This window comes from Coregonus clupeaformis, chromosome 16 (genome assembly GCF_020615455.1).
Source record: "Coregonus clupeaformis isolate EN_2021a chromosome 16, ASM2061545v1, whole genome shotgun sequence".
NCBI lineage: Eukaryota > Metazoa > Chordata > Actinopteri > Salmoniformes > Salmonidae > Coregonus > Coregonus clupeaformis.
Window position 1 is genome coordinate 42134254 of NC_059207.1, and position 60948 is coordinate 42195201.

A 60948-nucleotide genomic window follows, 5' to 3' on the forward strand; every position below is an offset into this window, starting at 1 on the left:
TGGTCCTCTTTATGAATTATAAAAACTCTATAAGGTCACTACTGCTATAAGGTCACTCTGCAGTGCTCTGATGAGAGGGCTCCATAGACTTATAAGAGGGCTCTCGCCATTTCTCTGGTTGTCCAAAGCCTGTATGACAGAACATACATACTTGCCTCTTATAGAATGTTATGTTAGAGAGGACTTTTTCTAGAACTGTCAAACTCAGGATAAATGATGAGACATTTGTAAAAATGTATCAACATTTTACTAACATACTTACCTGAAATCTAATTACATTAATCACACCTTTTCATTTATACATGTAGAGTGTGCTCAACATGTACAGATTTGTGGTTATTAGAAAGGCTTCTGACCCCTACGTATACCCCAACCATTTGCAAGCTGACCATTTGAGCTTGCCAAATTTGACACAGCTGACACAGGCAATAAATTTGAACTAGTTTCCCCGCCCCCTTTATCTGTAATGAGCCTTGGCCTACAACCCTTCGCACACACACGCACACGCACACGCACACGCACACGCACACACACACACACACACACACACAGAATTTGAATGGGTCCACACTTATTGCCAGCATAACAAAATATGATATATGCTGCTATATCAGATTAAGTGCATTTTTTAGTATTGGAAACACGGTACAGGCCTAGTCAAAACACCATATAATAAAAAAATATATATATCTAAAATGGGATGCTCAACAGGTGAAACCCGAGTCGTTGATCCACGATTAACACCCGCCAGTTGCAGACAGGGTTTGACTGCTTCATCTGACAAGACCAAGAAGCTGGTAACATGTCAGCCTTCAAAACTAATAGAGTGACTCAGACAAGAGCGATTCACAGAGAGGCAATGAAAATAGCCGGACGCTGTCCAATTCCAATGGCTGGAATCAGACAGGCCTGCTGAGGACGTCAGAGCATCTGTGTTATTTTTAAGGAGCAAAATGTCACTGAGCAATGAACATGCTCAAGGCTCACGTGTAACAGGGTTAGGCACAAGGTCACGTCGAAGCCCTATCACTTTCTGAAGATAGTCACTGTTGTTAATGTGGCATAGATCAAGTGCTTTGAAGGTCCAACATTTAGAAAAAGAACATCGTTAAGGAACATTTGATTAAGTTATTGTCAACACAGTATTAGTAGCAGCTGTTCCAATACCTTAATAAAAGAGAACCTTGAAGTCCTTGTATGAAAATTGCATTCATTTTTATGGAGATGCTTTGAGGCTGTCCCTCAGTCTTTGGCAGTCATAGACAGTATTTCTGAATCGTTGGAGAAATTCAGGAAAATCATGAGGCATTAATAAAAAAATTATCAAATGTATTATTCAACAGTTTTTTTCAGGCTCAGCAGAGCAAATCCCAGACTCCTCACGTCTCACGTGGCAGTAAGAAAACAGTCTTTGGAGACGAGAGACTGCAGAAAAAAAACATGCAAACAATGTGACCTCTAAACACTGGCATTAGGTAAAATAGCCATTTATTAGAAATTAGTTATGCATCCAGAAACATGTGACCTCCTGCTCCCCGAGGACACATTAGGCCATTATATTTGACTGGTTTGGGGTTTCAAGGACTCACTGATAGGCCTTTTTAAGATGTATTCTGTCATCAGTTGACAGCAAGACTTCAGGCATATGCCACTGATGTCACTGGGCCAACACTGAATTGCTGAGTATATTCCCTGAGGAATTTTGAAGGGGGATCCTTTAGAAATTCTCCCCCAGTCTTTTTGTAGCAGAGGAAAGATAGTATATTAGTATACATTTATTATAGGTAGTTGATTCCTTTAGCAATATAACATTATAATATAAATGTTGTTTTCAAAATAAACCATGTCCTTTGTTTTAAAAGCAGAAGAATGCTTTTTGTGCACATCTAATTATGATGAAAATATTTCATCTTTGAGAGGGAGAGGGATCAACTTCTGATAATATACATTTCCCTCTAGTCTGATGATGTACAACATCAATCCTCAAGGACTGTAGTCCTGCTGGGTCCCCCCACCCCAGCCACTAATGGATAAATTGTCACTAATTGACTGTAGTACACACATGGTTGCCTAGCTGCAAATAAGACCCTAGCAAGCATGAAAGTCAGCTGACAGCAGCAATAGCCCCTGAGGACCTGACCTGTGTAACCCTGCTCTAGCCCCTCAGCAACAACATGTAATTTAATATTGGACAATGTAATGTTAAAATAGTGCTAATAACGCAACGAAAATGTGCAAAAAATAGATTCTGTAGATTCTGAGTTATAGGTGAACATTCACCTTATTGGTTGTTGTACTTTGTGAAAATGATAAATGTAAAATAACCAAGCAAAACATGCATCTGCTTTTTTGACATCATGATTTGTGAACTTGTTGATACATTCCAAACAGCCGGGGCAAAATAGCATGGGGGGAGTGTTGAATATTGCACCCCTGGATACAGTTTAACAAGCTGTCAGTCATCTCCCAGTGATTGCATAAAATGTTTTGTGTGTCTCAACAACTTCCTGTACAGAACAGGACATACTGTATGTGTAGTAAGTCACTCGATCTAGTGTCAGTCTATCAACAATAAGGTTTGATTGCAATTTGATTGAAACTGTTTGCAGATAGACTGATGCATGTTTTAATGTGGAGCATGCTATGATGGTTCATATACACGTAGAATGGCATCATGAACATGCTTTTTATGAATGAAAATCACTTCACTGATTTATCAGACTAATTGAAAACATCACATTCCATAATTATGAATGTGCAAGTATAGGCGAATGACTGAGGTTCCCCGCCTTGCATTTTTTCCATCTGCTGCCTTGCCTCCCAACTGGTTGCCTGTCTGCCTGTCTTGAGCCCTCAAGTAGCTGCCTGACTGTGCGCCCCAGCCCCAGCTGGTGTGTGGAGTGGTGGAGGGCTGACTGGGGCTGGAGCAGCTGTCTGCTCTCTCCACCCCTTCCTCCTCTGATCTCTGCTCTGCAGCTCACACCTGATCACCAACGACTGCACTTCACACAGGAATTTTCTATTTTCTATTTTCTCTCACCCTGGGCCCACCCCCACCAGCAAGACAAGTGGTGCCCTACAACTCCCTGACTGGCGACACCCAAACCAGGCTGTGACACAACAGCATGCCTGGTATTTCAGTCACACTTCCATGACTCAGTTGCCATGGGAGTAGAAGGCTATTCTCTCTCTGTGGTGTGACTCTAGGCAGTAGACTTAAAAAGCCCTTCTGCGTCAAATAATTGTCTGTGCGTCCGATGAGCAAAGTCCCCTCATTATCTCCTACCTCTTCACCTCCAATTATCTCTTCCCAGCATGCACAACTTGTTGAAATAGCATCATTACAGTCAACAATTGTGGTTGTAAATTGGTTGTAACGACATTATTTCAACCAGCTGAGTTGAAGCAGTTTAATGTCACAATAGCTGAGGAGATTCAGAGCATATCTGAGACTGACCCCTGATATATCCCTGTCTAGAGGTCACATGTCATCCAACTGGTCACTGGCCGTGAGAACCAAATTGTCCTAGGTCAGCCATGCTGTGTCTTACCTGCCTGTGACCTCTAAGAGGGCTGCCGTTGACACCCTTCAATCTCTCCTCACATATCTTTACTCTGAGCCCTGTGTCCCTCTCAAAGGCCTCTTCACATCCAATCTAACACTGCATCTCTGAACCCAGGGCAGGTCTGCTTCCCCTGACTGGTCTGTAGTTCTGTGGACGAGTGCTTACAGCCCCCCAGTCAGTCCTCCATCAGACAGTCACATATTTCACAGACATAATGACAAAGTCAAACAACGGCTGGTGACACATGGCCTTAAAGAGGAGTTGAAGGCCGCTGCCAGAGTGTGTGTTGGGGGGAGTGTGTGTGGTGGTGCGAGTGTGTCCTTTCATGTCCTTTCAGGCGGTAGTTTCAACCTCATTAGTAAAAGTTTAATTGACTTTCATAGTCAAGCTCAGTATTGCTTATCATCGGGATTTCTGCATTCAAAGTGAGGGAATACAAATCCTGCACAATATCCCCCCCAAAAGTAAAAGCATTACTTAATTATATATTTTTAATGTTTCATGCATGATTGTAGGATTTCTTATCAAATGTACAGTTCTTCGGAAGTCTTTATTCGAACTGGTGAAGTTGAGGGTAGCAGTCATGACAGAAACGGAAATGAGATAAAACAACGTTTTATATTAGATATATTTTTTAAATCATTCAGATGGTCTGCTGCTTAGAAAACAGGTCTCAGTAGGCAAAGCAAATCAATAGCTTACGATTCCATTGACAACGTCACACTAAAGTAATGGAAGTAATTGGCTTACCTTTGATGCAGGGGGAGGGTCAGAGGGTCACCAAGGGAGCAGCGTAACAGGACACTTCCAAAGACAGCACTTAAACTCTACAAAAACACAAGTGCAGCTCCTGTTTCCACTCACCTGCACAGCCCAGCATTGAGGCCCTCTCTCCCAGCAAGTCACTACAGGATGGACCCCTCAGTAAGCTGGGAACACATTTGTCGCTTTCACATAAAAATAGTCACAGAATACCATCAATGAATCTCAGAGTTCTTACTGTAGTTCATTAATACAGGAGTTTTGCATCCCTGTGTCAAAGCACTGTCCATTTACTGTGTTTTTATTTTGCAAGCGATGTGTGAAGCATAATGAGCGATAGAAAGTAGAACCACAACCATACCGATCATTTATCACAGGCATTTTGCTGATATCGTTCATTACGATAAGTAGCCTATACTAGAGAAATGTGAAGTTTGAAATGAAATAATTTTGCTAATATGGGTGATTGTTATTGCGACAATTGATGGCTACAACCATCAAACTAGTAGTGGTGCACATTAATGTTCTAAACATATCGTCCTATATATATCGTTATCGCATCAATTCAGAATTTATCGCGATATGGATTTTTGTCCGTATCACCCAGCTCTAATGAGAATCGAAATTCCTGTCACAACAAAAGCACAGATTTAGGAGCCATTAAAAACCATGAATCACGTTCAGTTTTTCCCCATTTGAAATCACCCTTTATCAATAATAAAATGAAAAGCCCTTTTTGCTATAACACCAAGTCATTACAATCAACCAACCAAAGAATAATGTGCATGTAGGCCACCATAATGACAACAGAGGGGCCTAGTGGACCATTCTGTAAAAGTGACAGACAGCTAACCATCTTTTCCTTTTGTTAAAGTAACAGCGTAGGTGCAGAGAGAGGTACCTCTTTCCAAGGTGCTGCTGGGGTTCTCTCTCTCTCTCTCTCTCTCTCTCTCTCTCTCTCTCTCTCTCTCTCTCTCTCTCTCTCTCTCTCTCTCTCTCTCTCTCTCTCTCTCTCTCTCTCTCTCTCTCTCTCTCTCTCTCTCTCTCTCTCGGGCTGTCAGATTGAGCTGCAGACAGAGGGGTCCACAGCAGGGGCAAACTCAGCCTGTCCATCATTGGGCCCCCCATAGTTCCCAGTGTACCCTGTCACACTCCAATTAAACCAGAAGCCGCTCTGAGGGGCACCTTCTTAGGCAGGCTGCCGACAGCCATTTGAAATGGGACACAGGGACATGCCCTAGCAATGTTTGTCTTTACACTAGCTATCACTTTGACACATACATGTCTCTCCCTCCTTAACACGTTTAGTTAAGTGACATTCAAAGTCAAACATATATTTTAGTCTGGATATGTCAACTGCATAATTAATTATCTAAGAGAGACAGTGAAAAATCACACAGATAAAAATTAATATGCATTCAGACACTCAACATACTACCTAAATGACAATTATGAAAGGTTAACACATTTTATGTTTTGACATGTCAATCCTAGGGCTAATCAACGCACCACATGCTGCAAGAACAGTCCTACTCCAATCTCCAAGAACAGTCCTACTCCAATCTCCAAGAACGGTCCTACTCCAATCTCCAAGAACGGTCCTACTCCAATCTCCAAGAACAGTCCTACTCCAATCTCCAAGAACGGTCCTACTCCAATCTCCAAAAACAGTCCTACTCCAATCTCCAACAACGGTGCTACTCCAGTCTCCAAGAACAGTCCTACTCCAATCTAACATATTTTATAGGTCTTATAGGCAGATAGTGAGGAAAATGTGGCTTAAAATGATGATTCCTTGCAAAGCCTATAAAGCTTTGGGTTTAAAGTGGGACAGACACTACTTGAAACAACACAATTAAATAGAACCAACATTTGCATACACTACTTTTTATCAAACATTGACAAATGTATGACACTTTGGAAGAAGGAAACAGGATTTTATTTTCTAATCTACAAATCCACACCCTTTTGCACAAAGTCCAACAAAGGAGGAAGCCGCCAATGAATGACATCCTGTGAGGTACTGTATCCCACACCCAACCCTCCCACCAAAGATTCTGACTGCCTCAATACACAATTGCACCTGAACCGTGAAAGGAAGGTGAAAATTAAGTCTACTTTGGGGCATAAAAAAACTGGCTTATCTCCCGGGTGGAACGATGCCCTCCCCATCTGACACACAAGAAGCCAGAGAGTTGACCTGAATGGGAAACAGCATGGCCTTTTACAAAGACCTGTTAGAAACAATTAGTCCTGACCGCCGGGTTTGATTTGGGCGGCTAATTGCTGGTTTAGACTGAGAGAGTGTGTGAGGTATCTGAGAAGCCCGGTAGCTGTGAGGACCCTGGGGGTGAGCGATGCTCAGACAATAGCTGCCTTTATTTCACATTCAGGTTCTACAAAGTAGGTGTGCTCAAATGGCTTAATCCTTCATTCAGAGCCCACAGGAAAAGGCATTCATATTGTAAGATGGTACAACACTGTTTCAGGTATGCTCCCCTCCCCTGTCTTACCCCCAACATCTCTCTTTCCATGTCACAAGAAAATAAAAAACAAGACCTAAATTATAGTGATTTTTTTGGCTTATACGACAGGAATTTTTGCCTTCCAGTCCCAGAAGAAAGCTAGGGGAAACCTGATCCTGTTGGCTTGTCCTGTCGGGAGCACCTCAGAATCCTTCAGTCACGCTGTCTCAAAGGCTTGCTTTTTACTGAGGCATATTTTGACCAGGATACCTTTTAACTGAGGCCAATTTCACCAGGATACCTTTTTACTGAGGCCATTTTGACCAGGATAAATTTTTACTGAGGCCAATTTGACAAGGATACCTTTTTACTGAGGCCATTTTGACCAGGATACATTTGAACTGATGCCAATTTGACCAGGATACCTTTTTACTGAGGCCATTTTGACCAGGATATGTTTTTACTGAGGCCATTTTGACCAGGATACCTTTTTACTGAGGCCAATTTGACAAGGATACCTATTTACTGAGGCCATTTTGACCAGGATACATTTGAACTGATGCCAATTTCACCAGGATACCTTTTTACTGAGGCCATTTTGACCAGGATACCATTCCAAACTATTTTGTGAGTGATGAGTGGTCGACACAAATAACAGTAGAACATGTAAAAGGATGGCCCTGTTCTGGAGGAGGTGCCTTATACACCACGTTTTTAGGCTCATACTTTCACCTATATGGCTGGGGTTTCACTCTTTTTTTTTCCCTGCTCAAGAAGTCAGTCTTCACATACCAAGTAAATGTTTTTACATTTTAGTCATTTAGCAGACGCTCTTATCCAGAGCAACTTACAGTTAGTGAGTGCATACATTTTTCATACTGGCCCCCCGTGGGAATTGAACCCACAACCATGGTGTTACAAGCGCCATGCTCTACCAACTGAGCTACAGGAGGCAAGTACCCCCTACTCTAAAATATAACCTGTTTTCTGCTCCTTTAATCACTTGAATAGGCATTCCTTCATGCAATGTACAACAGTCTCTCATGTACAGGTAAAAGGGAAAGAATTTCAGAACAAAAGTGTAGCAGTCCATGCAAGCCACAACTGACATCAACTGACATCATGTCCTACATAGAAACCATGAAGTTAAATAGAAACACTTTTTCACTATAAATTCCAGCAATAGATGGATTAGTAGACTTTAGTGATGAACCCTCTAAAAGTCACAAAGATTCCGCAGCTTGACATGTGTGGCATGCAATAGTTCTATTAGTTCTACTCCCTGTCTTACTGTATGCATCCCTTATAAGGGACTATTCATCAAAGTGTCAGCATTATGACAATGTAGTTGTTATGGTAGATAAAACAACCTTTGTATATCTGTGTTTTACTTAAATGTATGCTATTTGGAAAAATGTAGAGTATTGACATAATTTCTTACACTTGATTGATACATTTTTGTATTAACTTTATTTATTTTTGTAAGTGGCAAACAACAATTGTCACCTATACTATATTTTGTCTGCCTGTGTCACTTGCCGATATGCTGTATGCATGTCATCAATGTTGCATCATTCACATCCATAAGGGAGAATCTTCACCCTGACTTTCTCCATCACCCTGCTCCATGGAGAAGGTAACTTCAAAGGCTTGCTTCAGTCACAGGGGCAATAGAGGACTGGGGTCGACAAATGCACAAGTTGTAAAACTTAACAAGGTGTGAATGCCCTCCCGGTGCCCTGGCCCTCCAATGTGCAGCAGCAGCCTGTGTAAGTCCTTAGGGCCCTGCTACCAGGCCCGGGGGATGGGACATTGACAGTGTTGTGTTTGGAAAGGAAATATCAGGTGGTTGGTGGTTGGACCAGAGCTGGCCCTGCAGGAGAGAGGAGAGGCCCTGCCTGACTAGCTGGACACTCCTGATTTATCTGTGCATTTCAGAATTATGTTCCTAACCTCTTCACCTCTCCGCCATTTGTGTTGTGTTGTCCCCCTGCTCTGTTCAGGCAATCAAGCACTGTGCATCTCACCCCTCACCTAACTCCAGTGCATGTCACCAGCTCCAGTGTCATCTACAGTTCGGCATGAACGCCAAACCACACACTGTCTTGGCCAGAGCAAGCATCGGGGGAGGCTTGGATAGATTCTGTTGTACTGCTGGACATTCTGGGACACATCAAACATACTGTATATTATGGTATATGGTGGAATTCCCTTAGTGAGGATTTTGCAACTGTTACAATGTCGCATTAATGCATTTACATCAATGTAATTGATTTGACAAAAAAATAAGACAAAATAAATGTGATCATCAACACCAAGGACCATTATCAGAATCAATGTTTTCACTTAATTTTATTAAGTCTACCTGGATACAATCTTATAAATTACCTATGCCAATCTACTGTAACCACACATTCATTCAGCCTTTGAAGACAGACTAGAAAGCACAGCTCCTCTTCATCAAAATGAAACCTCAACAAACAGAACCTGAGGTAACTGGCTCACTGGGAGGTGTGACATTCTATTGCTCTTTTAAAAATCAATCTCCTTTGAAAGGGAATTATTTGACATCTGCAAGCAGATGATCAGAATTATATGACTAATTTGTATCGATCTGACAGCTGCATTTAACCCAGGTCGCCATGTTATATTGATGGATGATTAGTCTCGCGGTCTCTGCTGTTGAAAGAAGCATGGATACCAATGAAGAAGACAGATAGATAGACATGGAATGTGGGTTACTGCTGGTTCAGTTGTGGTTGAATTAACCAGAGAGTTGGGTGATTGTTTCTCAAAGCGTAGACCAGGATATGCCTGTAGGTTGCCTCACGTAGAATTGTGTGAGAGTAGCACCCTCCACTGTTTCAAATTAGAGAAACATTTCAAATGGAGGTAAAAGTGACAGTAAAGTGGTACATATGACAAAGAATTTAAGTAAATAAATAAATCATTTAGCAGACGCTCTTATCCAGAGCAACTAGGGTTAAGTGCCTTGCTCAAGGGCACATCGACAGATTTTTCACCTATTCGGCTTGGGGATTAGAACCAGCGACCTTTCGGTTACTGGTACAACGCTCTTAACCACTAAGCTACCTGCCGCCCCCACCACGCTCTTAACCACTAAGCTCTGTTGAAAATAACTTTTTCAACAGTCTAGCATTTATATCGATCTCGATATGGAATTATTCCACTGTTTCAGGGCAGCAAAGCCATCGAAACTCCTAGCTGTGAAACTTCAAACTTACCAATAGAGAGATCAAGTACAGAGCAGACAACAATCATGTAAAAACACTTGTACCAAACAAGTGTAGACGTTTTGCATCATCGTTCAAAAAACAAAATATCCCGATGAGCTTGATATTCTTAATACGGCACAATTTGACCCGATTCATCAAACAAGTTGTGATGACACCATTGTACCTCAAGAGGGTGACTTATAGTGTACTTCCTTCTAATGATAATTTCACAAAAACATCCCAACTAGCACATTTGGTTCTTTGGAAGTTGTGGGAACATAAGTCTTTGGTTTCCCATTGGTTCTGGGAACGAACCCATACGTTTCTAGACCGGTAAAATGGAACATTGACATTTTGCCTGTTCTGAGAACTTTCATTTTTAGGTTGCAGGGAGGTTCTGAGAATGCTTTACTATGGTTCCCTGAAAGCTTTCCTGGGATGTTTTATTAACATTCTGAGAATGGAAGTTATAGGTTATATGAAGTTAATTATATAACGTTTTGGGAATATGTTTCAATAAGACTTAATTTGGGCTAATGGTGCAATATGCAGAAATTGCTCTGCCATTTTCTGGTTGCTAAAATTCTAATAGTTCGCCTAATTTCAGTTTATGTGACAAAACAAGCAGTCATTCTGTAGAGAATCATTGTACCATCTAAACCGCTTTGAAATATATTTTCCATAACCAAAAATATTGTATTTTTAGCTGTTTGAAGCTGGTGTATAAAACACGAAGTAAAAGATTGCTTTCAATGAGAATGACAGCTTTAAAGCTGCAATATTTAACTTTTTGGGCAACCTGACCAAATTCACATAGAAATGTGTGTTATAGAGCTGTTATTCTCATTGAAAGCAAGTCTAAGAAGCGGTAGATCTGTTCTATGTGCACTATTTCTATGCTTCCTGTTCTTAAGTTAAGTTTTTGCATCTTTTACTTTCTGTTTTGTACACCAGCTTCAAACAGCTGAAAATACAATATTTTTGGTTATGGAAAGATACAGTATTTCACAGCGGTTTAGATGGTACAATGATTCTCTACACAATGACTGCTTGTTTTGTCACAAACTGAAAATAAGCAAACTATAAGAATTTTAGCAACCAGGAACTGGTGGAGCGATTTCTGCATAGTGCATCTTTAACTGTTTTGAACTCTAAGCACAGATGGAAATTAATTTGCTTAGGCATTCATGCAAACACATTTACTTTTTATATCAGTGAATTTCAAACCTATGCTCTTCTGTTCTCTATCCATGGAATTAGTCCACTGTGCCACCAGGATGGAGCTAACATGCCATGTTTTTTAAACTCATACAAACCTGTTCATTTTAATCTATTCAAACAGACCCTATTTCAAAGGAAACAAGCACTCTTTAAGATCAGGTGTGATCAATTAGTGGTCGCGGCCAACACACCCGGACACACTTAGGGTGTGTTCATAAATTCAATCTGGAGTGCCAGAGAGCGCTCAGAATGTGGTCTGGGCGTTCTTAAATTCAGAGCGTTGTCAGATTGTCCGTTCATAAATTCAGAGCGTTTCGCTCTTGTAGCATTCAGAGCGCACACTGGATGCTCTTGTGGAGGAGTAGGGTTGATCTGAGTGTTCTGACCTCACAACGGCAGTCAAGCACCCGAGCTAACTGGCTAACGTTGGCTAGCTTGCTAGCTACTTCCAGACACAAATGAGAGAACACCACACTCTGACCATTTTACTCGCCCTTGCAGAGCTGGTTAGGCTGTTTTCATGTTATCCAGAGCGTTGGTGACTGTAACTGTGCTGCTGGCAACAATTTAATTACGCTTTTTTGCCGACATTTACCGACACCAGCCATATTCAAAGGGTGTTGAGCGTTCGTAAATTCATCAGTTATTCTGCGCTCTGGCACACACAGACGAGAGTGCTCTGAAATCGGAGTAGATGACCAGAGTGATTTTCGAACGCACCCTTAAGATAGAGGATAGAGAGAGTTTTGTTGCTGCTGAGAAAGGAATGTATATGTTTTTAAAATAACATTCTCCGAACGTTCTCTGAACGTTACTAAAGTTTTCTTGTGGTTTTTATGGAACATTTTCTTAACGTTCTCAGAACAATGTGAGAACATGTCTTTAAATAGAACCATGAGGAAACCTGTAGGAAACGTTATGCTGAAGTACTCAAATTCCCACAGAAGAATGTTGTTTCTTAACAACTTAACAACTATTTGAGAACGTTCCCAATGTCAAACCAGTTGGAGAACGTTCCTAGAACATTACCAAAATGTAAATTAAATGTAACCATGTTTGAACATATAGGAAACGTTCTGTTAAAGTAATGAAATACCAAGAAAATCTATTTTTTTTGTCAAGTTCCTTAAATGTGCAGAGAATGTTCCAAAGTTGTGGGAAGGTTGAATGCAAAATAACCATAGGACAAGCACGCTCTTACCAAGCTCTAAGAAACACCCGACTGGGCACAGGCGTCAGTTCAACTTCTAGTTTTGATTTACATTTGCTTGAGTTGTCAACTAACGTGAATTAAAGGTAAAATCAACAACAAAAAATCACTATGTCATTGGATTAGGTTAAAAGTTGGTGCGAAAAAATGACGAAATGCCCTTAAATTGAAATCCAATTAGTTTTGATTCAACATCATCACATTCATTTTGGGGGTTGAAATTATGTGGAAACGTCGTTGATTCAACCAGTTTTTGCCCAGTGGGATACGGTTCTCAGAACGTTATCTGCTAGATGGGATTTGTTATATTGAGTGTGTGTGTGTTCCTGTTGTAATATGATAACAAATATCAAAGAATGGCAGCACAGTGTAGCGTGTGTGTGTGTGTGTCTGTGTGTGTGTGTCCTTCCAGATTTCACTCTCACTCTACGGCTATGGTGCCCAGCTGAAACATCTGTAGCTTCAGACCAACTGCAGGGCATCCTTACACCATAGTTTCAGATGTAGCTGACTGACAATCTGCATAAATTGCTAAATATAATGAGTGTCAAACACTGAAGGAACTGGTCTTGTGGATAAGAACATTCATGGGGAAAAGAAATACATTTTTCTGGTCTTTATGACATTGTAGTTGTAGTTTATGATGGTGGTTGCGTCATTGTACACTTGACATAAAACCTGTTTTAATTAGCATTCTCATTTAATACATATTCCTCACCCTCTCTGAATATCCAAATCACAATTATATTTGTTCCCCATTAGGACTTTCATCCTACTAAACACTGTCATTCAATCAAATAATCTCTTCTCCTGAGGAAATTCAGGTTCCATCCCTGGTATAGAGTCAATAGGCTATAGAAAACAAAACGTTTGTCACCACTGGGTGTCCATCGACAAGAAAACAAACCCCTCCTGTAATCAGGTCAGGTGTTGAAAGGGCGATAGATCTGGCCCAACCCACACCTTTCACTTCACTCAGGCATTGGTTCGCTGTTAATCTTATGATTGCTGTCTTCAGAAACGGATTCGGTCTCTCTGTCAGAAGCCGCAGCCTCATGAGTACCCGGTACTATCAAATAATAGCCCCGGCCGTGGCGTTCATGCTACTGGGAATAACTGGGATTATACTGCTCGTCATCCCGATTGACGACATGAGGGAACCTCCACAATTCATGGTAATAACTTTCTTGACCTATTCTCAGATTTACTGGCGCGAAAATGAAAGTATACTGATTGTATTTGCATACACCTGTCGATGAGTGGCTGTAGCCAATTATTTAACGACATATCCTGGATAAAACGAGATAAATAACGTTAGGTTTTACTGTATTATAAATAAAGTGTAGCAAATGCCATACTTACAAAAACGTTGTTTGTCATGTCTAAGCACCAGTTCCGTGCGAAGGTGCCAAATTGTCAATGTTTCATATTCTGCAAACCGGATACAATGTAGAGAATATGTTTACTTTTGTAGGCTATACAAATGGCTTGTAGGACTATTCCCTTAACAATGAAAATATGTTGGTTATGATGTTGGTTATAATAACGTTATAAAGGCATGCAATAATACAGGCTAGGAAAACATATGTTGAATGTTTTTGTAAACAACATTAATATAATAGCATTAGCCTACCATAATAAAATATAAACAATATTCTGTTTGTTTTTGTACTGTGGGGTCAATCTGGAAACCACCCAGATCTATAATTCAAGTGTGATTCCACAGTTTCAATCAGAGGTCCATCCACCAATTTGCTGTTCCTCAAAATGTAATCCCTGTTTTTGAAATCCACAGTTTGATTTGAATGTTAATGTTGATTTCCCTCATAACACAAAGGAGCAGCTGGAACTCCTAGAGTGGTGATGATATGCATTGCTGCAGCTTTCAGAGTTGTGCATCACAATTGCAATTCTTACCTGAGCTGTTGTTTGTCATATTTTTGCAGCACAGAGTCTCAATGTAATACTTATTTTGTGCCCCATTTTGTAGAATAAGATTCATTCTTGTAAACTGTGGAAACAATGCTCTCTAAAGCATCCCGGGCCGGTTATGCATATTCTCCATTACATAGGCAATACGATGAACCACAAATAAAGTAGGCCTAATACTATTACTATGGATGTGCACAATGTGGAGTTGAAAAGTCTGATCAAATTTACATTTAACAAGTAATTATACATGAAGACATGTCAGAGACGGACAGATAGTGAAACTTGGAGATTAATGAAACCAGCGTTTCAGGCAATTTAGCAATGCCCCTGAGCCCGGTTTCCCAAAAACATTTTAATGCTAAATTTATCATAAGAACCTTCGTAGGAGCGTCTTTAAATCTCTGAGCTGTTTCCCAAAACCATCATTACTAAAGTTGCACTTGAAAACGCTCCCCACTGGGCACACACTGGTTGAATCAACGTTGTTTCCACATCATTTCATTGAAATTACGTTGAACCAACATGGAATAAATGTTGAATTGACGTCTGTGCCTAGCACAGGAGATTGGTGGCACCTTAATTGGGGAGGACGGGCTCGTGGTAATGGCTGGAGCGGAATAGGTGGAAGATCTCTGCTTGCATTTTGACTCAGAAACGGTTGGTGACCACTGTTCTAGAGTTTTCCCTGTTAACACTATCAACGTTTACTTTTACTGTGGCAATTGTGATCGAATGGATGCAATATTAGCCACTTTCAATGCAACATACCGAAACAAAACAAACTATGCAAGAGATTTTGTTGTAGGCAGTAGGATTCTATTGCATTGACACGCACGACTCAGCCCGTACTCTACACAGACCGGTGAGGCATAAACAATCAGTGCCTCTGGTCCTCTGTAGCTCAATTGGTAGAGCATGGCGCTTGTAACGCCAGGGTAGTGGGTTCGATCCCCGGGACCACCCATGCGTAAAAATGTATGTACACACGACTAAGTCGCTTTGGATAAAAGCGTCTGCTAAATGGCTTATTATTATTATTATAGAGCTGCAGTAGGCCTATATGCAAATAGACCATTTCCATATATGGATCTGTGCCATTTCCTTTGAACTGGACTGTGTTCACAGCATGAGTGGTCCCGAGTAGATGCGCTTGTTTTGAGATCAAAGCAAGAGCTGCATGTAGCCACGTGTGCACATTTTTGTTCATGTCCTTTGCTAGTTAGTGAGTTATTAGCCCAGTTATAGATAATTTGTAGTGAGCAATAGGGGAGTGATTGCTTCCTACAAGAGCACAAAACATGTACATTTCTAGACACCTTTGAAAGGAGAGTCAGGTAAAGAGCTTTATAAAGGGGCAGTGTTGTATTTTGAGACAGGCTTGAATAAGCTAAGTAGCCAATAGGCAGAGGGTAACAATTTGTCTGAGTCTCTGTAATAATGATATGAGAATAACAATGCATTTGATTTTGTAGTGGTTTCTTGTATCAAACACCACAACAGCATTTTCAGTCACCTTGTCTGAAGGACAAGTGGATAAACAGGTTAATGTCAAGCGCTGCACGTTTTTTTTTTCAAAAGCCTCATGGAAAGTAGGCATACATTGAACACCACACATTGGCTGCTACTGTAGGCTGAATGACCGAACAGCTATTTCCATGTTAAAATGTTATGGGATGCATTTTCTCCATTGTTTTTGATGGTATGCCACTATGATAGGCCTACATTATGATCAAATAGCCACAGTGGCCATACTAAAGCTTGTACAGCCTCAGTGTTCACAGTAAACACGTGCTGGAAGTTGCACAGAATGTTCATAACGTTCAAGTTTGCGCTCAGCAGACCTGAAATTTGCTCAGTACTGGAAGAAATTAGAGGGAACATTGGTTATAGTCAAAGTTACATTCCATCGCTATCGGGAAACTGGCCCTGCTGTGCCTTTGACATGCAGTATCTTGCTTAATAAACCCAACCTCAGAGCACTCAGCGGAAAGCCTTTTTAAACAAAGCCCAACCTGAATCATAAAAGGGATGAAAAACAAGAAAATAAAAGGGCAAGAATGAAAGATCAGCATAAAGCCATGCCTATTTTACTCAACTCATTTTCTATTGTCCCTTATGGTTACTGTTACGTTCCCACAAGAGAAACTCAAAATGTCTCACAACAAAGGGAACTAACAATGAAAATCACTTACAACCAAACAAAACAGAAAAGGGTTCAAAAGGGGTCTTAAAGGCACCCATGAGGGTGCATACTGAAAGTTGGCAAAGCCACTAGTAAGGGGTTCTAAAAGACACCCACCATAGATGCCCACTAGGTTTGCCTCCAAAAAGACAAACTTAATGAAAAACCCTCAAGAACTTAGGATAGAGAGTAAAATGAATATGGAGCAAAACAAACGGGGGAAATGCCAAAACTCAGGCTTCTTTCAAACTTAAATAGGTTTAGCTCAAAATCACCCATGAAGTGTAGCTCTCCCCAACTCCACTGGAGCACTGGGCCAGCCACTCCTAAATAGCACCTGGGCCAACACAGGTGAAACACCTTCCCACTAATGAGATGGTAACCAGCACAGGTGTAACACATAATGACTGATGAGGTGACACCAATCTGTGCGCCCTACGTTCTAAAATGCTATACGTGCTAAAAGTCCATCCTCAAAACATAATTGGAAAAACCAAAACCTGTAACAGTCTTATTTCTTTCCTCATCAAAGTAACTTTGAATTCTCTTTTGTGGCCATACTGTATTAACTCGAAAAACATTTTGAAGGACCAGATATTGGTCAGTGATATTTTGACTTTGCTGTGGGAATCTCAAAATAAGCACTGAAATGTCAACGTGTAAGATACACAATAAATACAAAAGTAGTGTTGCCTAGTATTGTCAGGCAAATTCTGAAACATGTATTGCTTATTTCTATTTTGCCTGTATTTCTGACTTTTCCAACCGTTTTCTGTCTGTTTCAGTATGGAGTAGTCCTGGATGCAGGCTCGTCCCACACTGCCATGTACATCTACAAGTGGCCAGCTGATAAACAAAATGGCACAGGCATTGTCACTCAGCACAGCGAGTGTCATGTTAAGGGTAAGAGGGCATAGCCATATCAACCCCTACCTCCTAGGCAATTCTGTAGAACTGAAGAGATTGTATATAATATATCATATTATGACACACACACAAATCCATCTCGCCTATTCCAGGGAAAGGTGGAGCTATTATCATATTTCTCATACATATCCACTTCTCCAGTGTCTGAGTGTTCTACAAATACCCTAAACTCACTTCCATTTCTGTTGTTTTCTAGAAGGGAACTCAGTATGTTCCCCTCAAGAATGACCGGTCAGAGATTAATATTACAAAAGTGCTTTTTCACAGTTATGTTTTGCGTAATTCTGATTCTTAACTGAGAGTTCTGGTTCCCTTTCTATTGCCATGTACGCTGTATGCCCTCTCCAGTACTTCCTCTATTACTTAAGTTTGGTTTCAGTTGGGCAGGTAATCATAGAAACACTCGTGAAATTGTATTGCATCCATTCAGGTACAGTAAGTTTCTTGCTGACATGAAAGAAAAGGTCAGGCACAAGTCAAAATTGGCAGAAATCACATACACTTTGGGGTATTCATATTCTGATTTATATTGTATTCTATTGTATTTTATTGTATTATATTCTATTTAATGTCTACATACCCAGGAGGAGGGATATCCAGCTATGCAGCGGAGCGAGGGGGTGCAGGGCGCAGTCTGGAACGCTGTCTGGAACAGGCTTTGCAGGACATTCCCAAATCCAGACACCACCTCACTCCTGTGTATCTGGGAGCCACAGCGGGTATGAGGCTACTGAAGTGAGTGGAGATGCACAAAATAACATTAGATGTACTTTCAGATCAGATACACAGTATAATAGCATCTTACGTTCATGGGTTATGTGTCACGATCGTTACATGATGCGGACCAAGGCACAGCGTGATAAGCGTACATACTTTATTTGTACACAACAACATGAGCAAAACAACAAACGAAACGTGAAGTCCTAGGTTATACAACAAAAAAAATCCACACCCTGGCTCAACATATGAGTCCCCAGAGCCAGGGCGTGACAGTACCCCCCCCCAAAGGCGCGGACAGCGACCGCGCCAACCAAACACAACAGGGGAGGGGCCGGGTGGGCATTCCGCCTCGGAGGCGGATCCGGCTCCGGGCATGACCACCACTCTCCCTCTACCCCCCCGTAGCGCCCCTGGTCTGGTCTGGCCCCGCTGGCCGGAGCTGGACTGGACACCGGTGGAGCGGATTGCTCTGGCTCCGGAGTGGAGCAGCTGACCGGTGCCGGACCAGGCACCGGTGGAACAGGCACGGACCGTGCCGGACTGACGACGCGCACCACTGGCTTGGTGCGGGGAGCAGGAACGGGCCGGACCGGGCTGGCGACGCGCACCACTGGCTTGGTGCGGGGAGCAGGAACGGGCCGGACCGGGCTGGCGACGCGCACCACTGGCTTGGTGCGAGGGACAGGAACAGGCCGGACCGGGCTGGCGACGCGCACCACTGGCTTGGTGCGAGGGACAGGAACAGGCCGGGCTGGACTGGGAACACGCACCACAGGCTTGGTGCGGGGAGAAGGAACAGGCCGGGCCGGACTGTCGACGCGCACCACTGGCTTGGTGCGGGGAGCAGGAACGGGCCGGGCTGGACTGGGAACACGCACCATTGCCTTGGTGCGGGGAGCAGGAACAGGCCGGACCGGGCTGGCGACACGCACCACAGGCTTAGTGCGGGGAGCAGGAACGGGCCTGACCATACTGGGAACACACACCACTGGCCTTGTGCGGGAATCAGGAACGGGCCGGACCGGACTGGTGACACACATCACTTGCTTGGTGCGAGGAGCGGGACTGGGTTTCCTCATAAACCTCCGCTCCCTCTGCTGCCTAACCAGTTCCTCTCGCCGTGCCTCCACACTCTCCCTCTCCCTCGTGACCAGTGGCCCCCGTAACCTGGCGGCCTCCTCTGCTAACCTGCTGAACCGCTCTATCGCGGCCTCCTGCTGCCTCGTCGTCCACGGCGTGAGCCCCCCCCTAAAAAATTGTTGGGCTTGTATTTCCCCCGTGAACATGGCCTCCATGGCTCTCGCCAGACTCTCACTCTTCTCCTCCCAAGTCCATCCTCTCTCCTCTTCACGCTGCTTGATCCAGTCGTGGTGGGATCTTCAGTCGACGATCGTCATGGATGACGGGGCAGCAGGAGGCAGCTACAGGGCGAATCTGCAGACTAGGAGAGGAGGCCACCAGGTTACGGGGGCTATTGGTCATGAGGGAGAGGGAGAGTGTAGAGGCACGGCGAGAGGAACTGGTTAGGCAGCAGAGGGAGCGGAGGTTTAGAAGGAAACCCAGTCCCGCTCCTCGCACCAAGCAAGTGGTGTGTGTCACCAGTCTGGTCCGGCCCGTTCCTGATTCCCGCACAAGGCCAGTCGTGTGCGTTCCCAGTACCGTCCGGCCCGTTCATGATCCCCGCACTAAGCCTGCGGTGCGCGTCGCCAGCCCGGTCCGGCCTGTTCCTGCCCCTCGCACCAAGCCTGTGGTGCGCGTCGCCAGCCCGGTCCGGCCTGTTCCTATCCCTCGCACCAAGCCAGTGGTGCGCGTCGCCAGCCCGGTCCGGCCTGTTCCTGCCCCTCGCACCAAACCAGTGGTGCGCGTCGCCAGCCCGGTCCGGCCTGTTCCTGCCCCTCGCACCAAGCCAGTGGTGCGCGTCGCCAGCGGTGCGCGTCGCCAGCCCGGTCCGGCCTGTTCCTGCCCCTCGCACCAAACCAGTGGTGCCTGGTCCGGCACCGGCCCGTGCCTGTTCCACTGGTGCCTGGTCCGGCACCGGTCAGCTGCTCCACTCCGGAGCCAGAGCAATCCGCTCCACCGGTGTCCAGTCCAGCTCCGGCCAGCAGGGCCAGACCAGATCAGGGGCGCAACGGGGGGGTGGAGAGAGAGTGGTGGTCACGCCCGGAGCCGGATCCGCCTCCGAGGCGGAATGCCCACCCGGCCCCTACCCTCTTGTGTTTGTGTGGCGCGGTCGCAGTCCGAGCCTTTGGGGGGGTACTGTCACGCCCTGGCTCTGGGGACTCTTAAATGTTGAGCCAGGGTGTGGATTTTCTATGTTTAGTTTTCTATGTTTTTTGTTCTAGATCGTTTAGTTCTATGTTGGCCAGGGTGGTTCCCAATCAGAGGCAGCTGTAGCTCGTTGTCTCTGATTGGGGACCATATTTAGGCAGCCTGTTTTGCACTAGTCTTTGTGGGATCTTGTTCCGTAAGGTTTGTTTTGGTGTTAACCTAGAACTTCACGTATCGTTTGGTTTGTTGTTTTGTTCGTGTGTGTACTTCAATAAAAGATGTACGGTTATCACGCTGCGCCTTGGTCCGCTTCATCTCACAACGATCGTGACATTATGTGAGCTACCACATTAGAATGACTTTACAGTATGTTGGCTAATGACAACATTATAATTGTTTTTGTCTAGTCCTGTCCCACTTTTCTCTCTCTTTCCCACAGTATATCCAACCCCACAGAGTCAGAGCAGATACTGAAGGAAGTAGGGAGCAAATTGCGTACTTATCCTTTTGACTTCAGAGGGGCGACCATCTTGAGTGGACAGGAGGAGGGGGCATATGGCTGGGTCACTGTCAACTACCTGTTAGAGAACTTTATCAAGGTGAAGTTTTCACAGTTTCAGAGCCGGCATCAGAGCTATTCAAGAACACTGAGGAATGAATGTTAAGCAGTGCTGGCCTTGTTGAGGAATGATGAATAAGAAACATTGGTTTGTTTTCGTTGTTTCTCAAGACAAACTGGCACTCTTCATTTCCTTCTCATTCTTTCTTTTGTCTCTTAGTATGGCTTTGTGGGGCGTTGGCTTAGTCCTGGCAGAGATACAGTGGGCGCTCTGGACTTCGGAGGCGCCTCCACTCAGATTACCTTTGAGACCGCAGATGTGGTGGAGGACAAGAGTAACGTCATGGCGCTGCGTCTTTATGGTCGAGACTACCACCTCTACACACAGAGCTTCCTGTGCTACGGCAGGGACCAGGTCTTACGCAGACTGCTGGCTCACTTGGTCAAGGTAACTAACGTTCTCCTAAAACACAGTAGTATTACAAACGCAGAATGATTGAGTATATCACAAACCAAAGTGCATAGTAATGCTAAAACCATAGAACAATGTTAGGCTCAAATATGGTAGACTGTATAGCCACTTATCATCAGGATATGACTACAGAGGTACAGTTGAAGTCGGAAGTTTACATACACCTTAGCCAAATACATTTAAACTCAGTTTTTCACAATTCCTGACTTTTAACCTTAGTAAGAATTCCCTGTCTTAGGTCAGTTAGGATCACCACTTTATTTTAAGAATGTGAAATGTCAGAATAATAGTAGAGAGAATTATTTATTTCAGCTTTTATTTCTTTCATCACAATCCCAGTGGGTCAGAAGTTTACATACACTCAATTAGTATTTGGTAGCATTGCATTTAAATTGTTGAACTTGGGTCAAACGTTTCGGGTAGCCTTCCACAAGCTTCCCACAATAAGTTGGGTGAATTTTGGCCCATTCCTCCTGACAGAGCTGTTGTAACTGAGTCAGGTTTGTAGGCCTCCTTGCTCGCATACACTTTTTCAGTTCTGCCCACAAATGTCCTATAGGATTGAGGTCAGGGCTTTGTGATGTCCACTCCAATACCTTTACTTTGTTGTCCTTAAGCCATTTTGCCACAACTTTGGAAGTATGCTTGGGGTCATTGTCCATTTGGAAGACCCATTTGCGACCAAGCTTTAACTTCCTGCCTGATGTCTTGAGATGTTGCTTTAATATATCCACATAATTTTCCTTCCTCATGATGTCATCTATTTTGTGACGTGCACCAGTCCGTCCTGCAGCAAAGCACCCCCACAGCATGATGCTGCCACCCCTGTGCTTCACGGTTGGGATGGTGTTCTTCGGCTTGCAAGCATACCCCTTTTTCCTCCAAACATAACGATGGTCATTATGGCCAAACAGTTCTATTTTTGTTTCATCAGACCAGAGGACATTTCTCCAAAAAGTACGATCTTTGTCCCCATGTGCAGTTGCAAACTGTAGTCTGGCTTTTTAATGGCGGTTTTGGAGCAGTGGCTTCTTCCTTGCTGAGCGGCCTTTCAGGTTATGTCGATATAGGGCTCGTTTTACTGTGGATATAGATACTTTTGTACCTGTTTCCTTCAGCATCTTCACAAGGTCCTTTGCTGTTCTGGGATTGATTTGCACTTTTCGCACCAAAGTACGTTCATCTCTAGGAGACAGAATGCGTCTCCTTCCTGAGCGGTATGACGGCTGCGTTGTCCCATGGTGTTTATACTTGCGTACTATTGTTTGAACAGATGAATGTGGTACCTTCAGGCGTTTGGAAATTGCTCCCAAGGATGAACCAGACTTGTGGAGGTCTAGAATATTTTTTCTGAGGTCTTGGCTGATTTCTTTTGATTTTTCCATGATCTCAAGCAAAGAGGCACTGAGTTTGAAGGTAGGCCTTGAAATACATCCACAGGTACAACTCCAATTGACTCAAATAATGTCAATTAGCCTATCAGAAGCTTCTAAAGCCATGACAACATTTTCTGGAATTTTCCAAGCTGTTTGAAGGCACAGTCAACTTAGTGTATGTAAACTTCTGACCCACTGGAATTGTGATACATTGAATTATAAGTGAAATAATCTGTCTGTAAACAATTGTTGGAAAAATTACTTGTGTCATGCACAAAGTAGATGTCCTAACCGACTTGCCCAAAATATAGTTTGTTAACAAGAAATGTGTGGAGTGGTTGAAAAACGAGTTTTAATGACTCCAACCTAAGTGTATGTAAACTTCCGACTTCAACTGTATGTATTTTGTCTCTTCTGTCTCTCAGACTCAAGGTACTGTGCCCCATGTATCACACCCCTGCTATCCAGCAGGTTTCAATGTCTCCATGAAGCTGGACAAGGTGTTTGACTCCCCATGCACAGCAGACCAAAGGCCCTCTCCCTACAGCCCCCAGGACTCCCTGACAGTTATGGGCACTGGGCATTACCTGCAGTGCCTTGGCAATATGTCCAAGATCTTCTCCTTCGACAGGTGCTCTTTCTCCAAGTGCTCCTTTGATGGAGTCTTTCAGCCCAACGTCAGCGGCAGCTTCATGGTGAGGAGGATACCCATACAGAGATCACACTTTAAGATCAATCACGGATTCAATCTATGGCTCACTGTTTCTTAGAATTGATCCCATTTTAATTCAAATGTACATCATATCCTAATATTTAGTGGCATACTTTGGTTCAAGCTATTTGACAATCAGATTAATTTCTTTTCAGAAATTCTGTCAGAACAATACGGTATTTTCCATTTTCATTCATAGGCTTGTTCATTGTAAGCCAAAGCATATAGACAAACAGCCCACAGCCTCATGAGATTTATGAGACAGAATAATTGTCTGTTTATTGTCAAGGGGCAGATTGAGCAATCATCTTGTGGCCTCCTCTCCACAGGCCTTTTCTGCCTTCTTCTACACTCACGTGTTCCTGCAGCGCACAACAGGCATCACTGTCACGTCTCCCACTCTACTAGAGGGAGCCGCCCGCACTGTCTGCAACATGAGCTTCCAGGAGGTACTGGAGAGTAGGGCACTGCACATGATTATCATCTGAGTGAAAGGAGAACTGATCTAATATTCAGGGTATTCAATTCCATTATCAGCATTTGGGTTTTCTGAGCACTTATGAAAATGTCCTGCTGATGAGTGTGTATTATTTGCAAAAAGTAAGAAAAGTGAACAACAGAGGAATAACTAAATTAACATTTAGTGATATTTTTCTAACCCCAAACCCCTCCACATAAACAGATGCTATTGAAGGCCCCAGACCAGAAGGGTCGTCTACAGGATTACTGTGCAGCCTCTGTCTTTGTCCAGGTCCTCATGCTCCAAGGCTATGGCTTTGATGAGCTCTCTTTCCCTCGGATCTCTTTTCAGAGAAAGGTGAGCAGCAAAGTAAAACAATACAAATGCTTGACTATTTCAATATAGCTTTTTTCATGTACCACTATATGTATGCTAAGGAGTTCAGTTGTGGTTTGTTGTTCTTATTTTGTGCAGGCAGGAGACACCTCTATTGGCTGGGCGCTGGGTTACATGCTGAGTCTGAGCAGTCTGTTGCCAGGGGAGAGCATGGGACTGAGGAAGGCTCTGCGCCCCGAGGCCTGGACTGGTCTCATCTTCCTCTTTGTCTTCCTCATCCTCATTGTGCCTGGATATCTTCTAATGAAGACCTACCAAAAGAAGAAGGGCAGTGATGGCATCATCTAAGAATGTCTTCAGGACACCATTTGGTTAATCTTCTCCCCAGTCAGAATATGCACTTTTTGGGCTGTCGTTAACCCAGCGCAATTCTCAAACTTACGCTCATTTGCAATTTCGACCTGTTAAAGCAGGTGCTCTGCTATTTTCAAACCCTTGCGCCAGGCTTGGTAATTGACCTGTCTTATATCAGCTTGCTTGTGTCCTTAAAAACGTGTGCCAAAGTGCCAATTTCAGGCAGCGCTGTGGTGATATTTAAATACAGACCAAAAGCTGGTCTTAACTGTATGACAGTTGTCTATGGCATGGATTTTGCCAGCGGAGGTGCACAGTATCCTAATCAATAGAATAGCATATCACCAATGTTATATTAAAATATCACTTTTGGGAGCAGCAAAACAGTCAACCCGTTTTCATTTTATTGGATAAAATGTATGTCCAGCTCCTGTGAAAAGTTTAGACATGTGCGATGCCCATGGAATGAAAGATGTCAAGCCTATTTAGAAACATTAAGTTGTTATGTGTAGGAAGCATATTTTTAAATATCAAGTTGTTAAAAAGTCTTCTTGTTTTTTGTTTATCATTTTGTTGAAAAATGTATCTTCCACTGTCCTCTGTTGATGTCAAATCGTGGGAATTATGTTCGCTGTCCGTGGTGCTGAATCCGCTATTGTATTGATATTTGCCTAGTCTCGTAAACCCGACCCTAGGTGGACGGGTACATTGTGTGAGGCAACCTGTCTGCCTATAGGGAGACTAATATTTGACTGTTTGTTTACCTTTACAATTCTATACATGGCAAAGTCACCATACAGGCCATATCAACGGCGAAGGTAGGCTAATGTTATTATAACGTTTGGTAGACAATGTCTATTGCTCAGATATGCAATGTAATTTAGGCTATAGACTACCAAAATTCTAATGCAATATTCCCATGTTGAAGCCAATATTTTTTTTTTTTAAAGGCTCCCGAGTGGCGCAGTGGTCTAAGGCACTGCATCGCAGTGCTAGCTGTGCCACTAGAGATGCTGGTTCGAGTCCAGGCTCTGTCGCAGCCGGCCGCGACCGGGAGACCCATGGGTGGCGCACAATTGGTCCAGCGTCGTCCAAGGTAGGGTAGGGTTTGGCCGGCAGGGATGTGGGTTCGTTTCCCACGGGGGGCCAGTATGAAAAAAATTAAAAACATGTATGCATTCACTAACTGTAAGTCGCTCTGGATAAGAGCGTCTGCTAAATGACTAAAATGTAAAAGGCAAATGAAAAACTGGATACATAAACATTTGTTATAACTAGGACTATTATAGGGTTACTGTATGTTTTTATACTGTATGCTATTTAATAACCTAGTAGGCCTATCTTCAATGGATAGGACAAACATCCATGCTCTCTTCCGCCGGAGTTTAAGACAACAGAACATCAAACAGCGTAAATACACAACTTGAAGCAACCACAGAAAGCTTCGGAGTATGTTTTCATTGGCCAGTGAGTGGTCAAGCCCTCGTCACACCTTCAACATGTTAATTCATTGAAAGCCTGCCTTTTTACACTAACGCCAGGCTTTACGCCCATAATTCCCGCTGTCAAAATAGCTAAAATATTTCTGACTCATCCACAACTCCACGAGAGTGCACTTAGATTTACGTTAGTGTTTGGTTTGTTAAAATAGAATCCCTAGAGTTTCAATCATTCCAATGTCACATAGTTTAGAGGAGGCTACAGGAGAAAAGCATATCCAAATTGACAAGGAGATGTATATTTCATTTGAAGTCAGATGTATTGATTACAATTCATACTACACTTTGTACAACATTTTGACTTTTGGTAATGATTAACTGATTTTATGGCATGCACTGTAATTCCAAACCATTCTATCAGAGGTTAAAGTCACAGAAGGCTGCTGAGGGGAGAACAGCTCATAATTATGGACGAAATGGAGTGAATGGAATGTCACCAAACACATGGAAATTATGTGTTTGATACCATTCCACATATTCCGCTCCAGCCATTACCACGAGCCCGTCCTCCCCAATTAAGGTACCGCCAACCTCCTATGGTTAAAGTGCTACGTAAGCGCTCACGTTTAACCTCACGTGTACCTGCGTATTCTACATTGCTGAAATGCAAGTGAGCCATCTGAATTCATGAATTGTCTTTTTATGCTGTTTTTAGACTTTGTGTTAATTCAGGACTCTGTGTGTGTCATTCATTGCTAGCATGTCATGTAATTTTAAATAAGCTACGTTTATTGCTTTTTCCGTGTTCATAATCTGTCATTTTGACAGTGAGTACCAAGGAAAGATCAAAGAGTCGATAATGTCCAATCAGGAGGGATCATTGTGAAGAAGAGATAGCCTAAATGGCGTTGCCCATGCTGTCACAGATGCTATAATGGCACAGATACAAAGATGAGTCCTCTATGTTCCGACTAGAGGGAGTACAGCTATGACTGGAAGTGACTTTTTCGTAGCAGGTAGGAGAATTTAAGATGTAGATTAGGATAATTAAAGTGCAGGTTAGGAGACTTAGGAAAAGGATTAGGGTTAGCTAAAATGCTCTCCTAACCTCATTATCGAAGTGGCTTGAAAATAGTTTCCCAGTCACAACCGTCAGAGACGGAAGATGAAGCGAGACACCCCACTCGCTGTTTTTTTCTGGTTCAATGAAAGTCAATTGACTAAGGGTGCATTCGTAAATTCACTCTGGCTATCTACTCCGATTTCAGAGCACTCTCGTCTGAGTGTGCCAGAGCACAGAATAACTGATGCATTTACGAACACACAACACCCATTGAATATGACCGGTGTCAGTAAACGTTGGCAAAAAACATAATTAAATTGTTGCCAGCAGCACAGATATCTTCACCAATGCTCTAGATAACATGAAAACAGCCTAACCAGCTCTGCTAGGGCGAGTAAAATGGTCAGAGTGAGGTGTTCTCTCATTTGTGTCTGGAAGTATCTGAGTCAATATCACTATGAGGTGCCTTTGGTGTCCTCATCAGACTCACTCAGTCATCATGAAAATGTAGCAGAATAATGAAAGTCTGAGGTCTTATTATAAGTGGCCAAACATTTGCACACATATCAGTAGAATGATAAGTCTCTAAAAAAGTGTTTCCTTCATTTTATTAAATTTTTTTCATTGGATGTACGTGATTTTGGCATGTCCCACACACTGCTCTGCTAACTACAGTGTGTGTAATAAGTGGTTAAATGATACTAAATCCAAAAATGTTTTACATGGTTTTACTGTCCACAATAAGTTATTTGATAAAACAAGTAATTTTGATCATGTATATTGTATTTTCATAATCATATTGAACATTTTGCATGTGTCCCTGAAATTGCTGTCCACCCTGTCATTATGGGGTAACTGCCCCTTTAAGAAACCCACTGATGTTTTCAGTGACATCACTACGAGCATTTTGTCTTTCTTCAATGAAGGCTGAAGCAGTGTCTAGTTGCAGAGTAAGTATGTACACTTATGTTTCATAATTTTCATCATATTATGTGTGTAGTTGGATGTTGTCAAGCTTAACATGTCCACTCTGTCATAGTGAAATATCAATTGATAGAAAAACCTATCAGAACTTTGAAATATATTTGTAAAACAGTACACAGTCAGCTTGCTAACTGTAGTATGTTGCTAAGTGAAGGTCCACCATGTGCTCATTAAATGCTAACATTAGCCAAAAATGTCCACCCTGTCATTGTCCACCCTGTCAGCAAGCCTTCCATGATAGGGTGGACATGGTTCATGACAGGAAGGACATGTGCATAGTTTAGGCCACATACTGATAATGTTACACATATTACAACAGCTATTACACACATTTTATAACAGTACATGCTATACATAGTAAGAATGGACAATATGGACAATTTTTTGGCGATATCGGTATCAGCAAACCTAGTTTGATAATGCAAGCCTAGTTTTCCGGGACTGCCAATTAAAGTGTGTAAGGGAACATTTTGAATCGTCTTTTTCAAGGAATGAGATCAAAAGGAGCTGAGATAGCAAGGAGATATCGGGAACGTCGTGATGCTGACCCAGACAGAAGAATAAAGTACCTTGAGAAAGAAAGGGTCAAATGGAAAAAAGACAGAGAGACTGGAAAGAAGAAGGGTGTCAATGAGCTCAGTGAGAGAGAGAAGAGGGCAAAAAGAAAGAAATGGAGAGAGGCAAAAAGTCAAGCCAGAGCCAGAAACAGGGCCAGTGCTTTGCTACAGTCAGAGACACCACCCAACTCCCCTGCTGAAACTCCTGAAAATCAGCATGAGCCAGGGCCCTCCAGGTTAGATCATTGGAAGTTTAGCTGATGAGACTTATTAGAAAGTTTAGATTTATTTGAAGGACAATTATCAACTGTTTATGTCCCCATAAAATGACATATTGATAACTAACTTGCTAAAAAAAAATCCTTACAAATATTTTGTGTTTCAGGCAACGGCGTCAAGGGGAAAGCATTCGAAGGAGTTCGAAGAGAAAACTGAAAAAACTGATCGAAATATTAGAGGCACAGCTCACAAAAGAGAAAAGTAAAACTGAGAAATATAAGAAGAGGTACTATCGGGCCAAGAAAGAAAGTGCGTCCAAATCACCATGTACAAAAGTCAATGCTTTGTTGGCACATCAAAAAGTGAATTCACCCATCAAAAGAGCTCTTCTTTTCCATACATCCCTGATTGAAGATATTAGAAGAAAATATGAACATGCAAAAACAAACCGAGAGAAGCAGCTGATAGCAAAAGTGGTCAGTGGAAACATTCTTAAGAAGTATAAGCTCCAAAAGCATGCCCAGACTGCTTTTGGCTACTCTAAGAAGAGAGCAAAGTATCCTGTGGATCTGACCTACCGTGGGAGGAGGTGCTTCAGTCGAAATGAGATTAGGAAGAACGTTACATCATTTTTTCTTCGAGATGATGTTAGTCGAATGACAACTGGCCGCAAACAAACAGTCACACGGCTGAAGAAAAAAATGCTAAAGAGGTTGCTTACTGATACAATGAAGAACTTGCATAGGAGGTTTCTCTCTGAGCACATTGGCCAAATGTCATACACCTCCTTTTGCCGTCTCAGACCCTTTTGGGTGGTAACCCCTTCTTCCTCTGACCGTGACACATGTCTCTGCAAAAAACATGAGAACTTGCAATTCATTGCCAATGCCTTGCAGAGCCAAGGGTTACTGTCCTCAAGAAATATTGAGGAAATGTCTGAAGCAACCATGTATGACCCGAAAGCCAAGGTCTGTGCTTATGGTGAGTGCAGTGAATGCCTCCTAACTTGTCACCCGATGCTGACAACCCCTGGGGGAAGAGAACATTCGTTTATCTCAGTGGATGACAGAGAAGATCAAGAAGGATGAGAAGGTGTCAACAATAACAGTGAAAAGGGAGATAACAACAACAGAGCATGAGCTTAACACAGATTTCCAGGAGAGGCTTCTCCATTTTAGGAGCCATGTCTTCAACATTAAATGGCAGTTTGATGCCTACAGGGAGCTCAGGAGGAGTCTGAAGCACAATGAGTCCCTCTTGCATATAGATTTTAGCGAAAATTACTCATGTAAGTACAGCGAAGAAATACAATCTGTGCATTTTGGAGGCTCACACAAGCAGGCCAGTCTGCACACTGGAGTGCTCTACACCACTGGTGAACAAGCGCCACACACCTTCTGCTCCATATCACCCTCCAGAAGACACGACCCTGTGGCCATCTGGGCCCACCTTGATCCAGTTCTGAAGGTAGTGAGAGAACGACACCCTCAAGTCAGCACACTTCATTTTTTTCAGCGATGGGCCTGCAACGCAGTATCGACAAAAAGGGACATTTCTTCTACCTCTCAACGGAACCCTACAAGTATGGCTTCAAATAAATAACGTGGAATTTCTTTGAGGCTAATCATGGGAAGGGGGGCACCAGACGGTGTGGGTGGGGCCCTCAAGAGGTCAGCAGACCGGATTGTAGCCCATGGAGGAGACATTCCTGATGCCCAGAGCTTGTATAACAAGCTGAAAAGCCTGGACACATCTGTCGAGCTGTTCTTCATCCCAGAGAGGGATATTGAATCAAAGCCTGAGGTACCTGCAATAGCTGCCATAAAAGGCACTATGAGAATCCACCAAGCTATCAGTCTGACACCCGGCCAAATGAAATACAGAGACATTTCATGTCTGTGTAAAAGGGAGGAAGGTGTTTTGGACTGCCTCTGCTTTAACCTTCAAGAGGTCACTCTAGCTAATGTTCCTGTTTCATCTGACAAGTCTCCAGCATGTGGAAAGACACCAGATAATCCTAGGAGACCAGAAATGATTGAGGTAAAGCACATTGGAGAGTGGTGCGTCGTTAATTATGACAATGAAGCATACCCAGGTATCATCATGGATGCAGAAGGGCACAGTGTGAAAGTTAAGTGTATGCAACGCCAAGTTCAAATGGCCAAGTCTTTGGGACGACATCTGTTGGTACCATGACTGGCAGGTACTTTGCCTAATACCAGAACCACAGGCTCTGAACAAGCGCTCTGTACAGATTGAAGTGTCTGCATGGAAGTATGTGGAACAGCAACTGCAGAACTGAGCCATGTCTCTGCAGAAAGGGAGAGACTGTTTGGAGATGCGTCCAAGTGATCTTTCTGTAATATTCTGTTTTTTCAAATCAACTGTTCTCCACTTAAAAACATTTTTCTTCTTGTTCTACAGTTGAATGTTTGACTTTCACTGTGCAGAATGATGTACAGAGTTTAACGCTAGAAGGCCACATTAATGTCTCATTTTGGGCATCTTTATTCAGTGGCTGCATGCAGGTAGAGTGGATCAAAAACAGTCTGTTCAACTTGTAATTTCCCCCTACCTGGGAAAAGGCATTTTTTACATCATTTTCTTGCATTGTTCCTTGCATTTATGAGGCCATTCAATGACATTTCACAACGTGTCCACCCTGTCATGCCCAGGGTCCACCCTGTCATGTCACTGTCCACCCTGTTATTTTCATGTTCTATGAAAATAAACAAATTATTTTCAGAAGTTAGCAAAATCTTTTGTGTGATTCCTTTATAAACAAATGAGGGCCAAATAGTATTGTTTGACCAGATATCTTTTTTGTTAGATTTTATTTAGAAAAGAAAGTGCAACTCTCGCAGATTTTATAGAGAACCAAATAGTTTGCCATAATTTCATTATTATCCAAATACTTTTCCCATAAACTAAAATATATTGTTGAGAAAGTGACTAAATAGTTTTCTGAAAATGTACGTTTTATAATCACTATGTAATTACAATGTATTTATTCTGCTTTGAAATTGTCCATGACAGGGTGGACATATTTTGCTGTTTGCATGTAAATTGTCTGCTTGCAGTTAATTTATAAAAAGTGTGGGAGCTTGACCAATATGCATTTCTAACAGCATAACATATACTTAATACAATGAATATGAAGTTCAATGGAAAATCTCAGCTTTTTTGGGGGGAAATGGGGAAGTCTCAAAGGCACCTTATGGTGATATTGACCCATCTAGCAAGCTAGCCAACTTTAGCCAGTTAGCTTGGGTGCTTGACTGCCATTGTGAGGTCAGACAGCTCGGTTTGCCAGAGCGTCCAGTGTGCGCTCTGAACACTCAGAGAGCAAAATGCTCTGAATTTACAAACAGACAATCTGAATTTACAAACACCCAGAGCGCACTCTGAGCGCACTCTGGCACCCCAGATTGAATTTACAAACACACCCTAAGGGGCGTTCATAAATTCACTCAATCTACTCAGATTTCAGAGCACTCACATCTGAGTGTGCCAGAGCACAGAATAACTGATGAATTTACAAACTCGCAACACCTGTTGAATATGACCAGTGTCAGTAAACGTCGGCAATAAAAAACTTAACTCAATTGTTGCCAGCAGCACAGTTACAGTCACTAACGCTCTATATAACATGAAAACAGCCTAACCAACTCTGCTTGGGCGAGTAAAATGGTCAGAGTGAGGTGTTCTCTCGTTTGTGTCTGGTAGAGCATGGCGCTTGCAACGCCAGGGTTGTGGGTTCGTTTCCCACGGGGGGGCCAGTATGAAAATGTATGCACTCACTAACTGTAAGTCGCTCTGGATAAGAGCGTCTGCTAAATGACTAAAATGTAAATGTAAAATGTAAGTAGCTAGCCAACTTTAGCCAGTGAGCTTGGGTGCTTGATTGCCGTTGTGAGGTCAAAACTCTCCGATCAACCATTCTCCTCGGCCAGAGTGTCCAGTGTGCGCTCTGAACGCTACAAACATACAATTTAACAGCGCTCTGAATTTACAAACGACCAGAGCTCACTCTGACACACTGGAGACAATGTACGAATGCACCCTTAGTAGACCAGCCCCAGCTGCTATGGCGTCTACGGGAGACACACCCAATTATGTAGACCGGAACGGACTTTTTTTTAAATGGTAAACGGCCTCAGTGAACTATCTTGATTTATCCACCATCTTTGGTTAGCCAAGAAGAAACAAAGTAGCGAACGTGTAGTCATTCATTTATGAATGTATTGTATTATTAGCCCTATGTTTATTTGATTCAAGGTATGTATAGCTAGTTATATCGTACACACGAGAAAATGTTTGCGGGCCTGCCTGAGCTTGGGATATCTAATGGCGAGGATCTAAAAGAAACACTGACCAACTGCACAGAGCCTCTGAAAGCCATTGACCAGTTTCAGGTAAGCTAAACTGACGTTAGCTAGCAAGCTAACAGCTAGATAAAAACAGGACTAAAAGCATGTTGATACGAGCGTATCGACAAAGTGGTTCAAACTATGTATTGTGCTCATTAGTTACTATAATTATCAGTTAAGTTAGTGGTTAGTCAACGTATGTCATTCAAATAACGTTAGCCAGCCGTGTTAGTACGTAACAAGTCAGATAGTTAACGTTAGCTAGCTCTGGCCCAGGGCATCGTTCGGCAGCGCTCTCACGGTTGCCCTGAATTAATCGTTCGATGAATCACCCCATGGGGGAATTTTGTTTGGTGAATGGCTTCAGTAAACTTTTGTAACTTAGCTACCAAAGTAAAGATGTTGCTTGAGTTCTGAATAACATTTCTCTCTATTCGCGCCTTCTAATTTCTCCAAAATACGAGTGCGCATGCGCGTGGACCAGCGCTAGCTGGCGGTATGAAGTCAAAGTGCTCTAAAGTCGTGTATTTCAAACGGAAAACGTTTTGCAACGAAAACCAGTGGTGTATTCATTACACCGATTCTGTTTCGTCTGTTAACAGAAACGTTTACTCCAGACGCTGAGTTCCGGGGTGTATTACGGAAACCGTTTACCATTTAAGAACCAAACAAGCGTTTCAATTGGACAAATTCAGATAGGTCCCTCCCTGTACCGTTTGCTTCCGTTTTAAGAAACGTTTTGCAACAGAGTCGGAGTAATAAATACACCCCCGTTTTGTTATTAAACGGGAGTTGTAATTCAGACCTGTCTCTTTTATTTTTTTTATATGTGTCTGGAAGAAGGAACCCTGAAGACTTCACTCCACTTTAGAGCATGGAATAAGCGATAATTGAGAGATGTGCAAGTTGTGCCAAACACTTCGCAGATTACTCAGATTGGAATGGCAACGTGTGGAAACCATACAATTTAAAAATAACAACTACTTCTGTTTAAGAACCCAACAGCTTTTACGTGATGTTGAAGAGCATTTGGAGTAAACTGTTTCTGTTGCAAAACGTTTAGCAACAGAATTGGCGTAAGGAGGAATACACCTCAGGAGAGTCCCTCACAACGTTTTGTAACGAATCTGACTGTCATTAGTCAGTCGGTTATTTTTATGCGCTCTAGAGAACAACATACACTGAGTCTACCAAACATTAAGAACACCTTCCAAAATTCTCCTTTAATCTGTCTCCTTCCCTTCATCTACACTGATTTGAAGTGGATTTAACAGGTAATGTCAATAAGGGATCAAAGCTTTCACAAGGATTCACCTGGTCAGTCTGTCATGGAAAGGTGTCCTTATTGTTTTGTACACTCAGTGTAAACTTAGTTTTACCTACATTCAATACTAATTTCAGGTCAAGAAAGTTTTTCTGTAATACAATGAATGCAGACTGTAGTTCAGATAGAGCCTGGTCAACCGTGGGGGCAATAGCATACACAATAGTGTCATCGGCATACAAGTGCAGGTACATTTCTTTATTTTCTTTACAGACAAGTCGATATTGTTAATGTAAAAAGTACAGGACCCAGAATCGACCCCTGCGGGACACCTTTCATAATATCCAGGAAACCTGATTTAACACCATCAGTAGATGCACATTTTGAGTTCGATCTGTCAATTCATTTTTAAACCAGTTGCATGCAGCCTGGTCTAGGTCAATTGAGGAAAGCCTCTGAATTAGCAGTGAGTGATCAATAGTATCAAAAGCCTTTGACAGGTCAATGAAGAGGGCAGCACAATGTTGCCTTTTATCCATACAGTTAACCACATAATGTATAACTAGGGATGCAGCAGAGATAGTGCTATGACCTGGTCTAAAACCCGACTAATACATTTCAAGAAATATCTTACCTGAGAATTAATCAGATTCTAATATTTTAGCTAGGCAAGAAAGTTTAGAAATTGGGCAATTTAATTATGTAGGTTACAAGGGTCACCATCTTTGAAGGGGGAGTACATGGGCCGCCTTCCAAACCTTGGGGATAGTACCAGATATAATCATCAGATTAAAAATATGGGTTAATTATTCAGCAATCAGGGGGGCAGAGAATTGCAGCAAAAATGTATCAAGCATATCAGTGGATTTTCTTTTTTTCCAATCTTAAACAAGGCATCTAGCACATCACAGATAGTAAATTGTTGAAATGAAAACAAAGATTCACAAGAAGTTGACGGGTTAACCGTCGAGTCCGCTAGAGGGAAGAACAGTTGATTGACTGACCAGGGTCAATTAAACCACAGTTTCTCTCAAATAAAAAGCTTGCCGAGATGATACAATTATGATTCAAAGCATCACTTATCCCATTCTTTCTGAGTTATGATGCCAGAATCAGACAGAACTTGCTTAGGCAGAGCAGAAGAGGAATTTGTACGCTTCAATGAATTTATTGTTTGTGGCGCGCAGCATTGCGGTACCACGTACTGCTAGCAGCATTTTAGCCAAAAGTGTTATACTAGCTGTCTAGTCTGTGTTTTATAAATGTGCAATAAGCATAAAACACAATGATATAAGGAATTGGCAACTCGTTCTCATTCTGAGAAATAAGGTAGGCCACTTGATTTCAACATCTGAACAAAGTGGTCAGGCTAGCATGCTGTTCAAATAGTTGAAGGACGGAAAGAAGGGCGTGTTCATAATAGTTCAACTGTTCTGCCTTGTTAGCTAGCAAATAGATCCAAGTTGGCTAAAGTTGAAATATAAAGATTCCTATAAAGATGGTTACTCACGAGCACGTGGGCTTGTGCTTGAGAGATTGTTTATGAGACCTGTGTTAATTTTCTATTCAGTGATTATTGCAAAACAAAGCAGGTTAAACTTTTGATAAAATTATGAATAGGTCTTGTGATTGTGGAAGGCTTATATTTAGCCTAGGTATAATTTCACAAGCCCTGAATTCATTAGATTATTGCTGACTGTTTGACATGCAGTGTATTTGACCTTTTAATTGTACAACTAAGCATATTTAGAGAAAACATTTAAAAAATCGAGATAAATAGCGTGAATAAGATTGAAAAAATTGAGATTATTTTTAGGCCATATCGTCCAGCCCTAATTGAACTAGGCTTGGGCGGTATCCAGATTTTCATACTTCTCTCATCCCAGGATTTACGGTATTACCAGTATAGTACACAAGGGGGTGCAAAAAATGCAAGAAAAAGGGCTCTATGACCAGAATGCTAATAAAATTAGCACAAACGAATAGCTAAATCACATAGACGCTGTTAGCTAAATGCTAATGAGTGAAAATGAACATAAACTATTTGCAAAGACAGGGAAATCCAGCTCATAAAAGTTATACAAGCATAGTTAGTAGCTACCGAATGTCATTTTCAGTAAGTGTCAACATTTACAAGCGAAAGTGAAATTGTGCAAATGAACAAAGTTGTGAAGCATGCTTTTCTGAAGGAAGAGCAGGATGTGTATACGGAGCAGAGGGCAGAAAAACGAAGGAGAAAAAAACCCACAAGCTAATAGGAAGCACAGGGAAAAAATGGCACCTGTACAGATGACTCATCCAGAGCCCTTTGACTTCTGGCAGAAAGCCATTATAAGATATCACGTGAATGGCTCAACTGTTTCGGGGGAACAGCTTCATAATGTAAAATAATGTGACCGGTGAAATGAAGAACGCAATCTGCTTTATTTCCTAAAGTATTGCACATGTTGACTGCAGGTATAAACTTAAAGTAGATACAAATATTCAAATGTATTGAAAAACTTCAAATAAATAGTTTTGACGGTATTGGAAAACCATACTGTGGCTTTTTCCAAGTACCCCTGTATATACGGTTTACCGCCCAAGCCTAGATTTAACCACTTATATGGTCGGCCGACACCAAAAACAGTGAAGTTGATCGATCTACGTGGAGGGAGGAGCTTCTACTTCTAAAAATCCACCTTTCCAGAAATAAGTCTCTCACTGTTGCCGCTTGCTACAGACCCCCCTCAGCCCCCAGTTGTGCCCTGGACACCATATGTGAATTTCTTGCCCCCCATCTATCCTCAGAGTTCGTACTGCTTGGTGACCTAAACTGGGATATGCTTAACACCCCGGCCGTCCTACAATCTAAACTAGATGCCCTCAATCTCACACAAATCATCAAGGAACCAACCAGGTACAACCCTAAATCTGTAAACATGGGCACCCTCATAGATATCATCCTGACTAATTTACCCTCTAAATACACCTCCGCTGTCTTCAACCAGGATCTCAGCGATCACTGCCTCATTGCCTGCGCCTGTAATGGGTCCGCGGTCAAACGACCACTCCTCATCACTGTCAAACGCTCCCTAAAACACTACAGCGAGCAGGCCTTTCTAATTGACCTGGCCTGGATATCCTGGATGGATATTGACCTCATTCCGTCAGTAGAGGATGCCTGGATGTTCTTCAAAAGTGCTTTTCTCTCCATCTTAAATAAGCATGCCCCATTCAAAAAAGTCAGAACTAAGAACAGATATAGCCCCTGGTTCACCCCAGACTTGACTGCCCTTGACCAGCACAAAAACATCCTGTGGCGTACTGCATTAGCATCGACCAGCCCCCACGATATGCAACTTTTCAGGGAAGTCAGGAACCAATATACACAATCAGTTAGGAAAGCAAATGCTAGATTTTTCAAACAGAAATGTGCATCCTGTAGCACTAACTCCTAAACGTTTTGGGACACTGTAAAGTACATGGAGAATAAGAGCAACTCCTCCCAGCAACCCAATGCACTGAGGCTAGGAAACACTGTCACCACCGATAAATCTACGATAATCGAGAATTTCAATAATCATTTTGCTACGGCTGGCCATGCTTTCCACCTGGCTACCCCTACTCCGGCCACCAGCTCTGCACCCTCCGCTGCAAATTTCCCATGCCCCCCCCCCCCACACACTTCTCCTTCACCCGAATTCAGATAGCTGATGTCCTGAAAGAGCTGCTAAATCTGGACCCCTACAAATCATTGGACTAGACAATCTGGACCCTTTCTTTCTAAAATTAGCAGCCGAAATTGTCGCAACCCCTATTACTAGCCTGTTCAACCTCTTTCGTATCGTCTGAGATCCCCAGAGATAGGAAAGCTGCCGCGGTCATCCCCCTCTTCAAAGGGGGTGACACTCTAGATCCAAACTGTTACAGACCTACCCTGCCTTTTGAAAGTATTTGAAAGACAAGTTAACAAACAGATCACCGACCATTTTGAATCCCACCGTACCTTCTCCGCTATGCAATCTGGTTTCCAAGCTGGTCATGGGTGCACCTCAGCCACGCTCTAGGTCCTAAACGATATAATAACCGTGATCGATAAAAGACAGTACTGTGCAGCCGTCTTCATCGACCTGGCCAAGGCTTTTGACTCTGTCAATCACCGCATTCTTATTGGCAGACTAAATAGCCTTGGTTTCTCAAATGACTGCCTCGCCTGGTTCACCAACTACTTCTCAGAGTTCAATGTGTCAAATCGGAGGGGCTGTTGTCTGGACCTCTGGCAGTCTCTATGGGGGTGCCACAGGGTTCAATTCTCGGGCCGACTCTATTCTCTGTGTATATCAATGATGTTGCTCTTGCTGCTGGTGACTCTCAGATCCACCTCTATGCAGACGACACCATTTTGTATACATCTGGCCCTTCATTGGACACTGTGTTAACAAACCTCCAAACGAGCTTCAATGCCATACAACATTCCTTCCGTAGCCTCCAACTTCTCTTAAATGCTAGTAAAACTAAATGCATGCTCTTCAATCGAACGCTGCTTGCACCCGCCCGCCCGACTAGAATCACTACTCTCGGCGGGTCTGACTTAGAATATGTGGACAACTACAAATACCTAGGTGTCTGGTTAGACCGTAAACTCTCCTTCCAGACACACATTAAGCATCTCCAATCCAAAGTTAGATCTAGAATCAGCTTCCTATTTCGCAACAAAGCCTCCTTCACTCATGCTGCTAAACATGCCCTCGTAAAACGGACTATCCTACCGATCCTTGACTTCGGCGATGTCATTTACAAAATAGCTTCCAACACTCTCTACTCAGCAAATTGGATGTAGTCTATCACAGTGCCATCCGTTTTGTCACCAAAGCCCCATATACTACCCACCATTGTGACCTGTACGCTCTCGTTGGCTGGCCCTCACTACATATTCGTCGCCAAACCCACTGGCTCCAGGTCATCTATAAATCACTTCTAGGCAAATCCCCGCCTTATCTTAGATCATTGGTCACCATAGCAACACCCACCCATAGTATGCGTTCCAGCAGGTATATCTCACTGGTCATCCCCAAAGCCAACACCTCCTTTGGCCGCCATTCCTTCCAGTTCTCTGCTGCAAATGACTGGAACGAACTGCAAAAATCTCTGAAGCTGGAGACCCTTATCTCCCTCACTAACTTTAAGCAACAGTTGTCAGAGCAGCTTACCGATCACTGCACCTGTACACAGCCCATCTGTAATTAGCCCACCCAACTACCTCATCCCCATATTGTTATTTACATTATTTATTTTGCTCATTTGCACCCCAGTATCTCTATTTGCACATCATCTTCTGCACATCTATCACTCCAGTGTTAATACTAAATTGTAATTATTTTGCACTTTGGCCTATTTATTGCCTTACCTCCATAACTTTCTACATTTGCACACACTGTATATAGAGTTTCTATTGTGTTATTGACTGTACGTTTAGTTTATTCCATATGTAACTCTGTGTTGTTGTTTTTATCGCACTGCTTTGCTTTATCTTGGCCAGGTCACAGTTGTAAATGAGAACTTGTTCTCAACTGGCTTACCTGGTTAAATAAAGGTTAAATATAAAATAAAATACAAATAAAATGTTGTATATGACAATGAAATATTCTCATGATTACTGTCAAATGTGTTGCCAGCTTCAATTTTTACACATTTTCACAGAAAAAGTATATTTCAACACTGTCTGCTCAGGCAAATTTGCTCACTGCTAAACTTGGAACCAATCAGAACTCCTGTACATACCCCTCGTGATGAAGGCAGCCAATGGCCTGCTTCTATCTACGACGTAAACAGCACCTCTGATCTGCTGTGTGTTAAGAGGAATTATAAAATGGGTGGTTCGAGCCCTGAATGCTGATTCGCTGAAAGCCGTGGTATATGTAGCTCAGCTGGTAGAGCACGGCGCTTGTAACGCCAGGGTAGTGGGTTCGATCCCCGGGACCACCCATACACAAAAATGTATGCACGCATGACTGTAAGTCGCTTTGGATAAAAGCGTCTGCTAAATGGCATATTAAAAAATATATATATATATTTTTATATCAGACCGTATACCACGGGTATGACATAATATTTATTGTTACTGCTCTAGCAATAAGGCACCTCTGGGGTTTGTGGTATGTGGGCAATATACCACGGCTAAGGGCTGTATTCAGGCACTCCGCATTGCGTCGTGCTTAAGAACAGACCTTAGCCGTGGTATATTGGCCATATACCACACCCCCTCGAGCCTTATTGCTTATCTAACCAGTGGGGAATGTAAGGATTTATACCTTTTTTTTTTATAAAATTGTTTTAATTTCTATTTCATCTTTACATTAATTGTAATAATTTTCAGATTTCATCTCTTCAGTTTGTGTTGGAAAGAGAAGGGTTAATACTCAATATAAAAAATGATCCAATCAGGATTTTCTTTGGTGGTCTCTGGGTAGAAAAATCTAGCTAGCTCAACCAGCCATTGGCTAGGCCTTCAGAAGCTGGACAGAAGGCCTCTGCCATTCAACTGTATTAGAGCAGAATTTTGGAGTGACAGTGGAATGAACCAATCACATTTTGACTTGCAAGGTTGGGAGTTTTTTTTTTAAGTGACATGTCGGCCTAGACAGGTAATAATAATAATAATAATATGCCATTTAGCAGACGCTTTTATCCAAAGCGACTTACAGTCATGTGTGCATAAATTTTTGTGTATGGGTGGTCCCAGGGATCGAACCCACTACCTTGGCGTTACAAGCGCCGTGCTCTACCAGCTGAGCTACAGAGGACCACGGTCACTGCTGACAGCTCAAGAGGTAATGAATTCATCATACAGAATAGCAGGCTAATAAACATCCAATACAGTAGGTGGCGGGAATACACAAAAAAGTTGTAGTCTGCCATAAAGCGAAGAAGAGAGGAAGAGAAAGTAAGCAAGCAGGAGTTTTCCCATGCTGACGCTAGTAACGTTAGCTAACTTGTGTTGTAGTAGTGTGAAAATGGCGGCTGCAGCAGCTGTTATCAACTCCAAGGTGGATGTTGTTTGCTAATTTGTTAACATTACCCTTTTCAAGATTAACTTTCAAACTTTGTTTACAAATGATCATCTGGTTAGTGGCACTGTTTTTTTGATGCAGCTCACTTGCTGTTAGCTATCTCGTTGAAAAGAATGACTGTGAAACATTGTTGCATTTAAACTTTAGATCACTGTTTAGTGTGATGAAAGTGGTTAAATATATTTGCAATGAGAAGGAATAGCTGGTTTGTTAATTTTATTTTGCACATGAAATGGTTGTGCTTTTGTATTGGTGTGACTTCTTGGGGCCTATTGGAGTGAATGGGCTGCCTATTCTTTAACATTATTTGATGCTGTATGTTACTGCTGTCTCCTGTCTATCAGTAGTGTCTGTGTTTGACCAAAATTGGCTCTCCTTCAGCGTCATGTAGTGCAAAGGTATTACAGTTGCTGTCCTTTCAGCACTATGAGCCTGTCACCTTTGATGTGACACTGTTGTTGTCGCTATTGGTTATAGTGTGATAGTGGTGTTTGCTACCATAAGTTGTGTAAACAGTGCATTATTTTATGCTGTGTCATGTGTCCATGCCGGTTCTGTCTCTGTGTGTGCGGCAGCCCGAAGCGCAGCCAGGCGTGTTTGATTAATTCATAATGTCATATTTTCTTGATTTTTTTTTTGTTCGATACAACGTATAGGAAGATTTTTGGTCCCTCTGAAGGCTTAGGTCCTATAGTCACGGTTCGCCACTGGAACTAACGTTAGCTCCCGAAGACTGAAATAAGATAAATATCTGTTTTTCGAGTGCACTTGAAATATGCAGAATGCAATACTAATGGTCTTGATCATATGAAGAGGTAACGCCATTGACCATTTAGCCAATTTATTGAAAGCTAGCCAATGTTACTAGCCTAGCTGCTAATATTGTCAATGTGCCTGCTCAGGAAGCTAGGGTTTCATTAGCTGTCTCTGTCAGTGAATTCAATTTATTTTGAATCATGTTTTGGCATGGTTGTCTCATTTCAAGGTTCTAGTTGCAGGCTTAAAGAAACATTAAATAAAATAATTAGCATAGAAACCCAAATAAAAGCATGTAGATGGAAAGATGTGTGTGTCGTGTATGCTAGAATTAAGGTTTACAAACGACAGCTGCATATGCATATTAACCAATACATATGGCATAGCCTACACATATGGCATACCTTGCAATGCAATCCTCTCTAAAAACAGTTGTACAATGTGCCCTGCAATAAGATAACCAGAGTTTGATTTCTAAACTAGATGAGTTCTCAAATAGCAGCTGCCCAATCCCATGGTGGGCATGCATAATGTTGGATGCATTAGAATATAAGATATGGAGAATGATAAAGGGCCTGTAGGATTATAGAAAAAAGCAGTTGGGGAAATGAATGTTTGAGTTGCAAATACTAAATGTTCAGTGAATGTGAGTATATTTAGGTGGTTTAAATTATTAACTTTACTACTAACCTTATAAAAGTTGATGGTGCCAAAATCTTGCAAACGCATTTATTATTCTACTAACTATGACTGAGTGTGAGACATGTTTCCATAATGTACGTTTCATGCATATACACTACCGTTCAAAAGTTTGGGGTCACTTAGAAATGTCCTTGTTTTCGAAAGAAAAGCAATTTTTTTGTACATTAAAATGACATCAAATTGATCAGAAATACATTGTAGACATTGTTAATGTTGTAAATGGCTATTGTAGCTGGAAACGGCTGATAAAAAAAAAAAAAAAAAAAATATTTGAATATCTACATAGGCCCATTATCAGCAACCATCAGTCCTGTGTTCCAATGGCAGGTTGTGTTTGCTAATCCAAGTCTATCATTTTAAAAGGCTAATTGATCATTAGAAAACCCTTTTGCAATTGTTAGCACTGCTGAAAACTGTTGTGCTGATTTAAAGAAGCAATAAAACTGGCCTTCTTGAGACTAGTTGAGTATCTGGAGCATCAGCAATTGTGGGTTCGATTACAGGATCAAAATGGCCAGAAACAAAGAACTTTCTTCTGAAACTCGTCAGTCTATTCTTGTTCTGAGAAATGAAGGCTATTCCATGCGAGAAATTGCCAAGAAACTGAAGATATCGTACAAACTGGCTCTAACCAGAATAGAAAGAGGAGTGGGAGGCCCCGGTGCACAACTGAGCAAGAGGACAAATACATTAGTGTCTAGTTTGAGAAACAGACGCCTCACAGGTCCTCAACTGGCAGCTTCATTAAATAGTACCCGCAAAACACCAGTCTCAACGTCAACATTGAAGAGGCGACTCCGGGATGCTGATCTTCTAGGCAGAGTTGCAAAGAAAAAGCCATATCTCAGACTGGCCAATAAAAAGAAAAGATTAAGATGGGCAAAAGAACAGAGACACTGGATAGAGGAAGATTGGAAAAAAGTGTTATGGACAGACAAATCTAAGTTTGAGGTGTTCGGATCACAAAGAAGAACATTTGTGAGACGCAGACCAAATGAAAAGATGCTGGAGGAGTGCTTGATGCCATCTGTCAAGCATGGTGGAAGCAATGTGATGGTCTGGGGGTGCTTTGGTGGTGGTAAAGTGGGAGATTTGTAAAGGGTAAAAGGGATCTTTAAGAAGGAAGGCTATCACTCCATTTTGCAACGCCATGCCATACCCTGTGGACGGCGCTTGATTGGAGCCAATTTCCTCCGACAACAGGATAATGACTCAAAGCACAGCTCCAAACTATGCAATAACTATTTAGGGAAGAAGCAGTGAGCTGGTATTTTGTCTATAATGGAGTGGCCAGTCACCGGATCTCAACCCTATTGAGCTGTTGTGGGAGCAGCTTGAGATGATGACAAATTGACAGCTTAAATTTTTCTGCATGTTATTGGAGAGGATGCATTGGACATTTACAAAAGCTTTCAGCTAGACGAGGCAAACTTGACATTGACTGTGCTCATGGCTAGATTTGAGGAGTACTTTGTACCAAGCCAGAACGTCACGTTTTGAGAGCTACAAGTTTTTCTCTCATGATCAGAAACAGGGAGTCAGTTTTGACCAGTACTTGGTTGAGCTGAACACACTGAGCAAAACGTGTGAATTTGAAAATCTGAAAGACTCACTAGTGAAAGACCGGATAGTCTGTGGCATACTTGATAATGGACTCAAGGAGAGAGTGCTGCGTGAGCAAGATTTAACTTTGGATAAAGCAGTGAATGTGTCGAGCAGCTGAAACCACCAGAGCACGTCAGTGCGTGCAATAAAAAGAGAGGCGCAACACACACAACGCTTTACAAAACAAAAACAAGCAAAAGAGAAAAATCAAAACACTACATGTGGAAAATGTGGAGTTATCCACAAGCCCAAAAATTGCCATGCATATGGCAAATCGTGTAACAACTGTGTGAAAAAGAATCATTTCTCAAAATGCTGTCAGCACAGTCTGCTCCACTCAGATGTCTTCTGGAACAGAAAAACAAATGGGAATGGTCCCATGAGCAGGAAAACTGCTTCAAAAACCTAAAGGCAATCACAGAAGAGCCAGTGCTCAGGTTCTATGATCCAGAGAAAAGCACAAGGATTTCTGCAGATGCATCACGGTTTGGCCTGGGAGCAGTTCTTCTGCAACAGCATGACGACACATGGCAACCTGTCGCTTATGTGTCCAGATCCTTGACAGGCGCAGAAACAAGGTATGCACAAATAGAGAAAGAACTACTGGCGAGCACATGTGTGCGAAAGGTTTCACCAATACGTCTACGGACAAGCCTTCCAAGTAGAAACCGACCACAAACCATTGGTGTCAATCATGTCTAAGCCACTGAATGGTTGTCCAATGAGAATCCAGAGAATGTTGATCAGACTGCAAAAGTATGATGTGAAGATGATCTACACCCCGGGAAAGTTCATGTTCACCACCGACACTCTTTCTTGAGCAGTCGACAAGAACGAGAGCGCCGACACACAGAAAAACACTGAGATTCAGGCCTACGTCGACATGATCGTTGCATCACTTCCTGTTTCTTCTGAGAGAATGGCGCAGATCAAAAGAGATACAGCAGCTGACCAAACAATACTAATAGGATGGCCTGCACAGAAAAACAACTGTCCAAGGAGAATACAGGATTACTGGATGTGCAGAGCAGAGCTCACTGTTGTGGATGACATAGTGTTCAAAGGCAACAAGAAATGCTACAGAAAATACACGAGGGCCACTTGGGTGATGAAAAATGCAAACGACAAGCACAAGAAGTAATGTACTGGCCAAGAATGAACCAGGAAATCAGCCAGACCACTGCTTCATGTGAACTGTGTTTGACCTACAGGCCAAAGCAGCAAGCAGAACCGCTAATGCCTCATCCAGTACTCAACTGACCCTACTACAAAGTTGGAGTTGACCTTTTTGACTGCAAAGGCAAAAGTCACATTGTTGTTACCGACTACTACTCAAACTACCCTGAAGTAGCAACACTGCCAACTACCTCCAGCAAAGCTGTAATCACCTACACTGAGGGAAAAAAGTATTTGATCCCCTGCTGATTTTGTAAGTTTGCCCACTGACAAAGACATGATCAGTCTATAATTGTAATGGTAGGTTTATTTGAACAGTGAGAGACAGAATAACAACAACAACAAAAATCCAGAAAAACACATGTCAAAAATGTTATTAATTGATTTGCATTTAAATGAGGGAAATAAGTATTTGACCCCTCTGCAAAACCCTTGTTGGCAATCACAGAGGTCAGATGTTTCTTGTAGTTGGCCACCAGGTTTGCACACATCTCAGGAGGGATTTTGTTCCACTCCTCTTTGCAGATCTTCTCCAAGTCATTAAGGTTTCGAGGTTGACGTTTGGCAACTCAAACCTTCAGCTCCCTCCACAGATTTTCTATGGGATTAAGGTCTGGAGACTGGCTAGGCCACTCCAGGACCTTAATGTGCTTCTTCTTGAGCCACTCCTTTGTTGCCTTGGCCTTGTGTTTTGGGACATTGTCATGCTGGAATACCCATCCACGACCCATTTTCAATGCCCTGGCTGAGGGAAGGAGGTTCTCACCCAAGATTTGATGGTACATGGCCCCGTCCATCGTCCCTTTGATGCAGCGAAGTTGTCCTGTCCCCTTAGCAGAAAAACACCCCCAAAGCATAATGTTTCCACCTCCATGTTTGACAGTGGGGATGGTGTTCTTGGGGTCATAGGCAGCATTCCTCCTCCTCCAAACACGGCGAGTTGAGTTGATGCCAAAGAGCTCGATTTTGGTCTCATCTGACCACAACACTTTCACCCAGTTCTCCTCTGAATCATTCAGATGTTCATTGGCAAACTTCAGACGGGCCTGTAAATGTGTTTTCTTGAGCAGGGGGACCTTGCGGGCCCTGCAGGATTTCAATCCTTCACGGCGTAGTGTGTTACCAATTGTTTTCTTGGTGACTATGGTCCCAGCTGCCTTCAGATCATTGACAAGATCCTCCTGTGTAGTTCTTGGCTGATTCCTCACCGTTCTCATGATCATTGCAACTCCACGAGGTGAGATCTTGCATGGAGCCCCAGGCCGAGGGAGATTGACAGTTCTTTTGTGTTTCTTCAATTTGCGAATATTCGCACAAACTGTTGTCACCTTCTCACCAAGCTGCTTGGTGATGGTCTTGTAGCCCATTCCAGCCTTGTGTAGGTCTACAATCTTGTCCCTGACATCCTTGGAGAGCTCTTTGGTCTTGGCCATGGTGGAGAGTTTGGAATCTGATTGATTGCTTCTGTGGACAGGTGTCTTTTATGCAGGTAACAAGCTGAGATTAGGAGCACTCCCTTTAAGTGCTCCTAATCTCAGCTCATTACCTGTATAAAAGACACCTGGGAGCCAGAAATCTTTCTGATTGAGAGGGGGTCAAATACTTATTTCCCTCATTAAAATGCAAATCAATTTATAACATTTTTGACATGTGTTTTTTCTGGATTTTGTTGTTGTTATTCTGTCTCTCACTGTTCAAATAAACCTACCATTTAAAATTATAGACTGATCATTTCTTTGTCAGTGGGCAAACGTACAAAATCAGCAGGGGATCAAATACTTTTTTTCCTCCTCACTGTACTTGAAATCAGTCTTCGCAAGACATGGGGTTGCGTCTGAACTGTACTCGGACAATGGCCCGCAGTTCTCAAGTTCTGAATTCCGATCGTTCGCTAATGACTGGGGATTCCGACACAATACCTCCAGCCCCAACTACCCAAGGTCCAACGGCTTAGCAGAATGTTCAGTCAAAATAGTCAAATGTCTGATGATAAAGGCACACGATGGAAAGGAGGACTTCCTAAAAAGTATGATCTACTGCAGCACACCGCTGCAGAATGGACTTTCACCTGCACAAATGTTGATGGGACGTCGCATCAGAACCAACCTACCATCCATGAGGACTTGCTAACACCCAGAGGTGCTTACAACGTCAAACTCGCAAAGGAAAAACAGAAAGACAAACAAAAACAGCGACACGACAAAAGTGCAAGACACTTACCTGAACTGAAACATGGAGATCATGTACGACTCCGAGACATCACTACAGGAACCTGGATGCAGCAAGGGTGCGTGCAGAGAGAAGTTGCACCGCGATCCTATGAGATCCAAACGGAGCATGGATCACAACTGAGACGAAACAGAGTGGATCTAAGGCTTCAGCCATTCACTCAAGGGACTGAGGATCATCAGGAGGATACTGCTGAAGTGTCAAATGCCTTTACCAATGGACAATTGTCAGAACACCCTGACTGACAATGAACGCTGTCCAACTGCTTCAGGAAGCACTTCAGCAGAACGACCAAAAAGGACTATCAGAGCCCTTGAAAGGCTTATTGAGGGGCATCTGGATTGGATGTTTTTGTTTACGTGAAAAGAAATAGCCACAATAGAGTATTGTTGGACAGAGACTGCATTTAGTTGAGAAAAAGAAAAATGGGAAAGAAATGTTTATTATTGAAAATTGCATGTTATGCAGGTTGAGTAAACAAATGTGATGTGACATGTTTAGTTACAGAGAAAAAGTAGTTTTCTTTGTAAGGAAGGAAGATGTGTTGTTATGTGTTAAGGGGGGGAGGTTGAAGTATGCCTTGCATGGCTACACAAGGAGATTTCTGGCTAAAGTATCAGTTTATTAAAAGTAGTTCAACCTACGCCCCAGTTTGTCATTATTCAAAGGAACAAACATAAGAAATAGTAAAAGTAACCTACCCAACCCTGGTAAACAGGCTCCATGAGTAACGTTAGAGTACACAAAATTATCCCTGCAATGATTATCAAATGAATAACACCACCATGTCAGTGCATTGATTATTATCACACCTTCATCAGTCTGATGTCTTTGGTCTGTCTGGGCTGTGTTGTTTTGCAGACAGAAAATGGCATTTTGTTACCAACTCTTCAGTCAGCTCTTCCCTTTCTGGACCTTCACGGAACTCCTCGGTTGGAGTTTCACCAGTCTGTCTTTGACGAGCTTCGTGACAAGTTGATGGAGCGAGTCGCCACTATCGCAGAGGACAAGGATGAGGACCGGTGCGACATCTAAGCTAGTAAACAGCAGGTCTTCATAGAGAACTCATCAACAATTGTACATGTATGTTAGACATTGAGTTTCTGGGTATTCCTCCTCCCTCTACAGTTATGGTAAACTTGAAGAGCTGCTGGAGAAGAGCTTCCCGCTGGTGAAGATGCCTTCCATTCAGCCAGTGGTCATGCAGGTGCTGAAGTATCTTCCAAAGGCAAGTCTCGGTCTTCCCACCTGCATTAGGGGAAACAGCACCACTGTTCGTCCCAGCTCCTTTGTTATTGTTTTGTTGTTGAAACGGAGGAGAGGAGCATCCGGCAGCATGGTAAAAACATGTCAAGTACATACTCTGCTGTTCAATTGCGCGTGCAATGATGTCCGAGGCGGGGGGGAAATACAGTGTTCGTTGTTTGCAGTAACTTCTTTGTTGTTTTAATATCTCAAACGGACGTGGCAGTTTCACCAATTAATGATTCTAGCTTTAAGTGAATGCACGTCATTAACCCACAATGCAGATCTTTTTCTATTTATAGTTCTTTGCACATCACAGTAGCCATGATAAGATGCTTGTTTTGCATGATTCTTTCTCCAAAGCACCTTGATCTCTACCACAGCTCAGTGTTTGAAATGTATGTCCTGATCTACTGTTTATTTTCCTATGAACAGGTGCCAGAGAAAAAGCTGAAGCTTGTGATGGCTGATAAGGAACTGTATAAAGTCTGTGCTGTTGAGGTGAAGAGGCAGATCTGGCAGGACAACCAGGCTCTCTTCGGAGATGAGGTCTCGCCCTTGCTTAAGCAGTATATCGTGGCGAAGGAGGCAGCACTTTTTAGCAATGATCTCTCCATTCTGCACAACTTCTTCAGCCCCTCCCCCAAAGCAAGACGCCAAGGAGAGGTGAGCCACCCCAGTACATCTGGATGTTTTCATTACCTTTTGACTCCCAATAGATTCTGTTCACATTCCAAAAAGCATTTGTTATGATTAGGGCCAGGAACCCATTATAACAAGTAGGGCTGTGACGATACCAGTATCGCAATATTTTTTGGGACAACATAACAATGTTTAAAATTGTTTTCCTAAAGAAGTTAAATCTGCTTTGTGTTTTGTTTCCTTGCCACGATACTAACAAGTATCGCATACTGGTATCGTCCCGGCCCTAATAACAAGAGTCCATCGTTTTTCCTCCTCAGTCAACCATTTGTTGGTCTGTACATTCAAGAGAGAGTTGGGTGTGCTTGAGACAAACCCTTTTTCTGTATAGGTAGTCTTGAAACTGACCCAGATGATTGGGAGGAATGTGAAGCTGTATGACATGGTGCTCCAGTTTCTGCGAACACTTTTCCTGCGTACTCGTAACGTCCACTACTGCACCCTGCGTGCAGAGCTGCTCATGTCACTCCATGACCTGGACATCAGCGAGATCAGCTCAGTAGACTCCTGCCACAAGGTATGCCCAAACCCTGGGAAAGAGACTCTGCAACTCATCTGAGTTGCTTTCTGTAGGCAAACAGGAAAAGTATTGATTTCAAATATATATATATATTTTTTTGCAAATATGTTGGCGAATGTTTGGCATGCTGATGCAGAGTGCTGTATTTACGTCTATATCTTGGCAGTTCACCTGGTGCTTGGATGCCTGTATCCGTGAGAAGTTTGTGGATGCCAAGCGAGCCCGGGAGTTGCAAGGGTTTCTGGATGGAGTGAAGAAAGGACAGGAGCAAGTACTTGGGTGAGAGAAGAAGAATGGAGGAAATGTGATTGAACATGGCTTATCATTGCAACATTTTTAGGATTAATAAAAATATGTGACAAAAATGTTAAAGGTCTTCTTGCTTTCCAGTGACCTGTCCATGATACTGTGTGACCCATTTGCCAGTAACACCCTGGTTTTGAGTACGGTCCGAAACCTGCAAGAATTGCTAAGCCAGGACGCTCTACCCAGAGTAAGACATTCAATGTTGTCATTTGTGGCCTTATGTTTTTGTGTCCATTTCCATATTCTGTCAATGCTATGTGGAGACCTATTGCCACTACTAAAGAGAGATGTTACTGTGTGAATGAACAGGACAGTCCAGACCTGATGCTGCTACTCAGAATGCTGTCTCTTGGACAAGGTGCTTGGGATATGATTGACAGCCAGGTCTTTAAAGAGCCTCGATTGGTATGCAGTCACTTCTTATTTCCACTAGTATTATTTTATAATCATGTATTTTTCTTCAGTGAGTTTACCTGTCTGTATTACATTACTTATGAGCTACATGGCAACAATAGTTTGATGTGCAGAGCAGGAAAACAACCTCTTTACAATTAACTACAGCTAGATGGGGTAAATGCGACAAAACCAGCCAGGGCAGAGACTCATCATATTTGATTCCTTCCCTCTCAGGAACTGGAAGTTGTGACCCGTTTTCTCCCAGCCATGTTGTCAGTACTTGTGGACGACTACACCTTCACTGTAGAACAGAAACTCCCTAGTGAGGATAAGACCTCCCTCTCCTACCCCACAGCCCTGCCTGATAACTTCAGCAAGTAACTACTGGGATGGGATGTCACATAGGGGAAGGGGTTAGAATGGGACATACTGTTACTTTGTAAGACTTGGCATGCCTGTATTTCAATTGTGTAAATGTGTGTTGACATTAAGAACATTATCATGTTGTTTACTCCAATTAGGGAAGGGGTGGTGGGGTTGGAAAGTAATAAAGGGAAATATATTTTTAAGTGTGTGTGCGTGTGTGTGTGCGTGTGTGTGCGTGTGTGCGTGTGTGTGTGTGTATATATATATATGTGTGTGAGATAGATTATATCTTTCTATATATATATATACACACACAGTGGGGAGAACAAGTATTTGATACACTGCCGATTTTGCAGGTTTTCCTACTTACAAAGCATGTAGAGGTCTGTAATTTTTATCATAGGTACACTTCAACTGTGAGAGACGGAATCTAAAACAAAAATCCACAAAATCACATTGTATGATTTTTAAGTAATTAATTTGCAATTTATTGCATGAAATAAGTATTTGATACATCAGAAAAGCAGAACTTAATATTTGGTACAGAAACCTTTGTTTGCAATTACAGAGATCATACGTTTCCTGTAGGTCTTGACCAGGTTTGCACACACTGCAGCAGGGATTTTGGCCCACTCCTCCATACAGACCTTCTCCAGATCCTTCAGCTTTCAGGGCTGTTGCTGGGCAATACGGACATTCAGCTCCCTCCAAAGATTTTCTATTGGGTTCAGGTCTGGAGACTGGCTAGGCCACTCCAGGACCTTGAGATTCTTCTTACGGAGCCACTCCTTAGTTGCCCTGGCTGTGTGTTTCGGGTCGTTGTCATGCTGGAAGACCCAGCCACGACCCATCTTCAATGCTCTTACTGAGGGAAGGAGGTTGTTGGCCAAGATCTCGCGATACATGGCCCCATCCATCCTCCCCTCAATACGGTGCAGTCGTCCTGTCCCCTTTGCAGAAAAGCATCCCCAAAGAATGATGTTTCCACCTCCATGCTTCACGGTTGGGATGGTGTTCTTGGGGTTGTACTCATCCTTCTTCTTCCTCCAAACACAGCGAGTGGAGTTTAGACCAAAAAGCTCTAGTTTTGTCTCATCAGACCACATGACCTTCTCCCATTCCTCCGCTGAATCATCCAGATGGTCATTGGCAAACTTCAGACGGGCCTGGACATGCGCTGGCTTGAGCAGGGGGACCTTGCGTGCCGTGCAGGATTTTAATCCATGACGGCGTAGTGTGTTACTAATGGTTTTCTTTGAGACTGTGGTCCCAGCTCTCTTCAGGTCATTGACCAGGTCCTGCCGTGTAGTTCTGGGCTGATCCCTCACCTTCCTCATGATCATTGATGCCCCACAAGGTGAGATCTTGCATGGAGCCCCAGACCGAGGGTGATTGACCGTCATCTTGAACTTCTTCCATTTTCTAATAATTGTGCCAACAGTTGTTGCCTTCTCACCAAGCTGCTTGCCTATTGTCCTGTAGCCCATCCCAGCCTTGTGCAGGTCTACAATTTTATCCCTGATGTCCTTACACAGCTCTCTGGTCTTGGCCATTGTGGAGAGGTTGGAGTCTGTTTGATTGAGTGTGTGGACAGTTGTCTTTTATACAGGTAACGAGTTCAAACAGGTGTAGTTAATACAGGTAATGAGTGGAGAACTGGAGGGCTTCTTAAAGAAAAACTAACATGTCTGTGAGAGCTGGAATTCTTACTGGTTGGTAGGTGATCAAATATTTATGTCATGCAATAAAATGCAAATTAATTACTTAAAAATCATACAATGTGATTTTCTGGATTTTTCCGCCTCTCACAGTTGAAGTGTACCTATGATAAAAAATTACAGACCTCTACATGCTTTGTAAGTAGGAAAACCTGCAAAATCGGCAGTGTATCAAATACTTGTTCTCCCCACTGTATATGCGAGAAGAAAAAAAACATGGGGGATTGGAAGTGATGCAGACAAATACATTGATGGAAGTTACAATCTATCTGCAATATTAAAGCTGATCTACCCCTAAAAAAAAAGAGAATATTATCATGTAAAAAATGTAGAATGTAAAACACGTAGTATTGAGATTCTAAAATATACATTGAAATTATCAATGTTATTTACGGTGTACATGAAACTGCTATACGTTTAATGAGGACAGACCTGGGTTAAAATAATATTTAGGGTATTTCAATTACTTTCAAAGGTATTTGGAAGTAAGTATTTTTAGATATTTTTATTTATTTGAAAAGACAAGTAGTTGAATATTGGAATGTATTTGGAAATGCACTTGGAATGTATTTGGAAATGTATTTGGAAAGTTTTTGAAAATACTCAAATACACTGACACAAATACACTCCCATGCATTTAACTCAGGTATTTAAAAATAGTATTTGAAATAAGTATTTGAAAATACTTCCAATAGAAGTAGTTGATTCGTGCCACATAATTTGAAAATACTCAAATACACAGAAAATAAGTATTTAAATAACATACTCAAATACACATGTATTTGAACCCAGGTCTGAATGAGGACCCTCTTTGATTAAAGTAAGTTCTCCCCTGCACTAGGTACCTGCAGGAGAACAGGGTGGCTTGTGAGATGGGTCTGTACTACGCACTCCACATTGCCAAGCAGAGGAACAAGAATGCCTTACAAAGGTTACTTCCTGCATTGGGTAGGTTCTGCACTTGTTTTGCCACAGGTTAATAGAAGGAAAGAAATTGTGTTAGTAAATTGTTGTTAACCTGGCTCTCACCATTGTTTTGTCTCTGTCTTGTAACTGTAGTGGAGACCTACAACGACATGGCCTTTGGGGACATCTTCCTGCACCTCCTGACAGGACACCTCACCTTGCTCTCTGATGAGTTTGGGACTGAAGAGTTCTGCTCTGCCGTGTTTGATGGCTTCCTCCTCACCTCTTTCTCCAGGTCTGTCTTGTCCTGGGACATACAGGAGATTACTGCGAATATTGCATTTGAAATTAATGGAAATGTTACTTCACATTTATGAAATGTGAGAAATTGAGGTAGAGTACTATACTTCCTGTACTAATGGTAATATATTTTGCCTTTCTTATCTCACATAAACCATAACTCCCTAACATATTTATATGTGTATTCCAGTAAAGAAAATGTCCACAGACACAACTTACGCCTGTTGCTTCACCTTCACCAGAAAGTGCTGCCATCTTGTGTGGAGACCTTAGTGAAAACCCTGGAACCACCAAAACAGGTGGGCAAACTGCCACATTGCATGAAATAGGTTCCAAATGTATGTATTAAAGAGATTGAAGGGGATCCTGAGCGCTTACAAATTCGTAACATATTGTACGAATTGCAATTCAGTATTGCAGGTTTATTATATCTTTTTTATTTGCACAATATATCATACTAAATAGATGATGTTGTGCACAATTTTCAGCGACCCGTTTTTGCTTGTGAGCGCTGCTTTCAGAATTACTGGTGTAAATTCTACAAAACCTTTTAACGCATCTTTAATTGAAACACCTGAATAACTAATGGTGTAATCATGCATTTGTCCCATGAAAACATTATATTAACCACATAAGATCAATGATTGGGGTTAGGTTAATATATTTAGTCTGTGGCTCACACTAGGTGGTGAGTGTTTGGGGGCGGAGCCAGTCTAGGAATATCCAATCACACAACATGATTGTTGTAGACACACCACTTCGCATATAAGTAGCCGTAATGCGCTCTCATCTAACTTCTTTCATCTTCCTCACGGATTTGATGTAGATCCTCTACGACTCTCCTAAGGATGGACTTGGACCTCTGCTTTCCTGCTAACCTGTTCACAGGTGGACCATAAAGGACTCCGCCGCCAAGCATAGGATAGCAGCTTCTCGCGAGAGAGGATTGAGCTCACAACGAAAACTACTTCTCAGTGTCTAGGCTCACGGTCATTCGTCGCAGATGCTTCAAGGTCCCGCCCCAACGATTCCCGTGGAGGAAAGAGAGGGAGCCGGTCCTAGGGGTCCCTCCCCACCGGCAGAGGGGAGCAGGTCATTGTTCACACGATGTTCGGCCCTGCCCCCTCCCGGGCTGAATATTGCAGGAGGGGCATGTCTGCTCCACCAGAGCGCGTTCCCCAGTGCAGCGACCCATTGTTTTATATCAAAGCACAGGAAAGATGGAGCAGACCACTTTCCCCGGAGTGTCCTACATACCGTAGCGCTCCCCTCGACACCCTTGTTAGTCGAGTCAGAGGCCGGAAGACAATATTTAAGTTGCCACAAAGCACTATCCCCGTTCCGTGTGCATTTATTGCCTTTTCAAATGAAAATACCACTGTTGCACCAAAGCGTTTCGCCAAGGGCACAGAACATGTTACGGCAGTGACCAACTTGCCACACAGGCAGAGAACTGGTGTGTGTGTGCACAGTCCATCCCTGGGTTCTATCCATCCATGGTTACGAGAGGCTACCGAATTCAGTTCGCCAGAGAACCTCCCACATTCAACAGAATGTTGGTTTCAGTAGCGACTGGCGACTCAGCTCAAATACTAGAACAGGAGATCTCCTCTCTGTTGAGCAAAAGGGAGATCAAAGTAGTAGTAGTCCCGTGTAGCTCAGTTGGTAGAGCATGGCACTTGCAACGCCAGGGTTGTGGGTTCGATTCCCATGGGGGACCAGTATGAAAATGTATGCACTCACTAACTGTAAGTCGCTCTGTAAAAGAGCGTCTGCTAAATGACTAAAATGTAAAATGTAGCAGCAGCAGAAGCCCAGAGCGGTTTTTCCTGGTTCCCAAGAAGGGTAGGGCAGCGCCGCCATTTTGGACCTACGGATCCTCAACAACTATCTGAGAAAGTTCACGTTCTGTATGCTTACGCAAAACGTGTGGTCTCTCTTCATTCGTCAAGGCTATTGGTTCATTACAATCGATCTGCAGGATGCCTATTTTCACAAGCGTTCTGCCAGAACACAGGAGATTTCTCAGGTTTGCCTTTTGAGGCAGCTCAATGATATGAGTGAGGTGTCTCATCATGTTTCCCTTCACGCTCTGCGTAAGGAAGACAACATGTACTTAGAAGTGAGATGAACGCGTATTACAGCATCTTACACTATCGGTCAAAAGTTTTAGAACACCTACTCATTCAAGGGTTTTTCTATATGTTTAGTGTTTTCTACATTGTAGAATAATAGTGAAGACATCAAAACTATGAAATAACACATGGAATCATGTAGTAACCAAAAAAGTGTTAAACAAAACAAAATATATTTTATATTTGAGATTCTTCATATAGCCACCCTTTGCCTTGATGACAGCTTTGCACACTCTTGACATTCTCTCAACCAGCTTCACCTGGAATGCTTTTCCAACAGTCTTGAAGGCGTTCCCACATATGCTGAGCACTTGTTGGCTGCTTTTCCTTCACTCTGCCGTCCGACTCATCCCAAACCATCTCAATTGGTTTGAGGTCGGGGGATTGTGGAGGCCATGTCATCTGATGCAGCACTCAATCACTCTCCTTCTTGGTAAAATAGCCCTTACACTGCTTGGAGGTGTGTTGGGTCGTTGTCCTGTTGAAAAACAAATGATAGTCCCACTAAGCCCAAACCAGATGGGATGGCGTATCGCTGCAGAATGCTGTGGTAGCCATGCTGGTTAAGTGTGCCTTGAATTCTAAATAAATCACAGACAGTGTCACCAGCAAAGCACCCCCACACCATAACACCTCCTCCTCCATGCTTTACGGTGGGAACTACACATGCGGAGATCATACGTTCACCCACACCGCGTCTCACAAAGACACAGAGGTTGGAACCAGAAATCTCACATTTGGACTCCAGACCAAAGGACAAATGTCCAGCGGTCTAATGTCCATTACTCGTGTTTCTTGGCCCAAGCAAGTCTCTTCTTATTATTGGTGTCATTTAGTAGTGGTTTCTTTGCAGCAATTTGACCATGAAGGCCTGATTTACACAGTCCCCTCTGAACAGTTGCTGTTGAGATGTGTCTGTGACTTGAACTCTGTGATGCATTTATTTGGGCTGCATTCTGAGGCTGGTAACTCTAATGAACTTATCCTCTGCAGCAGAGGTAACTCTGGGTCTTCCATTCCTGTGGCGGTCCTCATGAGAGCCAGTTTCATCATAGCACTTGATGGTTTTTGCGACTGCACAAAGTTCTTGAAATGTTCTGTATTGACTGACCTTCATGTCTTAAAGTAATGATGGACTGTTCTTGCCATAATATGGACTTGGTGTTTTACCAAATAGGGCTATCTTCTGTATAACCCCCCTACCTTGTCACAACACAACTGATTGTCTCAAATGCATTGAGAAGGCACACCTGTTAATTGAAATGCATTCTAGGTGACTACCTCATGAAGCTGGTTGAGAGAATGCCAAGGGTGCAAAGCTATTTGTGGCTATTTGAAGAATCTCAAATATAAAATATATTTTGATTTGTTTAACACTTTTTTGGTTACTACATGATTCCATATGTGTTATTTCATAGTTTTGATGTCTTCACTATTATTCTACAATGTAGAAAATAGTAAAAATTAAGAAAAACCCTTGAATGCGTAGGTGTTCTAAAACTTTTGACCGGTAGTCTATATTTGGATCTTCCTAGATTGGCTCCGCCCCCAGGCAATCCCCATTGTGAGACTCTTCACTCATAATATCATAGAGCTGGGGTTACATCAAGTAACCTTACGTTTTACAGTTCTGACAATTTACATGTTTGTTTTTTTACTCTGAACTTCACCTATGGCTTATAACAGAGTTTTTCCTAGTCAGGTCACATAGTCCCGTACCATAGTCAGGGCCATGGGAAAGCTCCTGGCCCAATGACACAGCTACTGTATTTCCAGATTCTTCATTCTCTGTTCTCCGTGCTTCTCTGGTGTCCACAGAGCAGTGACCAGGTAAAGGAGCTGTACACCCAGCTGACAGAGAAAGTGGAGGCCCAAAGGAAGAGTCCTCCCCAGCCAGACGAAGCCCCCTCCCTGGACCTGGGGCTCCATCCTGTTAAAGTGCCCACTACAGCCTCCATTCCAACAACATCGCTCTGAGAGAGGTGGTGGTAGTGAGTAGCAAAAGAAGGAAACCCAGTGGTCTGAAAAAAGGATGCTGATATTACATGTAGAATTTAGGTCGTCTCATGAAACCACATACAAAATTACAAAATGTAATTTCCTCTATAGGTACTGTGGTCAAGGTTTAGTTCATTTTCTAATGCTTGTTTTTTTTAAGATGTCTTATTTGAAGCAGTCTTCCGGCTTTAAAAATGTAACTCATTTGCCAATGTTTTTCAGTGTGAATTATTACTTTTGATTTTATAAATATGTAGTCTTGCTTAATTATTGTTGAAAGTATATTTTTTTATGTACTGTAATCTATCTAGACTGAATGTAAATGTGTATGTACTGTTTGGTTTGTGTCAGTGGTGAGGCAAGCTGTAAATAAAATAATTTAGAAGTTTATACTATATATACAAGAGTATGTGGACACCCCTTCAGCCATGCAATTTCCATAGACAAACATTGGCAGTAGAATGGCCTTACTGAAGAGCTCAGTGACTTTCAACGTGGCACCGTCATAGGATGCCACCTTTCCAACAAGTCTGTTTCTGCCCTGCTAGAGCTGCCCCGGTCAACTGTAAGTGCTGTTATTGTGAAGTGGAAATGTCTAGGAACAACAACGGCTCAGCTGCGAAGTGGTAGGCCGCACAAGCTCACAGAATGGGACCGCCGAGTGCTGAAGCGCGTAAAAACAGTCTGTCCTCCTTTGCAACACTCACTACCGAGTTCCAAACTGCCTCTGGAAGCAAGGTCAGCACAATAACTGTTCGTCGGGAGCTTCATGAAATGGGTTTCCATGGCCGAGCAGACTCACACAAGCCTAAGATCACCATGCGCAATGCCAAGCATCGGCAGGAGTGGTGTAAAGCTCGCTGCCATTGGACTCAGGAGCAGTGGAATGCATTCTCTGGAGTAATGAATCACTCTTCACCATCTGGCAGTCTGACGGACAAATATGGGTTTGGCGGATGCCAGGAGAACGCTACCTGCCCGAATGCATGGTGCCAACTGTAAAGTTTGGTGGAGGAGGAATAATGGTCTGGGGCTGTTTTTCATGGTTCGGGCTAGGCCCCTTAGTTGCAGTGAAGGGAAATCTTAACGCTACAGCATACAATGACATTCTAGACGATTCTGTGTTCCAATAATGCTCTTGTGACTGAATGGAAGCAAGTCCCGCAGCAATGTTCCAACATCTAGTGGAAAGCCTTCCCAGAAGAGTGGAGGCTGTTATAGCAGCAAAGGGGGGACCAACTCCATATTAATGCCCATGAATTTGGAATGAGATGTTCGACGAGCATGTTCCACATACTTTTGACCATGTTGTGTATCTTGAAGTCCAAAAATATTACAAATGGAAGTTGTCAAGGGAAGCAATGACTCATACAGGAATTAAAATATCAAACATAAAGTATGTTGAAACTATAGCAGCCAGACCTTTTTATTTCACCTCAGACCTAAGGAAAGTAAAAGTGGTGTAAGTGAAAATACTTTAAAATACTACTTAAGTATTTTAGGGGGGTATTTGTAATAGTTTTGACAACTTTTACTTCACTACATTCCTAAAGAAAATGATGTACTTTTTACTCCATATATACTGCTCAAAAAAATAAAGGGAACACTTAAACAACACAATGTAACTCCAAGTCAATCACACTTCTGTGAAATCAAACTGTCCACTTAGGAAACAACACTGATTGACAATAAATGTCACATGCTGTTGTGCAAATGGAATAGACAACAGGTGGAAATTATAGGCAATTAGCAAGACACCCTCAATAAAGGACTGGTTTTGCATGTGGTGACCACAGACCACTTCTCAGTTCCTATGCTTCCTGGCTGATGTTTTGGTCACTTTTGAATGCTGGCGGTTCTTTCACTCTAGTGGTAGCATGAGACGGAGTCTACAACCCACACAAGTGGCTCAGGTAGTGCAGCTCATCCAGGATGGCACATCAATGCGAGCTGTGGCAAGAAGGTTTGCTGTGTCTGTCAGCGTAGTGTCCAGAGCATGGAGGCGCTACCAGGAGACAGGCCAGTACATCAGGAGACGTGGAGGAGGCCGTAGGAGGGCAACAACCCAGCAGCAGGACTGCTACCTCCGCCTTTGTGCAAGGAGGAGCAGGAGGAGCACTGCCAGAGCCCTGCAAAATGACCTCCAGCAGGCCACAAATGTGCATGTGTCTGCTCAAACGGT

The 60948-nt window shown here is 42.7% G+C and overlaps 2 protein-coding genes and 1 non-coding gene across 7 annotated transcripts; 2 read left to right on the forward strand and 1 right to left on the reverse strand.

The window, feature by feature from the left end:
- Window positions 1-7673: 7673 nt before the first annotated feature.
- On the reverse strand, window positions 7674-7747 carry trnat-ugu. The gene has a single exon. It is a non-coding gene; the product is annotated as a tRNA-Thr (tRNA).
- A 5765-nt stretch (window positions 7748-13512) lies between these two features.
- Window positions 13513-25724, forward strand: LOC121584119 (ectonucleoside triphosphate diphosphohydrolase 2-like). The gene is made up of 9 exons (XM_041899949.1): window positions 13513-13635; window positions 17360-17477; window positions 18086-18236; window positions 20929-21088; window positions 21269-21496; window positions 23322-23591; window positions 23938-24057; window positions 24291-24425; window positions 24543-25724. The coding sequence occupies exons 1-9, from the start codon at window positions 13516-13518 to the stop codon at window positions 24750-24752; spliced, it is 1512 nt and encodes a 503-aa protein (XP_041755883.1). The 5' UTR covers window positions 13513-13515; the 3' UTR covers window positions 24753-25724.
- Window positions 25725-33138: 7414 nt separating this feature from the next.
- On the forward strand, window positions 33139-59167 carry LOC121584697 (negative elongation factor B-like). Of its 5 annotated transcripts, none has more exons than XM_045225719.1 (13): window positions 33139-33435; window positions 49036-49196; window positions 49303-49402; window positions 49855-50085; window positions 50453-50638; window positions 50808-50920; window positions 51032-51134; window positions 51257-51352; window positions 51578-51720; window positions 54269-54375; window positions 54487-54628; window positions 54876-54932; window positions 55460-56338. In XM_045225719.1, the coding sequence occupies exons 1-12, from the start codon at window positions 33334-33336 to the stop codon at window positions 54904-54906; spliced, it is 1515 nt and encodes a 504-aa protein (XP_045081654.1). In that variant the 5' UTR covers window positions 33139-33333; the 3' UTR covers window positions 54907-54932; window positions 55460-56338. The 5 variants fall into 5 exon arrangements, with proteins under 5 accessions (XP_045081654.1, XP_045081653.1, XP_045081652.1 ...); XM_045225718.1 differs by lacking the exon at window positions 55460-56338 and adding an exon at window positions 58587-58671 and having other exon boundaries at window positions 33140-33435; XM_045225717.1 differs by having other exon boundaries at window positions 33140-33435; window positions 54824-54932.
- Window positions 59168-60948: the final 1781 nt, after the last annotated feature.

Bases quoted from the DNA above. Each gene is read 5' to 3' on its own strand.
- LOC121584119 (XM_041899949.1), top strand. From the start codon at position 13,516: ATGAGTACCCGGTACTATCAAATAATAGCCCCGGCCGTGGCGTTCATG. The intron at 18,237-20,928 runs GTGAGTGGAGAT...TCTTTCCCACAG, and splicing joins GCGGGTATGAGGCTACTGAA to TATATCCAACCCCACAGAGT. The intron at 24,058-24,290 runs GTACTGGAGAGT...CCACATAAACAG, and splicing joins GCAACATGAGCTTCCAGGAG to ATGCTATTGAAGGCCCCAGA.
- LOC121584697 (XM_041900746.2), top strand. From the start codon at position 33,334: ATGTTTGCGGGCCTGCCTGAGCTTGGGATATCTAATGGCGAGGATCTA. The intron at 51,353-51,577 runs GTATGCAGTCAC...CTTCCCTCTCAG, and splicing joins TCTTTAAAGAGCCTCGATTG to GAACTGGAAGTTGTGACCCG. The intron at 54,933-58,586 runs GTGGGCAAACTG...TGGTGTCCACAG, and splicing joins CCCTGGAACCACCAAAACAG to AGCAGTGACCAGGTAAAGGA.